The sequence below is a fragment of the Cupressus sempervirens genome, chromosome 7, assembly GCF_028749045.1.
Source record: "Cupressus sempervirens isolate cs-2001-9-10 chromosome 7, ASM2874904v1, whole genome shotgun sequence".
Lineage (NCBI taxonomy): Eukaryota > Viridiplantae > Streptophyta > Pinopsida > Cupressales > Cupressaceae > Cupressus > Cupressus sempervirens.
In genome coordinates, this window is record NC_143124.1 from 891326828 (window position 1) to 891398916 (window position 72089).

Sequence of the window (72089 nt, forward strand, 5' to 3'; positions counted from 1 at the left end):
AACTTTTGATGAGAAAATTTCTCTAAGACTAGAAAATCTCCTTGCTACTTTCTCTTTATTAGATTCTAAGTTTATGATCATATCATGTATCTTCTACACTTCTGCTCCATAGTCTTCAATTCTAGATTCTAGGAGTTGTAACTTGACAAAAGTGTTTCAAGTTCACTTAACTTACCTTTAATCTAACTCTCAAAGTCTGTAAGGTACTTGTATGACTGTGCACATTGTCCATACAATCTTTTTCCTTCATCAATATGCTTTCTCAATCCCTAGATGTTTCCATAAAGTGCCTTCAGATCATTTTGCACATTGGTGCACACCGTGTTAAATAGTGTTGCATCATGCCTTACTCAAGCTTACGCTAAAGCTACTTCTGCTAAAGTTGTGAATTCTTTATTAAAGGATTTCACCAACTCCATGGCCTTCAACTGCAAGTTTGGAATAGCTACAGTTGTAGTAACTGTCATGTACATTCTATCCAAGACTTTAGTTAATGTCTTCTCCAAAGACTTTATTGATTTGTTCTTCTCAAACAATTTACTCAATGTGCTCATCAAGCATTTCTAATCTTCATCATTTGATGTTACTACTGCTGCCACTGATGGGCTAATTGTTGTCACATGAGCTACTGCAAGAAAGAGTGGAACTGCTTTCATCTCTGCACTCTTCCTCTCTTCCTCAGTCTTCTTCTTTTCTTCAGCTAACCTTTCAGCTTCTTTCCTTGCTTCCTCCTTAGTTTTCTTCTTATCTTCTTCTTCTCTCCTTTTTTGTTCTTCTCTTTTCCTCCTTTCTTCTTCTCCCTTTTTCTTTTCCTCTTCTACTTTCTTCCTCTTTTCTTCCTCATCATCAGAGCTAGAGTAAGCAATAATATTGCCAACAATGGATTGGCCAAATATTGCAAAAGGGTTCTCCTTAGCATCCATAGTTATGCGCGTACTATCCACTTGCATGGAATCAATACCCATAACAATGTGAGGTGGTGAGGGTGCCTACCGTGTATCCTCTACTTCTTCCTTTTCCTTGGAAGGTGTATGTACTTGTAAATATACTAGACTCTCAGGTTTAGACTGCACACTAGCCTTAGGCACTGTAGACATATACTTTACAATTGCCTCCTCAGTTTCTTTCCTAACATCTTCATAGTTGCCTCCCATAAGAAGAATTGCTCTTCTTTTGTTCCTCAACAAGGGCTCAATACCCTTCAAAATTCTATCTAATTCCTCTTTAGAATCAACATCACATAGTTTGTTTATCATTGTGATCTTCATATTCCTATGATATTCTCCTTTTCCTATTTACAAGTCTATTATACAAATCCTCTGGTGTCTTGTTCTGTATATTCTCAAATGTTTTGTTCCTCAAAATCATGTTTCTTATGATGGAATTTTCTAGCTGCCTTATCCATATTACTATACAAATCATAATATTTATTCAACTGTACAAAATTGTCATCATTAATAATTTGCATGTTAAGGTTTTCTACCTATGGTTTCCATGCTTTTTTTCTAGCTGTTGTTCTTCCTTTTTGCGCATTTTGGACTACTAGTCTATCTATAGTTTCATCCTTTGATTCCTTAGAATCACTGACTTGCATTGCTTTTCTTTTCTTTCCAGGTCCGTTGGTGGTTTGCTTGACCCTTTTCTTGGTTGTTGGTGTAGGTTCATTATTCACCTTCACCAATCTCTCTAATTTCCTTTGCACAATAGATGATTCAACCTCTGGTTGTTGTCTTGGTCGATCACTCCTTGATCTGACTGGTTGCACTAGTGCAACTGCTGCATATGGTGTAATTGGTGCTTGTGCACAAGATTGTGCTACTGTCACACCTTCTGAAGGTCCTGCAACTGCAATGGGAGTTGCTACCAACACTTTAGTCTATCCACTGGCCTTCATCTCTAGTGCAATACCTTTAATCTCATCAAATTCTTCCCTTGTCATGCATGATTCCTTAAGAATGGAATCTATATCTTTCTCAACCTTTTTCTTACTTTCTTTGTTGAATAGTTATGAATGAACTATTCTCATCTTCTCCTCATATGTATCCCATCTAGGGAATTTTGTATCCTTCTTTGACTAGAGTATGATCTACGCATACCCTTCTATGAGCTCAACACTCATTTCATATCCCATAGGCTCTATAAATTTAACTCTGGGAATTACTGCTTCCATGCATGCAGGTGTTGTGTGTTTCCACCATGAAGCATATCTCTTCCTTGTACTTCTCTACCACAGAGGGAGGTGTTCTATACCTTTGTTTCATCTCAAACTAGAAGTTCTTCATCATCCTATCAATGGCATCATCTCTTACATTTTTCTACTTTTGACCGCTAGCATTGAGTCACCATCTTCATTGCGCACTCGTTGCTATCCCAACTTATCAATCTAGGAGACTTCCTTGTAGCATAAAAGAATATATGAGTCAGCAAGGACTCAAATCTAAAAACTGCATTCTTTGTCTTCTTGATCTTTGCAATGTTGTCAATCAGCTGCAGTATGATAATCTTGTATAAATTAACCTTTCTTGCTTGCATAGCCATTACATAAGTTGCATGCAAAAATCTAGCTAGTACAGAGTTAACCCTTGATCCATGATTTAACGTGTACCCTAATATTTTGGTTAACAACTTTACTCCTCTATCTTGAGTGGAGTCTACCTTTATGTTTCTTCTATCAAACTTCGTATTCAGGTTTCTCTCAGCCATCTTTCTGACATTTTTCTCATTAAAAAGATTGTAACCTTTATTACTCAATCCCGTGACCTTGTGAATTAGGTCATTGTCAATAAAAATCATCTCATCTCCTAACCAAAACATATCATCATGTACCCTACTCAAAATGATTCGGGTCCAATCATGATTGTCAAACTCCGTGTAAAACATATACTTCACTAGATTCAAATTCTCTAGGTGTGCATACTCAAACTTCAAGGATAAGTCATTGTTACACATCTTTCCCAAGTCCTCATGAATCTCTTCATCACCTATGCTCTCAATCTTACAATGGATGTAACTTTTGATATCCTCAATATGCAAGACATTTTTAGGAATTTGTGAAAATGCACCCAACGGATCATCCAATAATAAAACAAATGGATGTTTCTTAAACTCATATCGTAGTCTTTTACTTACATCATACACATTTTGACTTGCCATTTGAACTGTAGCTAAAAGTTCAAGGAACAAATGGATTCAAGCTTCAAAAAATACCTTAAAATTATGATTTAGGGCTTCTGCAACTTTTCATTTCTCAAACTTCACTTCACACTTCAATTCGCTGTCAAATCGCTCATCAATTGACTCAAAGCACTTCGCATGAACAAATGGTACATATAATCTTGCTTGCGATCCTTAAACCATTTCAAATCGCACTGTGCATTAAATGTGTATCTACCACAAATTCAAATATTGTCTCTATATACCAACAAGCTTGATTTCTCAATTCCAACTCACTGTGATCATATCAAGACTTGCGCACTTGACCATAGCCTTCTCTCTATGTCCTTAACCTCCTATTAACTGTGTAACCTCCAACTCTCTCTCTCTCTCTCTCTCTCTCTCTAACATTAGTTTTGGCCGACTGATGCTCTACCACAACTAAAGCTGCTTAATTCAGGTAGGATGAGTTACAAACAATCTGTGACTTCAATGTCTTATTAGGTGCATCAAAAAATTGTTCCTCCAAAACTATATAAGAGCTTTCTAGATCTATAGCTGTCACAAATGCTTCTTTGAATTCATCAACATTTTTCTTAATTACTTCTTCCTGACTGTTGTCACTGCCATTAACATTCCTTCTATCATTTATGTTGTTGTTCCTTTTGTTATTCAGATTCCTATTAATGTCCCTTTTGTCCATTTTGCAATATCTTGTTGTGTGTCTAAAGTTATTACAAAACTAACATACAGGTGCATTTCTCCTATGATTAGTTCCATTTTGATTATCAAGTGTTCTGCAATTTCTTGCAATGTGTCCAGGATTGTTACACTTGTAACACATGAGCTGATTCTTCTCTCCATTAGATGTCTCTCCATCATTGGATCTATTCTGTGATCTTCCTCTTTCATTGCTTGTAGGGTTAGTATTCCTAGACATTCTACTATTTGCATTATTACCATCAAACTTAGGTTTCGTACATTCTACTACCTTATGTCCATAACCATGACAATTATAACAAGAGTGATTAGTAATGGGTTTAAAAGACTTACCTGTGCAGTCTCTTTTCATGTGTCTAACCTCCTTATACATGAAGCATCTACCTTTGAACTCACGTCTTACTTCCTTGGGTGGTTAATCTTGCTTAGGTTTATCAACTTGCTCTATTTTCTTAGGTTCAACAGGTTTAGTTGACAAATCAATTAACTCAACTTCCTTTGACACTTGAGTAGATGTGCTTGATTCTACCTTACTCAGATTAGATTCCTTAGGGGATTCAATAACTGGATTTGATTCTCTTCTGATTTCAACTTTCTTGGTTGATTTCTCTCCAATAAGATATCCAAGTCCCGTCTTGTCATAAGGTCTCTGATGAAATTTTTGTTGATCTATCCTTTTCACTACTAGAATAAAGTTTCTCTAACTATTGCTTAACTTGTGTCAATTCTCCTTTCACAATAATGTTGTACTTCTCTAACTCAACATGTTCAATCTTGATAGTATCTAGTTCATATGCAACTTGACTTAATTGGGATCCGAGATCTGCATTCTTAGTTTTCAATTCTAGTTCATTCTTGCTACCATTTCTCTTAAGACTCAACTCAACGATTTTTAGTTCATTTCTCAAAATATCATTTTCCTTCTAAAAATCTCCTACTCCATCATTATAACTAGTCTGCATAATTGATTCCTTGCCAAATTCTAAATCACCAATCTTGTCTTTTAACTTGCCAATGAAAACTTTCGCATCTTCATATCTATCTTTCAAGTTATCTCTTTCTTCAGTAAGAAGGTCAATCTACTCAAGAGCTTCTTCAAAGTTTTTCTTCAACTATTCCATATCTTTAGGGATCTTACTAAAGCTATTAAACTTCTTCAAAGTAACTGGGCTCTGATACCAATTGTTAGAAATAAATAATACTGAGAGGGGTGGGGGTGAATCAATATTCTACAAACTTTTTTCCACAACTAAATATTGTTAATTACTTTATAAATTGCATATGAAAGTAAACCAACAATGTTGAACAGTAAATATAACAATGCACATAGATAACTAATAAAACCATTATTTCTTAACTAGGGAAACCCTAGCCAAGGGAAAACCCCGGCAAGGATGATACCCACTAGATGATTCACTAAACAATATGATTATATTAAGGATATTGGCCCTGTTAGGAGTCTATGAAGTACATATAGTGTCTCGAGTCCCTATTAGGAGACTAGAATTTTTTAGAAGCCTCAACCCTATTAGGAGTTGGTAGAACAAATACAATATATGCAAGAAGAGCCCACTCCCCTAACATGCAATTATACAATTCAATTCTTCACAAGAATAGATAAACACAGAATACTTGTTGTATGTCGTACTTCACACTTGTTCTGATCATATATCAGAATTCACATCACATAAGGCTCACAAATCTTTCAAGCTCTTTGTACAATAGTTCGCATCACATAACACTTTCTCGTCTATCATAGATAGCACACTTATCTTCCCAAGATAAGATCTTTACTTATACCTCGCATAATTACAAAACTATGCTTGGTCAGCCTTTATGTGTTCACACACTTGACATAATATATATAACTTATGGATTAATATCCACATAGTCAGCTCATCATAACTTAGTAATTATTTCATAACCAAAATAATTCCTAAGGTCGTACAAACCAATTCTCTACTATGCTATGTTCTGCACTATTAAATACCCGCACTAGTATTTTAACCATATCTTGTGTCATACTATTTGTACGCACTTACACATTGGCACATATCATCATGATACTGTCATGAAGCTTCCCTCAACTACACATGAGCTAACTCTCAACGAGTCGTCCGTACACTTAACATGTGTTCACTGTGGTGATGTAAATTGTCAAACACTTAGACAAATTTCCAACTCTAAATACATAAATGAAATGTTGAATGCATGTTGCCATAAATGACAACCATCAAAACATTTATCTGACCATATTGCCAACAATTCCTAACTTGAGGAAACCTGATATGGGTCTATGCAAAAATTATCAATTTGGTAAGATGGGCAAGACAAGTTTCAAGAGCAAGTGCTATCATTCTGAAGAAGTCTTGGAGCTTGTACATACAAACCTTTGTGGACCTATTGGCATTGACAACTACAGTGGAGACAAGTATTTCATTTTATTTTTTGATGATTATTCTAGGATGATGAATATAATATACTGAAAGATAAGTCTAAAGCTTTTCAAAAGTTCAAGTGGTATTTGGCTAGAGTTGAGAAGGAAACATGAAAGAAGTTGAAATGTTTGAGATCATATAGAGGAGGTGAATTCAATGAATTTTGCACTAAAAGAGGAATCAAAAGACAAGTATCAACCCCTGGTACACCTTAGCAAAATGGTATAGCAGAAAGAAGGAACAAATCAATCATGGATTGTGCAAGAACACTGATGATAGAAAAGAATGTTGCAATCAAATATTGGAAGGAAGCAATCAATACATCAATTTATACCTTAAACAATGTATAGCTGAAGAAACATTGAACTATGGTATGGCTACAAATCTAATGTAAGTTACTTGAAAGTATTTGGTAGCAAATGTTATATTTTGAAGTAGACTATGAAAGGTAAATTTGATGTCAAAAGTGATGAAGGCATATTCCTAAGATACTCTAGCAGAATTAAAGTATGCAAATGTTTGAATCTAACCACTCATAAAATTATAGAAAGTGCATATGTGAAGATTGATGAGTTTGCAGAAAAGAGTGAAGAAGAGAGCAACAAAGAACCTGAAGACTACAAAAAGTTTATCTACTTTGGACCTAATACATTGCCTAATCCAAGTGGGAGTTAGCAGACTTCACCTCCCGAGTCCCCAAAATCTCCAGAAGCACTCAAGTTGTAGCCAGTGCAACCTAAGTCACATTTCGAAGGACTCGAGTTGCACTCAAATGTTACCGAGTTGCAACCAACCTAAGTCATAGACAGTGGGACCCGAGCATGATGCAAAAGATCATGGTGAGACAAGTGAAAGAAGTTATAAATACAAAGTGCATGTATTAGCAAGATATGTCAGAAGACACCATGCACCTGAGAAAATCATTGGAGACAACTCAGATTGTACAATGACAAGGAACAAATTGAAAGGTACATGTTTGCTTACTGAATTTGAACTTAGAACAGTTAAAGATGCTTTGGATAATGAAAGTTGGATTGAAGCAATGAATGAAGAGATAGAACAGATAGAAAAGAATAAGACATAAACTCTTCTTCCTAGACCCAAGGATAAGAATGTAATTGACACAGAGTGAGTTTTCAGAAATAAGCTGAATGAAGATGGAGAAGTTTCAAAAAATAAAGTAAGGTTAGTATGCCAAGGCTATTCTCAAGAGGAAGGTATTGATTATGGTGAAACTTTTGCTCCTGTCACAAGATTAGAAGGTGTTAGGACTCTACTTGCTTATGTTGCACAAAGGATTTAAAGTGTATTAGATGGATGTTAAATATGTATTTTTTAATAGAATTCTAGAAGAAGTTTACATAGAGCAACTTGAAGGTTTTGTAGATCCCAACAAAAAGGATATGGTTTGTAAACTGCACAAAGCATTGTATTGTCTTAAGCAAGCTCTCAGCGCTTGGTATGAAAGACTTCATAATTATTTGATGAAAATTGGTTTTCAAAGAACAAATGATAACAACCTAAACATCAAAGAAGGACCAAACAAGAAGATTGTGTTGGCAGAAATCTTTGTGAATGATACATTGTTTACTGGAATTGATGATTTGTGCAAATATTTTTTAGAGGAAATGAGTAAGAAATTTGAGATGTCAATGTTTGGAGAAATCAAATTCTTTGTTGGCTTGTAGATTCAATAGAAGAAAGATGGTATCTACATTACTCAATCTAACAATATCAAGGAGATATTGAAGAAGTTTGGAATGGAGGATTCAAGACCAGTTAGAGCACCTATGTCTACTAGACATAAACTTTTCAAAAATGATTATTCCAAGGAGGTAGATCAGACCACATACAGATCAATGATTGGCAAACTTTAGTATGTTGTACATACTAGGCTTGATATTCCTCTTGTAGTTGGTATGGTGGCAAAATTTTCAGCTAATCTTAAAGAAAACCATATGATGGCAATAAAGAGAATTATCAGGTGTCTGAAAGGTACTGAAGATTATGGATTATGGTACAAGAAATGAGGCAACTTAGATTTGAAAACCTTCACTAATGCAGATTGGGCAAGAAGTGTTGATGACAGGAAGAGCACCAGTGGTGGAGTGTCTTTCTTGGTAAGAGGTTAGTGTCTTGAACAAGTAAGAAGCAAAATTGCATCTCTCAATCTACAATAGAGGTAGAGTATGTTGTAGCAATAATTAATTGTTCCAATGTTGTTTGGTTCAAACAACTGTTGGTAGGTATGAAGATAGAAATCAAGGATCAAGTGGTTATCTTTTGTGGTAGCACCGATGCAACTAATATATCAAAGCTATCATGCATACTAAGACCAAGCATATTGCTATAACATATCATTTTATGAGAGAATTGGTGAGGTGAGATTGGAATATGTGAATACTAAAGAACAAATTATAGACATATTCACCAAGTCATTACCTAAAGATGCATTTTTGTGTCTAAGAGGTAAGCTAGGGGTTATTCCCCTATTTGAAGCTCACTAAATGAAATTTAGTGATGCATCAACTAGAGCATGTTGAAAATAAGTCCAATTGATGCAATAATAAAAAGGGTAGATTACATATGAATATGTACAGAAGGTACATTGGAAATTCACTAAATATTGGCTTTGGCATAAGATGTCAAAGAGGGAGAGTTTGTTATGTCATATCACATAAATTTTCTAAAGAGGGAGAGTATACATATCACATAAATTTGGTTTGAAGATGTCAAAGAAGGAGAACTTGGTCTGATATCAAAGAAGGAGAGTTTGCTATCAGAAGAAGATGTTGAAGACTAAATAAACTTAGAGAGTTTGCTGACAGAGGGAGAGATTGAAGTCGGAGGGAGTTCACATTGATAGAGGGAGTTTTCATGGATGAGAATCAAAATGAAACTAAGGATATTATTCTTACTTTTATTTTGCACTAAAATTTCATTGTACTATGACATGTTGTGTTGCCAGCAATGCCAAAGAGGGAGATTGTTGAAAACAATTGATTAATTGTATATTGTTTTTTATGTTACACAAAAGGTCATATCTTTACCAGTCAATGTATGTCGACCTCACTTGGGCAATGAAGACATTTTCCTATGGCTGTTGAATATTCCAGTGTTTATCAAGTTTAGATAGTGTCTATCAAGTTCACTCGAGTGTCAAAGAGAAGTTCATAGAAGTTGAGCATAGGAAAGTTGGATGGAACCAGTGTTTACCGACCTTACTCGGTTACCAAAGGAAGTTTACAAAGATGCAGTGTTAACTGAGTTCACTTGGTTAACACTAGAAAATCATTTCAGTGTTAATGTCTATCGAGTAGGGTCGGCTAACAAAGGATTTTCTTATTTTGGCATATTGAGTTTAATGGATTTGTTTGTTGGTTCTAGCCGACTGAAAAGATGAATATTAATTATTCTAAATTGTATTCAAGTCGACTTGACAATGCATATGATATAAGTATAAGGTCAAGTTGATGATTGAATGTGTGGAAGATAAGAAGATGCATAGAAGAAGTGAACTGGAAGGATAAGCAGAATTTCCTTGAGGAGTTGCAAAGAGACATTCGATAAAAAATGATCCAATACTGAGCCAAAATTGAGACCTAAAATCAGCAAAGATAAGTTTGCATTAACAATTAGGTCATATCATTGTTACTCTTTAACCATTGTAGTAGTGTATCAAATCTCTTAACAAAGTTGGCTTAACAGCTATTTGCCAAATCCTTTAACAAGGTCACATTTCTAGATTGAAGTGTCTAAAGACTTCTAACAAGGCCACTCCTAACAAGGTGATTAAATCCCCTAACAGGGTCACATCTAACAGTGTGTTTTGTAACCTTTAACAATGTTGACTTCTAACAGGGCTCACTTTAGAAGTGTGAAAAATAATAACTAGTTGCAATTGGTGATTTTTTCCAAATTGGGTTTCCATGTTAAATCTTGGTGTCATTTGTGTTCATGCTATTTCTTTTATGTGTATGCAACTAAGTTAATTAAGGTTAATCACAGTTAAGATGTTAAGATTTGGATGTTCAATATCTGCCAAATTACAGTTGATATTATAGTGCTTGCCAAGTTACAACATATTGTTAAAGTGTTAACCGAATGCATGTGTGTTATCTGAGTAACAACAATTTCAATAGAGTTTATGTTTTGTATTGACATGGATTTGAGAATTATTTTTGTGGTAACTAATTCACCCCTCCCCTCTTAGTTACGCTTATATTTCCAATAGGTATATCATGTTGTATAAAAACTCATCATTCGTATGAGTTTGAGATTGCTAGGCATACTCCTAAAGTGTTAAATATTCCTCAATAGAAGGATTATGAGGAAAGGCAGTGCTTCAAGATTAGGTGGTGAAGTGATTTGATAATATTTTTACCCATGGAGCTCTTGTGTGAAAATCACAAGTGAAGAGTATTTGTTAGTATTGATTCAATGATATATTTGGTATACTTGTTGCACTTGATCTTGTGGTTGTTTTGTAAAGGAAAATATTTTCTTATGTTTACATAATCATTGGACTTGTATATTTAGATGTTATGTCAAAATCTAATAAGAGATAATGTGTATTTAGTGTAATTTTTTAAATATTTTTTTTTTGGATTCTTTCAACTAGATTCTAAATTGTCTTGCACTACCAATAAGGTTGTGTTGAAAGAAACATTATGTAACATTTAGATTTTTGTTAGTGTTGTTAAGGTTGAGCTTTATCCAATTCATTTTACAAAACTAAATTACACAAGTTAATAACAAAGGTTGAATTCAACAAAACTAATTTCTACTATATAGGTTAGATGAAGTAATCAAATTCTTGTTGATAAACAATGTAAGCTCAAATTTGCTATTCGAAGGTTTGTTCAGGAAGTTGTGGAGGATGTTGCTTTGATTTTGTTTATGGAGTTGCATTTAGCAACGACAAGAAGGTGGACTTATATGTGGGAATAAATACCAAGTCTCCAAGAATGGCAAAACCTTCATGTTACATGTTTATGATGGTGGCAAGAGTTCTTCTCGAATCTTGATCTTGACAAGGAGAAGAGTGGCAATTTTTTTTGTCTTTTCAATTGAGAAAACTAATATTATCAATGGAGAAAATCAAAGTTGATAATATAACTCCTACTTTACACTTCTCAATTGTATTGATTAGACATTTAAAAATACATGTATGAGTTTTTGAATAAAGTGATCCCTGTCACTCTTGAAATTTACCACCCTTATCCAATTCATGTTACAAAACTAAATTACACAGGTTAATAACAAAGGTTGGTTTCAACACACTAATTTCTACTGTATAGGTTAGATAAAGTAATCAAATTCTTGTTGATAAACAATGTAAGCTCAAATTCACTATTCGAAGGTTTGTTGACGAAGTTGTGGAAGATGTTGCTTTGATATTGTTTATGGAGTTGTATTTGGCAATGATAAGAGGGTGGACTTATACCAAGGAATAAATACCACGTCTCCAAGAATGGCAAAACCTTCATGTACATGTTTATGATGGTGGCAAGAGTTCTTCTTGAATCCTGATCTTGACAAGGAGAAGAGTGGCAATTTTTTTTGTCTTTTCAATTGCTAAAACTAATATTATCAATCGAGAAAACTAATATTGATAATATAACTCCTAGTTTACACTTCTCAATTTGTATTGATTAGACATTTGAGAAAACATGTATGTGATTTTGAATAAAGTGACCCCTGCCACTCTTGAGATTTACCACCCTTATCCATGAGTACAATTTTTGGGGACCAAAAGCTCCCAATTGGGTAGGTGTCATTCAAAAATAAAATTGTTCACACTTTGGCTCAATCTAAACAACAGTTGGTTTGTTGGATGCTGGAAAATGTGCAACAAGTAGATTCTTGCTGAAACTTTGATTCATGGGAAAGCAATGTTGCCAAACATCTATAGGGGAATCATTAGTTACCAAGCAAAGAACAAGAAGCTGGCCAACTCATCTAATGGCAACCTTTTTCCCCACTAGGATTGCGAAGTTGTTCTAAGCGATTACAAGTATCTTGGCATATTAAATCTTGGATTGTTTTGGCTACCTTTCTGGCATGCTGGTTGTTTTGACTTCCAAATTTCATGAAAAAATATATATACTATGTGCCTGTGGTGTTGTGTGATCAAATTTGGTGCATGTAATCTCTTACATTTGAGAGCATTCATGAGTTTGGATTTCTTAAATTAAACTTCATATGCGATTCAAGTAATTCCAAGGAATGGGCAAGTCTTGTATTCAGTGTTAATACGGGTTTGTGCTTGGTAAATATTTGTATTTGGCATGTTTTTGTCTGGAGCTGTGTTTGTATTTGTCAATGTAAACATTCTCGTGATTTAAGTGTTTGATGGTGTATTAGTCGTTTTAACTATTTTGCTGGAAAATTTAAGGTTAATGTAATCTATTCAAACCAATAAAGATTTAAAGGACTTAATAAAATAGATGAAATTGTTGGACGATGGCCTAATCATTTGACAATTTTAAGCTAAGCTCATGATTGGGTGGACCCAACTTCTATCAATCGTAGATTCTTATTACCTACCTCACTCAACAGGTTACTGGGCAAGTGGAAGACGGATATTCTGATTTTGGATGTATGCTTATTGGGAGCACTCAACATGTTTCCATTTGGATAGTACTTGCACTTCAATAACGTAATTGATTTTCTTGTACTTACACTCCAATGGATTAGATTTTACTGTGATTTATGGAATGTCATAACCATTTTGTAAATTGACTATTAGAACAGGATTATGCTGACTTAGCATATACTCGTGCATTGGATTGATGTATTGTATACATCATTGTTTAGTGTGTTTTGTACATTAATTGCTGGAGGATTTCATGTTGGGGGTGCTTAGAAATCCATCTCCAAGCTGAGGACTATTTGCATTGTCTTGGCTATAGAATTGTTGACATCTTCTTTCATGCTACCACCATGCGGAAGATTAAAGCAAACTATTACGTTTATTGAGTTTTTTAAGTTAACTTTGGTTTCATGCTGATTTCTGTCCATTCAGAAAAATGTGTAAATATGTTTTTTTCCCAAACACAAGGGCTACCTGTAAACGCTTCTAACTTTGTTGTTGTAACTATGATCTTCAGTTAATAAAATGACTTTTACCCTGACTGAAAAATAAAATACCTTAAACATGTTTAAGGATGTGGGTTGAATGCTTACTAGAGGCAATCCAGACTGAAAACTTGGCATGCAACCCCAGGAATCTTAGACATCAGTATGCATGAAAGTGGAAGACTGTTTGAGCATATGGCACTGCAATCTTTGCCTTCCAAATCACTGAAAGTCATCGGCAAAAAGTGAAATTATGAATCTTTGTTCTTGTTGCCATTTTTGTTAAACACAAAATACAAATTTAAACCCAAAACCTGTTACAAGATCACATGGCTCCAGGCCCATTTGCTTATAGTTTCATGAAGGCTTAAACGTTGCTTGGCTTGATCCAGCAATAATTATGTGCCAAATGTTCCTAGTAATCCAGTTTTCCTAGACTCTGGTTATCATCAAATGTGCAAGGAAATCCACCTCCAAGATGAGGTCTACTCGCATTTTCTTGGGTATAAAATTGTTGACATCCTTGTTGATGATATCAAAATGGGTCTGTTACGTTTATTGAGTTTTTTGGTAAAGCTGAGCAAACTTTGGTTTCATCTTGATGTCTGTCCATTCAGCAAAATGTGTAAATATGCCCTTATCCCAGACAAGACAACTTGTAAAACTTCCAAAGTTGGGTTTTGAAACTAAGATCTTCAACTAATATAAATAATTTGTATCCTAACTGAAAAATCAAATCTTGAAAATGTTCAAGGATGTGCGTTGGATGCTTACAAGTGACAATGTACCAAATTGAAAACCTGGCATGAAAGCCAAGGAATCCGAGACATCATTCTCCATAAAAGAGGAAAACTGCTTGAGAATGATAACGCTTCTGTACAAGCATATAGCACCTTCCAAGTTATACCCAAGGTCATCAGTACTTGTTGCTATTTTAGTCTAGCACAAAATATAAATTTAACCCAAAAACCAGCTAGAGATCACATGACCCAAGTCCATGTGCTTTTTGCTTCATCAAAAGCTTAAAAATTAAATCCTTGGCTTGAGCCTGCATTAATAACCTGCCAAATGTCACACAGGTAATCCAATTTGCCTCAAGTCCGGTTACATAGTTTGTGGAGATGTTTGCTACAAATACAGGTAATAATTACCAGAATGACAAACATGAAATACCCCAGAAACGAATCTCTAATTAAGACCAATGCTAATGATAAAAAATAATTTTAAATGAGGAAAGTCAAATGCTTTTAACTTCAAGCAATAAACATTTAAACAGGTTATTAACAAGTAAACAACTGTCTACAACAGCACTGACTGATGACACCCTTAACATCAGGCAGAGATTTCTTTCCTTGTTGTTTAGGAACCCAAGTGAATTCTTTAGAGAAACCATTCTTTACTGATATTCTTCTCCGACCAAAGTCTATTTCCTTCTCAAAATAATTTAGAATCCAACTGAAGAGATATATTTACTTGGTGCAACTTTCCTGACTGTACATATTTCAGACAAATTGCAAATAGGGGCAGACAATATTCAGCTGTAACAAATACTCATCAGGTGTGGAAGCTTTAAATTTCTGATTAACACCTTGTTCCCAAGATTTCATAGCTCCAAGCGTTCTACTCATGTCAGCAAAGTTGAAAATCATGAAGCTTATTCTCACTTCTAATCTCTCAGCAAAGGATATTACACAAAAAGACCCCTGCAATGCTACAACTAATGATTCTCTTGAATTCAAGGATTCAGTTTACTGCTTTTCAGAAATTGAGTCTGATTCGCTTCTATTCTGGGTCATGTGTCAAGTGGGAATATTCTACAAAAGTTGCCAAAGCCTATGGTTGTTTTATTTGTCAGCAAAGTAAAAAAGGTTAGATGCATTCTAATTCTGCATTGATTAATAGAATATCTGGACCAAGTGTGTGGCTGTGAACAATACCATATATTACCAAGTTTCAAAAATGCTAATTGTACCTTGAACAGCCAACAGTGTTACTTAAAACAAATGAATTGTAAAGGGATCTGCTCCAAATGTCAAATGGCAAAACTTTTTATGTTGGGGCATTCATATGGCAGCATGGTACAATTGATTTTCATTCCAATGCCTTTGGAATGGTATTGACTGGTTCAAATAACTCAAATACATAATATACTCAACTTCTCTACATCTGTGTCAAAATTTTGAGAAAGCTTATTTATGAATAAAAAAATTAGAAAGGAAAACAAAATCAACAAGAAAACAACAAAAAGGAAAAAATAGCCCCTTAAAAATATAAATGTATGCAGATGGCATCTGGACATACTATAGGTGGAATATTCTTTAATGCAAAGTGAATTCTCTACATAATATATTTGGAAATGGCACTAACCCATGTAAAATACTCCTTGGCCTACTGGCTAGTTGATGGGAGTGTCAATAACTCCAGTGAGCGCTTAAGATGATCAACTGCAGTGGGTACATCATCAAATGCAAGTGCTCCAACTGCAAATCTTGCTGCTTTATGTGCCTCAGCAATTTTTTCAGGCGGTGGTTGGTAACTGCTGTTATAGCTATATGTAGCTGCTGGGGCAAATGCTGGCACACTAGGTGCACAGTCAACTGGTGTTGACTCAAAATATGCTGCATTTATACCAGCAACAGAATTGTACTGTAAATTTGAATGGAACTCTGGATTTGGAGAGGAATTTACATGATAAGGAGTTGAACTAGGATCATTTCCATTTACATTTTGATAATATGATGGATTGGATGGATTGGAAGGGTATGTGATATGGCTCACAGGTTGAGAATCTAAATTTCCTTCGTGTATTGTTGAATAAGATTGATAATTTGAGTTATGAGTCTGTGACGTATTCATATTGTCATGTGATGGAGGGAACATATATCCTGCACCCAGTTGACCACCAGAGACATCTTGAGGTCTTCCTTGCACAGCATGGTAGGATGAGGAGTGGACGGCTGGGTGGCTCTGGTCAAAGTCTTGTGGGGCCTGAGAATGAGAGCCCACTCCCTGATAATCTGGTCCAGAAAAGGATGAAGGTGGTTCCATCTTATCTGCAGAATAAGTATGAAGATTTCTTGGGAACTGTGACAAAGGTTCTGGTTTTGCTCCTGCATCTGTCACTGACCTTGCAAAAGCTTTTGGCTGGCTTGTCTGAGAATCTTCTTGTCTTGACTGTCCCAGAAGACTCTGACAAGCAAAAAGTTCATAATTAATATCACAAATAGGTAGATGTCACCCATTCTACACTTTAAAGTTTAGCTTCGTAATGTACAACCTTCAAAAAAATTGAGAAATAACAATGTGACAGGGAAAATAATATCCAAGTTTAAGAATAGAGCAAAAACCAAGCAAATAATACTAGTGCACCCTCATGGGGAATATCATATGACAATAGGACAAAGACCAAGCATGCAATATTTGTAAATGCTGCTCGTGTTGTATCATATGCCAGTAGCTCTAGTTTAACTAAAAACCTTATGGATAACAAAAAGTCAAAAACGTAACAACCAAATACTGAGAATAAGAAGTATTTGTTGCCACTGATCCAGAGATCTTTGCATTTGGGAAAGCCAGAGGCATCAGATCCTCTTCCTTTATCTTTCTTATTTTAATGCTCCTAATTATGTTGAAAACTTGAAGGTTTTCCAAATCAATAAAATTTTAAAGAAAAGATAGCTTGAATATACATACATTTCCCTCCCATGATGAATCCATGGTTCCTGACAGATCTTGGTCCCCACCTGGAGGACCTGGCTCCGGTCTCCTTCCTTCTTTTATTGCTTTACGAATATCTGCAGCCTTCCAGATAGCATATTTCTGTTTCTGCTCAATCTGCAAAAAGTGTTGTCTAGAAAATCAGAGAGCCACTTCAATGTCATATTAAAAATTAAATTTGATTTCAATGTGCAATCTAAATTGAAGATAATTGAAGTCTGAAGGACGAAATCTTATAAGAAGGATGCTTGGAGTAAAAAGCGAGGCTAAGACAGAATTTATAGGTAATCTCTATATCTATCTCAGTGTACCAATGAGCCTGAGATGGAACCTATAATGGCTATGATGTCCTGAATAGTTCCAGTGGCATTATATAAAAAGCCATGAAGGTGAACTATAAGCACAAGGAAAGAACAACTCACTTCTGGTTGTACTTCACCAAACTGGCTGAGGATTTCAAAAAATATACTTGCTGCATAGAAAGTCTTTGCAGTCGATCTGAAATACACATAGAATATTGTCAAATGCCAAGGTCTGTTTTTTTTAAAATCTACATTGTCACATTTTACACGTCATGGTCATACTAATCATCTAAAGCAAGTTTTTGTTTCCTATCAGATTAAAGAGGAAGTGATTTATATACTGATGTGTCATTAGATTGAGCATTCTAACAAGTATTGTCAAATACATTTTAGCTGATAAGATTACAGTATGCATTCATAAATCTGAGTCAAAAGGTTTGAATGGTCATACAAGTCTGCCCTTCCAGCTCTATCTTGTTTGTCAGCTTTTGCGAAAACACTTGAAGCGAATCCCTCCACATAAAGATTGTCTTCAGGACCTAATGTCAAGGACTTCTTATCCTACAAATCAAAACCAGAAACAAATTCTAAGATCACAATTGCATAAATCACTAATTTTTTTTTGAAAAGATGATCATAAATTTGAATAGGTCGTGAGTAGACAATACAAGATATCAATGTACATTTTATTTTTAAAAGTAGCTTTAATTTAAATTATCTAACATTAAAAGATTTCAAACAACAAGTTCTGTGACTGGTAATAGAGGGGTTAAAATCATCATGTAAAGGCAAATATCTTTATGATCTACTCTGTATCTCCTTTCTATATAGACTACAAAAAATGATATACCTTTTAACAAGTATCCAGCTCTTTTAAACAATAGGTGCTATTTCAGACAAACAAAGAACTGGACCAGATATTCATTTTTGCCAATAGGAATATATCCCTAATGTTTCCCATCAGATACTTTCCATCCCCGGAATAGAACATGTGGGGATACATATAAGCATATATCAGGCCAACATTTTTATAGGCCTAAGGCTGGTTTCAGTTGAACAAATTGGATGAGTTTCAGTTAATTGTTTATCATATTTCAAGGCTTCTATTAGCTACTTACAGCTTCAGATGCTGCAAAAATTAATTTTTTGATTTGCAGATCTTTCAACTATACAATAAAATCCTTTATGAAGAAAGAGTCTAAGGATCAAACCAAGGAGTGCAATGATGTTTCAAGACTTAAGAAAGAGAATGAGATCCTGAAGCATGAGCTAGAGATTAAAAATCTAAAGTTGAGCTTGAAGGATGGCGACAAGAAGATTGAATCAGATTCGAGATCTAAAAATGCAGATCTGGGATCTAAACTTGCAAAGATGACATCTGAACTTGGGTCTTTGAAGTTGCAATATGTAGAACTTGAGAAATATAATGCAATTGAGAAAGGAGAGCTAACACAGTCTAAGCAGCATCTTGAGAAGTTGTATTCCAACAGTGAAAAACTTGATGAGCAGATCTATATGCAAAGACCTTATGATAAGACTGGTCTTGGATATTTTGAAGGAGAATCATCTAAGAAAAATGAGGTTACAAAGGAATCAGTGATCCAATAGCCTGAGCATGAAAAAAAAGATTTCAACAAGGTTGAGTCAAATCAATCTGAAGATGTACCTAAGTAACCCGAACAAGTTGCATCACATAAAGAAGTAAGGAACCAACTTAGAGGAAGATGATATGCGTGCAATGAGTTTGGTCACATGAAGGACTGTATAGGTAAGCATTTTAAACCTATTTCTGATTATTCTATTATTGTCATGGTTTTGGTCATAAAGCTATTGAATATAAGAAACCTAAATTTAATAATGATAATAGAAGAATGTTTGAGGTACTAACCCTATAGCTAGTAGACCTATTGGAGGATCCAATGTTGTAAGGGATGGTATCATGTGTTATAAGTTCAACAACTTTGGACATATTGCTAGAGATAGCAGATTACAAATCAATCAATCAGGACCTCGATATGGAAACAATGTGACAGCATGTCAGATTTGCAACTTGGGCCATACAGCAAGATTTTTTAGGATGAACAATATGAGAATGCCTAACAACATGAGAAACCCTAATCCTAGAAGGAATAAGGAACATGAACAAGAATAGAAGAAATGAAAATAACAACAGTCAGAGAGAAAATGTGAAAGACCTTGTAGGAAACCTTGATGAATCATTTGTTAAAGCTAAGGATCCAACAAGTTCACATGTAGTGTTAGAAAATCAATCAAGTGAAGCACCAGAAAATAGATTGAAGTCAGTGATAGCTACCAACCAATCCCAATCTGATTCAGCAATTCAATTCATCAACTATTATAACATAATTAGCATCAGAATAATGTAGAAAACCTTAGAGACAAAATTGGGAGTGGTGTAGTTAATAGGAGATAGACATGGATGAGTAGAAGCTATGGTTAAGTTCGCATTAGAATCTGAGGTGCAGAAGAAAACAAGTTTACTGGTACTTAAGAAACAAATTTTTGAGTTTGCGTACTTGCACAATTAACGCAGAAATCAATTCGGGAAGATTTAAGGATCAAAATTGAATTTATGAGCGCCATTTGATCGTGTGTGAAGTTAGGGAGTGAATAAGAGCGAACTGAACGCTATCAAGGCGAATTTCAAGTGTGTGCGACAGTAATTTCCGCGATATTTGAGGTATTTTACAATATTGTGAAGGTTAATTTGTGGAATTGTGTTGAGTAAGATCAAACAAAATGATGTGAGGTTTGTAAGCAGAATTATGGCCACAAAGATTTGTTCCAGTTCTAGGGAAGATGACATGGCAGCAGGCTTTGTCCATACAACATATAAACATTGTGTTGAGAAGTTCAAGGTGAATTTATGTGAAGTATTAAGAGCACAGTTGGTAGAGAACTTGGAGAGGATTAAGAAAGTGAGAAATGGTCACTTCAGGTTTCAATCCCTAATTACCTATAAGTTCTTCCACCCACTTAAAAGATTTCCATTTATGCCAATTTCTGAATTGATTAACAATGACAAATGCCTAGTGGAAGAGATAATTGATTTATACAAGAGACATCCCATAGACAAAATTGAGAGTAGTGCAGACCTAATTGTTAAGTCATTCCAAAGTGAGATGAAGCAAAAATTTAGGATTCCCCATCAGTTGTGAGTAGACAAAAGGAGCATATTTGTTTTATGGTTGATACAGATTTCACATATATTGAAGCAGTATACCAAGAACATTGTTGTATGTTGACCCTCTTGGCTATGAAGTTGCAGAAGAAGAGGTTGAAGGGTATGTGAAAGAAACTCTTAAGACAGAAAGATGAAGAGTTTGACAAGTTTGGAACATTTGAAGAAAATATGCGGTTGGCTTATCAAGCCAAGCTTGAAAAATCACTTAGAAGAAAAGTTGAGAGTACCATAAAGAAGGCTATGGAAGCAGCCCAAACGACACCCCAAGAGTTTGCAGCAGTCAAGCAAACTATCTTAGGCATGAAAGAGATTGGTCTGGAAAATATAATGTTTGTGCCACCATTGGCAGCAGCGGGACCCTCACCATTAACCCTAGCATTAGCAGAAGGCATTACAGTTGCTAAACTTTCAGCAAAAACATCCACCATTCCATATTCGGCAGTTGCACAAGTGCAACCTCAGGTTACTCCACCACCACCAGTTCAACCTAGCAGAGATGAAGAGGAAGAAGTTAGAGCCACTGAGGTCAGATCAACTAAAGAAACAAGGAAGTCTGCTAGATTGGCAAAAGTAAAACAAGAAGCAATTGAAGCAGTTAAGCATAAAAGAGTAAAAATGATAATGAAAACGCAGAGGAGAGCACAAGTTGGAGAATCTGAATCTGAGTCCGAGGAATCAGATAAAAGGCAAGCAGAAGCAGAGACAATAAAAGAAACGGAAAAGGAGAAACAAAAAGCGAAGTCAGCCAGCAAACAGAAGAAGCAATGGAAATCAAGGATAGAAAAGATCAGTTGCACAGCCATTGACAAAGGCAACTTTGTACAATTAAATAAGTATTATGATCAGTACAATAATTTTGAAAGATTTCATCTAGAAAATGTTGTAATTAGATATATGATTGTAAAGAATAAAAAGTTCATTGACATAAGGACTTATTCCTAAGGACTTGTATACAAGACTTCTAAATAGGAAGGTGAGACTACAAGAAGGAGACAAGAAAATAAGAGAAAACATGATAAGAAAGTTGTGCAAAGTAAATAGTGAAGAGCACTTAGAAAATTTGATGGAAAGTCTTGAACCCATTTGAGGAACAAGACAAGAGCTATTCTAATTATGGGAGGAAACTATGAGGATGTAAACAAAGAAACAGAGGTAGCCATGGTAAAGATGATGACAAAACTTATGCCTTCCAACACCCAAATAACAGCAGCAACAGTACCATCAGCCACAAAAGATGTAGAAATGAAAGAGGTAGAAGAAAACAGAGTAGAAGAAGCACCAGTATCAGCAGCCCCTCAGATAACTGTTAGCGTTCACACCATGAATATTGACAACACAAGCATAATGGTGGATACAACAGAAGATCCTTTCAAAGATTATGACCCCAATGTTGACAATTTGGTAGGTTATGCGAGTTCAGAAGATGAAGAGAAGGATGAAGATGAAGAAAAGAAAAATGAAGAAGAAAAGAAGGAAGAGGAGAAAAAGAATGGTGATCTGGCTACTTTAGCAGATGAACTTCAGAAAATTGATAAGAAATTGCAAGGAAATTGGAAGGTTACACATGAAACATCTTTGGTTTTACCCCAGTTGAAACACAGTAAGACTGAGGTTGACAAAGTTGTTTTCCAGCATGAAGATGACAGTTTACTAGTCACTCCTGTCAGAAGTGCAGAAACAACTAGTTCTTCAAAATCACCACTGGAATTAGTTTTGGCAACATTATCTAGAGATGATGATGATGATCAAGTTGACTTGATATCCTCCCTAACAAAAATCATTGAAAAAACAAAAGAGTGAAAAATCTACAAAGCTCATCGATGGAACTTACAGAGAAATTGTGGAGTGCCATATCAGTAAGAGTTACTAAATCAGATCCATAGGAAAGAGAAAATGAAGTGATCAAAGCTTTTGATAATGACTTTACTCAATTATCAAAAGTTGCAACTAAAAAGGCACAGACCCTTCATGATGCTGAATTATTCAAAAAGGTTTGTGGAAACATTAAAGAAGACTTAAAAGAGTCTTGACAAATGCATCGAGGAATTCAGAACATGTTTGACAGAAGGAAAATAAGTATATGGTAAATGTGCCCTGTCACATACTTTTATCAAGGACATCTCAAATGAGCTAAAGTCCAAAATGAAAGAGTTGAAGACTCTTGTTAGTGAGCTACAAAGTCCTAATGTACAGATTATGGACTTAGAAAGCAGAATATGTAGTGCCTCTCAAATTTGCAGTCTGTACCTTGTTTGTTTTGATCTGAGAGATACTTGTACTCATGTTATTTTTACATTTGAGATGACCTGAGGGTCAGATGTTATACTTTGATTTCCAATATCATTGAAGTTAGATTACTATGTTGTTCAGTTGTGTTACATCCCAATTTTCGACCCAATTTAAAATGTTCATATAGCCGTTGAGGTTCACATGAAGGTAGTTGACAGTTAAATTTGTTATAATCTTGCGAAATGGTAAGATGGTTAGTTGTTATAATTTCGTATGAAGATAAAATGCTAGTTGATTATTTATCATGAATTCATGGAATTGAAAAGGCCGGTAGCCGTTATGATTAATTACGATTAATAACTTGTTATGATAATATGATTTAATTGTGGAGAATTTCCTTGTAGGGAGCACGTCAAAGGGGTGGAAGCATTGTCAGAAAAATATTGGGCATAGGAGCATCATCTTCACTGGGCAAATGGGTATGAATCTTGAATCACCATGGTTGAGGACCTAGTGATTGCATAACAGGATACACACATTAGACATGCATGAGCTATTAAAAAAAAATTTAAAATATTAATCATTTTAGCCTAATTAATGCATACCTCAAATGGCTCTTGGTTGACTTTTCCACCACATCATTATAATACATATTTATGTACGTACACAGATATAAATTAAAGGTGACATCATAATATTATTTTTATGCAAGATTTTATCTATTTAATACGTACATTTAAATGCATGTACAAGAAGATAAAATAACTCTTCCAAGATGAAACATGTATTTAGATATACATATTTAAAAGGTACAACCTTGGATAAACATTTACTATGTGCCATCTATTGATGCGAGTTTTGTATCACTTACATAACATATTAGGATTTGAATATTCAATATGAGATATCAAACATGCAACTCCTCTCTTGAAAAGTTATTACTCATGAAAACATAAGCAATAGCTCCAATGTTCCTTACACCATTGGATACTCGCTCAGTTTTATCGATGTGATTTGCTGGTAATCACGTAGGCGGCCTTACGCTATTCATTCAAGGATGACTTGGACTTTGGTGGAATGAAGGTGATGGTGACTTGGTTTGTGAAATGTGTGGATGGCAAATAATGTTGATGGTAGTGATGATGGAGGGTGTGTCTGCCAATGGTGATGTTGATGGGAAAGCGATGGTGGTGGAAGGTGAATGGATGTGTTCTAATACTCGACCTACTCCTCTAACTTCTTTCCCTAAACTTCGACTACCCAGCTACTCACCATTCTACTCCTACTCGTATGAATGGAAGGTTAGCAAATAGACGAGGATCGAACCTAATGAGAGTTGACCAGCGGCCTCACTTCCACAGGTGCAATGATTCAAAGGAATGATAGACTAGTTTACCACACAAGGCTTCCCAACCAGCCGCTAGGATGCTAGTGCTCTAGTATTGATCCCTATCAAACATTTACCAATGCTACCACACAACTATCCACCTACTTTACTTTCACTTGAACAACTTAAACAACTTGAAATGAAATCTAACTAAGTGGAAGTAGAAAACATGCAATAACACCCAATGTTCTTGATCAACATGCCAATCACAACAATGAAAAAGAAAGCATTTTGGTATTATCTTCGCAGCAATTTCTCCAACACTTTACAAATGAGAGCAAATGGCCTTTTATAGGGGCCAAAAATAAAATGGACGGTGGAGATCAAAACAAGATCAACGATCCAAATTGGATCCTCAAAACCCTAATTAGGGTTGCCACCCCATCGGCCAATGAGAAACTGCCACCTCATCAATGGACCAATGAAAAAAGTGCAAAAAGTGGCAACCAATGAGAAGGCACCAAAATGGTGGCCAATCAGAAATAGACACTTGTCCTATTCTAGATTTAAGGGAAATTGCCACTTGGGCTTACATCAAATGATCTTCTAATATAAATCTTCCCTTTTCTTTCATTTTTTTAGCTAAGGCAATGAACTTAGCTAGCCTTTCATTAACTTCTCCCATAGGAGGACAGGGTGTGTGCTTTGCCCTGAGTTTCGCTGTCTTTGCCATGCTATTCGCTGCTTGTAGTATTTTTTCGTGATCCTTCTCATATTCTTTTGCAAATTCAATAAAAGCGCTAAGAGAGGAAAGGGTGCTCAAATGCTTTTTCTTGATAGCAACCTTTCCCAACTCATCCAACTTCGATCCAAAATCTGTCTCGTTGACATCTTCTTTGCCAAGGGAGATTGTCATTTGTTTTTGGTTCTCGCTATCATCCTTTTCCATTAACCCTTGAATGTCCTCAGTTGTATGGGCCGTTACCACCTCGCCTCTTGGCATAAGCATTTGTCTTAATGCAATGCATCTCCCCAAATCTGGATTTGGTTCGACTAACAAAGCATCACCAACGGCCTCAGGGTCCTAACTTATTGCCTCGATGTCGATTGGTCCATTTTCTTCTCTACTAGTTTCCAATTCTGCTTTAGATGCGTGTAATAGGCCTCTTGGTTATCTTGAAATGATTTTGTTGCTTGATCCATCATTACAATTGTCATGCCCTTGTACTGGGGAATGTTAAATGTTTCTTCAATCGCTTGTTTGCCAATGCTGGCCAACACTCTCTTCCCTTCATCAAAAATGATGGAATTACTGTTTAGATCAAATCTGGATGTAGATTCCATAATCAATTCTGGACAAAGCAATGTGGGAGGAAAAGCCGCTGCGTGTACAATTCCACTCTTGTAAATCCTTTTTGCCAAGGGGGATTGTCCTTCCTTCAGTCTGTCCCTCATCCGTATCATGTCCATTGTATAGATATTGGTGTCGGTTATTCTCTTCATTTTCGAGAAGAAGAAAGTATTGGGCATCATATCCTCTTTGTCTTTCTTAGTGTTCCCCGCTTGGGATTCTTACTTGCACTATCATCCTCCATGCTCGTCGCCCTATTACAGGATGGTAGAGTGGTGGACCAAAAGGCAAGAAGAACCAAACAGAGCAATCCTTAAACTAAAATGAAAGATGAATGTTAGCTTAAGCACTCCTTGCAACTCTAGATGATGAAAATTCACCTTAACCGATAAACTTACAGCGACTGTTCGGAACCTAGGATATGAATTTCAAGTAGTTCAAATCCCTTTGCAAATTAGAAATTTACACTCCTTAAACTATCCAACACTTGCCTTCTATGCAAAAATCAAACTTTCATATGTATCTCTTCTCCCAACAAAATTGTCAAAATCTGGTATAAAATGCAGTCCTAAGTAGGAAAAAAAAATCAGACCTTCACCATGAATTGCTCAAAAATCAGAATCAGATCTGTTTCAATAAGATGCCAAGAATGGAAAATTTTGCCTTTGTCTCAAATTCGCCCATGCATGAAGTCTGAAATCTGCCCAAAATGCTACCTAGGGCACAAATCGCAGCCCACAAATGGAGGAGAAAACCACCAAAATATGCAAGAATCTGCCCACAAGAAAAATCGCCAAGGTCTGAAAATGGAGAAATGCAAGCAAAAATTGCCCAAGCATGCAAAAAACTGCCCTCCACTAAATTCGCCTCCACAAAATTCGCCCAAGTCTAGAAAAAATCTGCCCCTCCACAAAATTCGCCCACATGGAGAGGAAGAAATGATTTGTGAAAATGAAATGGGGAGGAGACTTCCTTTATAGCCAATTTTCTTTCTCCATAAAGCTGGCCTACATGGTCTAAGAGAAAACAAAAAACAATAATAAAATTCAAGTTAAGGTCCACAATTAAATACTTAGCTCAAAAAAATTAATTTTGCCAAAAGAAAATTGCACTTTTAAATTTACCAATTAGCTCCAATTGCAAAACGAAATTAAATGGCCTTGAAGGTGTTAAATATTTCCATTTAATGAGGGTTTAGTAATTAATACGTCATTAAATTTGGATTTTGGCTAACCAAAAGCCATTTTTTCAATATTAAATTACTAAATTCATTAAATACCTAAAAGTTTTCAAGGCAAATTAATCCAATTAAAGTCAATTTTTGCAATTTTCTACCAAATCGATTTTGCCAAGCTAAAAATAAAAATAAATAAAAATAAAATTGCATTTAGAACCAAAAAATCGATTTTTTGCAATTTTCCTCATTTTAACAAAATTAAAAAAATTTCACCAAAGAAAAATTTGAGATTTTCCAAAAACTTAAGTCTAAAAAATTTCTCTTTTGAAAATAATCCAAATTTACAGAGTTAAAACCAAATTTTCAAAAGAAAACATCTAAGTACAAAATTCACAACTTTATCCTGCCAAGTTGAAATTAAATTAAAAAATTAATCGGCCTAAGGAAAAAATTGATAGCTTTGGAAAATCAAGTTGAAACTGGGTGAAAATAAATCTAAACCTTCTCCCCACTGGCCCTGAAGGTGTCCAAGGCTCAAAAATTTCAAAACTCAAAAATGTTGGACAATCCAAAAATTTGCCAAGGCGATTAGAAAAAAGGGGGTCCCCAAAAATTTTGGGGCGATGGTGTGAAAACCTCACAACACCATCTTAATAAGATATATTTACGTACAAGTAAATAATAATGTTTATAATATTTTTTTGATTTATTACCTTCAAGTTTTTTCTATATTTATTCAATTCTTTTTAGAAACTGAAATGTACACTTGGCATATAATATTGGTGTTTAAGAAGACAAATCTTTTAATTCTTTAAGAGTTACGGCTTCTTGGAAGCCTTGATATATCGAATGCCTCTATATATTTGGAAGCCGTGAGAAACTCAAAGAACATGAATTGATTTCTCCTTCCACATGATATATGATATACCTCTGCAGTTCTTGTCACATTATTTCCTTCTCATTTTGCCTTTGCTGAAAGTCGTGATTGATAATCACTTTGAGTTTTGCGTCTGGAATTACTCTAGAGAAGGAACTGGTTGTTAGTGTCCAACCAAGGCTTACGTCCAAGGGACCGGCTATTTGAAACCAAGCCAAGGCTTACATTTTCCATCCTTAGACCAAGTTATGTGGTCAGACTTTCATATTCATATTGTTGTATGTTTTTCTTAAACTATTTTCGTATTTGCAGCAAGAAGGAATGTGCCATGAAAATTCTGTACATTAATTTTGAATTTCAATCGAATGGATATTCGATAGTCCAATCTCTGTGTGTTGTTGAGTCAAGACTAATTGCAAATGACAAGTTTATACAACATTGTTTTGCTGTAGTATAACAGAATGTATAGCCTTGCAAGCTTGTTAAGATCATTCTCTGTTATTTGATATATTGAAAATTACAATGATCCAACCCCTATTGGGGCTTAGTAAAAGAGTTGGATACTCTAAGATTGTAAACACCTGGGACTCACTTGGCTGTATGGCCAAGGAAAAGGGTGAAGAGGTGAGATCTGCAATAATATGAAACAGAATCAGATGTGACATAACAATATATATTATTTTAAAAAGGAATCATTTAAAAGCTCATGCATGTCCAATTCATTCTATGTTGTCAAGTCGAGTGTTGTGATTAAGTATAAGGATGCTCAGTGGCTAACAATGTGTTCCATGTTTATTCCGGGTAAGGAAGGCCTTTCTAGTTAGAGAAAGTGTAGGGATAAGTTTAAGGACCGTGGCTAAGTGGTTAAGCCCCTGACAATGGTTCCCCTCTCCACGAGATGTTAGGACGTGCATCAGATAAAGATGAGATGAGCATTCAAACATTTATTAGTAACAGGTATTTTTACTTTTATTATATTTATACAAGTAGAAGATATGATGGATTAATTTATATTGTTGAATTCGGTTATTTCCTTTGATGAAAGCAAACTTTCTCATCAATGTAATTGGTAACCATTTAGATTGGTTGACCTTCCAACTGAATATGGAATATATCTATAGGATTGTTACTTCAGTCTTTCATTTATAAGAATAATGATTATGAGCATATCTTCTAATCTTATGTTATTGTCACAATTAGCAATAGGAAGAAAAGGAATGAAACAATGGTATCTTATGTTCTAAATGATATAGTGGTATCTGATGCCCTAAATGATACAATGGTATCCGACGCCCCAAATGATACAGTGATATTTGATGCCCTAAATGATCTAATGGTAATTGATGCCCTAATTAACACAGTGGTATATAATGCCCTAAAGGATCCAATGATAATAGGTGCCCCAATTGATGCAGTGGTATGTGATGCCCTAAATGATCCAATGGTAATCAATGTCCTAATTGATATGATGGTATTTGATGATAATCTTTATTTGATTTTGATATAGTGGTATTGGATGGTAATCGTCATTTGATCCTAAGTGGTATTTGTGGACTAACCTCAGTGTTTGCAAAAGCATCCCTAGATTGATTTCAATTTCGAATTCCATGGTATGTAGATTTTAATTTCCATTGTAAATTCATTTATGGTGTTTCCAATTGTTAGTTATGAAATTTTCGTTTAACTGATTGTAACCGTTAATCTCATTCACATGAATATAATTGATATAATTGTCTTCCTATGAAAATGAAGTAATAACTGTATTTCTTTGATATGTTAGTTGTTAATTAAGACCTAGAAAAAAGTATATGTTAAAAGTTGATCAAATTTGCATGATGATGCCATTTTGAGATGACAGTATGTTTTATGATGATATCTGATTATCCTGCATTTGGACATATCTCTGATTATTTTATATGTTGGATTTAATGCTATGGTAATTTACTTCATTCTTGTTTTGTTATGCTTTATGCGAACGTAAGTGATGTAAATGGATTATTTCAGTATAATTGAATAAATGGTTAAACTAGGTTATTTAATGCATTTATTGTTTCGGCTATGTTATTATATGCAATTGCACTTGATCATGTGTTTTAGTGTGCATGATTTATATCCCTGGCAATGGCACATGGAGTTAGTGATTCAGCGGTTCATATTTCACCAATGTCGTCCCGATATGGTCGACGTATCTAATTTGATAGTTTAAATTAAACTTTTTGGGGATTTAATAAATCCAGACTCATTTGCATTATGTGACTAGACCTGTGAACATGGTAGTGCATTTAGAGGTTTGCAATGTCGCGAAAGTGGTTAAGGAATTCTGTGATTTTAGTTAAGGGTTTTCAGGCTTTATTTTAATTTATTTTATTTTTTGATAGCAATAGATGAATTCCAATTACTTGGAATAGCTTGTTTTCATTTGGGTCGATTCAGGATTTGACTAGGTTTCCTGGTTATTTACCCTAATCGATTATTCACTCGAAAAGTAAATAAGTATCCAAAGAGGAAATTAATTCCTCACTTCTCACTTTTGCAAATTAGAAATTAGAGAGCTTTTCCAAAATCCTCTTCTGGAGGATTGTGTTTCTGTTTGTTGTGAGAGCTACAGGCGTGGGATCTTCGCAAGATCGGTCTTGTTGGATCCAGCTCGGGGAGACCTTGCTTCGTCGTGACTTTCGACAACTTTCGCGAGATATTTGTTTTATCTGGCTAATTCCCATTTAAGCCCTTTTGCCTATCAAGTAGGGCTCTCTCGTTTTTGTGTTTCTACTCTGTTTCTACTTCTGTTTCTGGTAGTTGTATGCTAGGAGGCCAAAAACAAGTGTTCCCTTCCATTTTTAATTGTTAGTCATGCCCGGTTGGTCGGGTATGAACGTTTTCCTGATTTTTGGGATGAGGGTTTGGGGTTTCCCTGGCCGTTTTTGCATACAGTGTCCAAACCTGAATTTTATTGGATTTTTGTGGCTTTTGTGCCCAAAGACCAAATGGGTTTTATTTTTGAAGTTTTTGAGTTTTAGGGGTTTTCACCTCAATTCCTGTGCCGCTTCGTTTTCTCGAGTCTTCTTGCCATGATGTTGGTTGTGGACTTGGATTATCCGTAGGATGTCAGTCAGGCCATTGTTGCACCTTTTTGTCGCATTGGGATGCATACCACATCCGTCCTCTCGAGCTTGTATTAAGTTGAGTGTTATTTTGCTTGTGTCTCATCCAACCCTTGTTTTATGATCTTCGTGATGGTGGTGCGACACACAAGCACGTGTACGTGCATTTGTCGAGTGACTTCCGAGGCCTGGTTGGGAATATGCATGCCTATGGGCACTCATCATTGGATGAGTATGGGTAGGGTAGGGTAATATGGAGGGGGCTTCTATCTTGTAGCTTGGTGATTATTGTGCCCAGAGGGTTGGAATGAAGAAGTTCTAAACAAGTGATAACTAAATAAATTAATTGGGTAATAAATTTAAGATAATAAAAGGACACAGTGAGAGCCTTATGCTGGAAAGTTGAACCGCACAATATCTAGCTTGGGCTACGTGATGTCGATTTATTTCCCCTCCAGGCAAGTCCCTACATAGTAACCAATTGAGTGTCTGACCAGGACCTGTTGTTCTTGCATTGTCTCATGATCTTGGTTTCAATCATCATTACTGTCTGGTCTGAGTGTTAGCCATGAATGTGTGCTTTATGTGTGTTTGTGGTTGGATCATTTTCTCCATCAACACGGTGGGAGTGGACCTATGGGTTCCACGTAGTTGGGAGGCATAGCTACCTATACCACTACTAGGGACCGGTGTACGAAGACGGTCTATTTCCAGTTGCGATCGGTGCTTAATGTTTCACTTGGTACTTCGGTTTCCAAAGTATGTTATCTTGTGATTTATGCTTTTATTGGGATGCTTGGATATCATGTTTAGATGATGTTAGTTACTTGTCGCATTCCTTTATTATGATGTTTAGCATATGATTTGATGATGAGATTTACTTAGTTGGAGTATCTGTTGCTTATTGGTTTAGCATGTTAAAAACATTTCCTTGTTCTTATGATGTTATTACGTTTAGTAGTGACGTCCTCATAAGACAATTATGACTATTTAGTTGGCAGTTTGGGATATTATGCGTGGGTGATGGCTAGGGCCTTCGAGGTCTCATGATGTCATTACAGTTGGGAGGAACCATGCAAGAGTTTTGTTATTTTTGTCCATTGGGATGTTGCTTTCAGTATGTTTTGTTACTGCTTTGGTTTAGATGGTTGATTGTCTTCTGACCTTCAATTCTTGGGTTCGAGTGTCCAAGCCTCATATTGTCAATCTGGTACTCCCCGGTGTGGAGGTTCTAACTCTCTTTTGACCCCTCTGAATGTTCGTTGGAGCATTCTTGCTTTTCCTAGGCAATCGTGTTCTAGCATGGGGCGATACTTGTAAAGTATCGCACGCCCAAAGAATAAGTATCGTGCGATACTAAAAAGTATTGCATGCCTTAAGGGGAAATGTCATGCGATATTGGAAAGTGTTACATGCCCTTAGTAGAAATGTCGTATGACATTGGAAGAGTGTCGCACACCCTTAGAAATAATATAGCCGAGACCCTAAAAGTATTGCACAAGGTTTTTAAAAACGTTGTACAGTACTGGAAAGTATCGTTGAGGCTGTTTGAAAATGTCGCACGACCTTGTGTAAAAACCTGCGCTGGCGACCAACGGGCACTTTTTGTCTCAACCGAAAGGTTTAAAGATGTGATTGGGATACCCTTTGCGGAGTTCTTGATCTCCTTGGTTTGGCTTTTCGAATTCGAACCGTATTGGATTTGAATGTGTTTTGTGTTTTCCGTAGTTTGTTGTCTTTGGTCAATAGTGGCGTTTGGAGATCCGTTGGTGTTTGGATGTTTGTTTAGTCTTCTGTTGCGATCTTTGTGATCCTTGTATGTTGATTGTCATGCACATCCATACTTGTTTTTAAATAAAAATCTTGGCTTTTATTTATCCTTGTACCAAGGATCTCTGGGCGGGGCATTATAGAATAAGAAAAATTCACGATGATATTGGGCTATTAGAACTAAAGAAGGAAAGGATAATGAAAAAGTTTTCGCTATTGAGAGAGAACCTTACCCTACAAATAGACCATGTGCAGAGACAGTTGGATGAATGTCTTTTAGTCAAAGCCTCATATGAGAAATTTCCATACACAGATTTGAATGCAGTAGAGATTGCATCATATGGACTATGTGCGTTAATAAGTGTATTAGATGCAATCAAGGACAAGTTTGACAAGGAATTCTTTATCTTGAAGAACTTTGCAGATTGCATTACATAGATATCCACCCAACAATCTTAAAGGTAGAAATTCAAAATTTTGATTTGTACATAAGTTTTCACACCACCTTTGTCATTGATGTCAAAGGGGGAGTGTAGTAAAGAAAATTATATTAAAGGGAGTAATGTATAGAAAAAGTGTCTAAGTAAAAATGTAGTAAAGAATTGTAGAAGGGATAAGTAAGAGCATAGTCAAAGGGGGTATCCCGATGTAAGATGGTATAAATAAGAAAGCAATCCACATTTTGTGAATTTTGTATGGCCATGTAACAGATGTGACAAATTTTGAAATTTTGTAATTTTGAAGTTTGAGGGACATAGCCAATTTTCCCAATATGTTGCCATCAAGGCCAAAGGGAGAGATTGTTGGCAATTTGGCTAAGTTAAATAGTATGAGGTTGTCATTTATGGCAACATATATTCAATATGAAGTGAGTAAAGTATGGAGATATAGTTTTGGTAGTTCGAATTAGTAAATTGTCTAAGTATCATACATTTTATTTGGCAGCACCGTTACAATTTTGATTGGCGCAGTTCACAGAGGCAATATTTGTTAAATTTATAATAGTGATATCATATTGGTTTGAGAGTGCAGACTGCACCACAATCTTCTCCCCTTGCATACCAGTTAAGCATTATATACTTTACACTTGGTAAAATAGATGGGCGGCGACCCTTAGGAAATATTCATGTTTAATACTAACTATAACTAAACAGTTATGTTAGTTTATATTTGTATCATCTCTTTTCTTGGACGCCAATTTATTTGTGTAGTATTGGCCGACCTAGAGAGGATCATGTCCCTTTGAGGGACATGCCCTTTGGTCATGGCATAATAGAAAGGTGTTATTGTAGTTTGAAGACACACAATTTACATAAGTTTTCTCCTTCAAGCAATACTGCCCCATACGAATTTATTGCAAAGACAACTAAATTCTAAACAACATTCAATATTCTGATAACTCCTACATTCAGAAGTGAAAGAAGAAGATTATCTACAGCAACACAAGGATATTATAAAAGTTTGATTTTATAACAGAATTTGCAGAAACTTTACATGGTATCAGAGCTTTGGTAGTCAAACCTAGGCTTTGCAAATTAAGTGATCAAACCTTATATATATCTAACATCACTCTCCTATCTTCAATGGCATACACAATCAGACCCGAGGATAGGTTTGATGGAAAATAACACTTTGATGCCTGGAAATTCATAATCATGATGATTCTTGAAGAAAATGATGTAAAACAATTTGTTGAATCAGCATCTAGACAACCTACAATTGAACCTCATAAATCCTTCTGGATTAAAGGAAATAAAAAAGCCATTCAGATCATATTAGATGGAGTGAAAAATGATATCATACCTAAGCTAACAAAATATCAAACAACATTTGCTATGATGAATGCACTACTAAATGCATATGAGGTTAACAATGCAACTAGAGTTCTTGCACTAAAAAAACAACTAAATCACATACAAATAAAGAAGGGAGAATCAATGAATTCTTACTTCCTAAGGGTTGCCAGCCTAAGAGATGAACTTGCAAATATAGAAACCATTATTAGTGACACGGAATTAACACTGATGGCTATAGATGGATTACCAAATTTATGGGAAAGTTTCGCACAAGGAGTAAGTGCCAGAGATAAACTTCTTGACTTCAATAGACTTAGGGAGATTGTCTTCAAGAAGAATCCAAAAAACTAAAAAAAAGAGGGAAATTGAAAATGGAAGATGAAGAACTTCATGTTCTTAATACAAACTCCTATAAAGGCAAGAAAAAACATTTCAAGAAGAAAAAGGGGTAATCAAAAGAATGACAAATCTAAGAAAGATCTATCCAAAATAAAGTGCTTAAGATGCGAAAAGTTTGGACACTCTAGATCTAATTGCCCTGAGAATTCTAAACAACAAGTGAACTGTAAAAATGTTACTAGGGAAGAAAATAACTATGATTCTAAGAATTGTGTATTGAATTCATCACTATCAAATGAAGTCTCAAATAAAGCATGGGTGATTGATAGTGGATCCTCTAGACATATTAAAGGACACAAAGAAGCACTAGACTCTATATCAAAAAAAGTTAATGGTGAAGTCACCATTGGTGATAATTCAACAAATTTCGTCAAAGGAATTGAAAATTGCACCTTAAAACTAAAATAAAAAAATTCTCTTCTTTTCAAAAGAGTACTCTATGTACCAGGAATAAAAAGAAATCTAATCTCAGTTACAACACTTGAAGATGGACATAATGTTGCATTCATGGACAGTAAAGTAATAACCTGGGCTAAGAACTCCTTAATAAAGAAAGTAAAAATTATAGGTCAAAGAAAAGGGTATTTGTATGAATTAAAATCAAAATCTAGTCAACTTATTCAAGCCTTAATTCATGAAGCTACGGATATAAATGAAATATGGCACAGAAGGTTAGGACATCTAAATTTCAAAATTTTATCAACTATAGAGAAGATGGTTACTAGCTTACCTAAACTAAATAAAGATCACTCAAGCATATGTAAAAGGTGCACTTTGGGTAAGAACACCAAAAGTCCATTTCATGATAGCACTAGAAAAACTAACAATGTTTTAGAATTAATCCACTTGGATTTATGTGGACCTATGTCTGTTCCTTCTCTCGGAGGATTCTGGTAACCATATTATGTTCATAGATGACTTCTTTAGGAAAATTTGGATTTACTTCCTAAAATACAAAGAATCAGAAGAAATCTTAAAGAGATTTAAAGAATTTAAAACCTTAACTGAAAACTTATTAGGACATAAAATTGAAACTCTTAGAACTAATAATGGAGGAGAATACACCTTAGATTTGTTTAGAAGTTTTTGTAAAGAAACATGAATTAAGAGGGAGTATACCGTTCCTTATTACCCGCAACAAAACGAGGTAGTAGAAAAGAATAATAGAACAATTATAGAATCTGCAAGAGCTATGATATTTGATCAAAATTTAGAATATAATCTTTGGTCAGAAGCCCCTTGTACTGCTGTCTATATTCAAAACAGAAGCCCTCACTCCTACCTTAAAGATAAAACTCTTGAAGAAGTCTTTACTAAGGTTAAACCCAATATAAGTCATCTTAGGACTTTTGGGTGCCTTGTATATATTCATGTTCCAAAAGAAAAAAGAACTAAGTTAGAACCTTCTGGGAGCAAAGGTATTTTTGTAGGGTATAGTGAAACATCTAAAGCATATAGGGTTTTCATACCTGGACAAAAAAATATTGAACTTAGTAGGGATATAATTTTTGAAAAAGACTTGGCATTCAAAAATGCCCTAAGTTCTAAAGAACACTCTCCTTTACCTAGTTCTGAAAGAAATACTGAAACTGAGTCTCAAAGGGAGAACACTGAAGAAATTGAAGATGAAATTCAAAATCTTAATCTTGAAGAAACTCAAAATTCTAAGAAAAGACCACTTCGAGGCATTAAGACAATAGAGGAAGCACAAAACTTTGTTGCACCATCTGGAACAATTAGAGAAAGCAAAAAACCTAAAAGATTTTCTAGTTACACAACAAACATGAATGATTTGTCTAAATTAGAACCTACCAATGTTTCAGAGGCTATTAAACATACAGCTTGGAAAGATGCTATGATAGAAGAATACCAATCTATTATGAAAAATAATGTTTGAGAAATTGTTCCAGACCTAAAAGAAAATCTGTTGTTTCTTCCACATGGATTTTTTAAAATAAAGCATGCTACAGATGGTAGCATTGAAAAATACAAAGCTAAATTTGTAGCCAGGGGATTCTCTCAGAAAGAGGGTATTGATTATGAAGAAACTTTTGCTCCTATTGCTAGATACAACTTTGTAAGAGTAGTCCTAGCCTTTGCAGCATCGAAGGGATGGGAAGTACATCAGATGGATGTAAAAACAACATTCCTAAATAGAAAGATTATAGAAGAAGTATATCTGGAGCAACCTGAAAGATTTGAAACTTATGATCCCAACGTTTTTGTTTGCAGGCTCAAGAAAGCTCTCTATGGGCTTAAACAGGCTCCAAGGGCTTGGTATGAAAGAATTGATAAGTATCTTACCAGCTTAGGATTCTCCAAAAAAGAAGCTGATCCAAATCTATAGTATAAAAGGGATAAAGATGATATGGTAATTCTAATACTGTATGTTGATGATTTACTAATAATAGGTGGTGATCATTTTATAGATCAATGCAAGAAAGATCTAATTCGAGAATTCGAGATGAAATACTCGGGACTCATTCATTACTTCCTAAGACTGGAAGTACGGCAAAATTCTGATAGCATTATCCTTCATCAATGGAAGTATACATTAGATATTTTGAAGAGATTTGGAATGTGGAATTGCAAGTCTATGTCTTCTCCAATGGAGATTAATCTACATAAAGAAATAACAGCCGAATCACCTTCTATAAATTCTACTATCTATAGACAAATGATTGGGTCCCTGATGTACTTGGTAAATACAAGACCTGATATTTGCTATGTTGTTAATGCCCTAAGTCAGCTTATGTGTGAGCCAAAGGAGATTCACCTAGTTGCAGTCAAACACATTATGGGATACTTACAAGGTACTCTTAATCTTGGGCTCAAATATGAGAAAGTTGATTTAGATTTACATGGATTCACTGACTCAGATTGGGGTGGAAGTGTTCAAGACAGAAAAAGTGCTTCAGGATGGTGTTTTAGTTTAGGATCAGCAATGATATCTTGGATATGTAGAAAATAGTCTTTAGTAGCACAAAGTTCCACAGAAGGAATACATTGCAGCAGCAATGGTCTCTCGGGAAGCAGTTTGGCTTAGAAAGTTACTTGTGAAATTATTTGGGCAAGCCATGAATACTGTGATTATTCATTATGATAATTAGAGTTCTATCAAACTTTCGGTGACTCCAGTTTTTCATAACAAGTCCAAGCATATTAAAATTCCTTACCATTATGTAAGAGATATGATAGATAGGAATATTGTAAAATTAGAATACATTTGCACTACAGATCAGACAACAAATATTCTCACCAAACCTCTCTCTAAAGTGAAGATAGATCACTTCAGGAAAAGACTTGGTATGATTGAATTGTAATTCATTTGTATTCTTTAAGTTATTAATGAAAAAAATTTATTGTTAGGCTATTAACTGTCATGGGCTCCACCATCTATATTTATTATTTACAAGGTGACAATCTATGAAGTAATAAATACTTGTATAAAAGACATTATGAGAGATGATGATCCCTCAGATAATGTATTGAACAATATAGAACCACTGTTAGATCTAGGTGAGTTCAAGATCATTTGTGACATAAGCATTTCTATGCTTATTAATCACAACTTGGATAAAGGAAGAATTTATTCTTCGGACTTTATCCTTTTTTTTGGTAGATGTTAACTCAAGATCAAGTTGTGATATAGGATTACCAGTTCCTATGAGTCACAACCTAGAGAAATGAAGAATTTAATCATTCTTCGGATTTATCCTGTGTATTGCATTACATGCAATACTGACATCACTAATGTAAGTGATAAATCATATTAAAAGATGGCTATATGACTTAGTATCATGTGTTCCATGATGCCATTTGCTCAGAAGATTCAGATAGATATAGAGTATCTATCTATGTTTATTCATCGTAATTGATGATGCTAAATATGTTATCTCTCAGTATGATTATCAAGTTAAGAGGGAGTGTTAAATTTATAACAGTGATATCATACAAGTCTGAGAGTGCAGACCGCACCATAATCTTCTCCCTTTGCATACCATTTAAGCATTATATACTTTACACTTGGTAAAATAGATGGGCGGCAATCCTTACGAAATATTCATGTTTAATACTAACTATAACTAAAAAGTTATGTTAGTTTATATTTGTATTATCTCCTTTCTTGGACATCGATTTATTTAAGTGTAGTATTGGCCGACCTAAAGAGGGTCATGTCCCTTCGAGGGACATGCCCTTTGGTCATGGTATAATAGGAGGGTGTTATTGTAGTTTGAAGACACAATTAACATAAGTCTGCTCCTTCAAGCAATACTGCCCCATACAAATTTATTGTAGAGACAATTAAATTTAGAACAACATTCTAATAACTCCTCCTACATTCAGAAGTGAAAGAAGATTATCTACAGCTACACAAGGATATTATAAAAGTCTGATTTTATAACAGAATTTGCATTAACTTTACAGTATTGGCACGTGTGCTCTTAGCTACAACAAGTATAGTATGTCTAGATACCACAGTTATGTGCGCAAAGCAATGCAGACAGTATAGGCAAACTTATTGCAGTTTTTCCAGTTGCAGTAATGAGCCGACTGAACAAGATAAAGATAAGGAATTGGGTATTTTATGTTAAGGAATTATTTTGTTTACCAAAACAATTACTTGACTAATTAGGGACAACATCCTAGATGTTAACCCTAAGTAAGCAAGGTATAGTTTTACATTTTGGCAAACGTGTAAAGGTATGAAGGTCGACAATGCAAGTTATTATGAAATATCAGGGTATAAAGGACAACTTTTGAAATACGAAGTTAACTGTGAATGTGATGCGATGATTGTGATAAGAATGTGATTATTTTGTGATGAAAATTTCGATGTTAAAGCAGAATAAAAGGCTATGTGAAGTTGATACAAACAGCTACAAAGGTCTTATCAAATATTGGAGATATCAACAATTGCAAAGAGGTTTTTGTATCTATTCTTTTGTATACCGAATATCATTGTGTATTGCATCTTTGGGCAGTGGGCTCAACTTGCATACATTTTGTAATTGTATTAACAACTCCTAATAGAGTTGAGGCTTCTAATGGGCCTAGTCCTCTAACAAGGAAAAAGACACTATACGGATGTAATAGACTCCTAATAGGGTCAGTATCTTTCACAAGATACTTTTGATTAGTGGATCATTTTGTGGGTACCATTCCCACCGGAGTTTTCCCTTGGCTTCCCTAAATAACAAAATATGGTGTTATGTGTTGCATTACTTTATGGTTGTGTTTATTATTCAGCTTAATCAATTTACTTTCATATGCAAGTTATAAAATTGTTAATGATATCAATAATTGGGCAAAAGTTTGTGAAATACTGATTCACACCCACTCTCAGTATTTTCTATTTCTAACAAGATACTGCTTACACATTAGTCTAATAACAAGTTGCCAATTCCTTGAGCATTATTTTTGTTGCAAATGAAGTATTCACCCTAGGTGTTAAATACATCCTGCACTTTATGCTCCTGATGTGGCTCCACTGTCTCATCTGCAGCATTTGCATAAGATTTCATGCAAATCCAGGGTGTTAATGTGTTTGGAAGCAGTTAAAAAACCATTTCAGAAATAGAATCGAAATTCAAGCCAAACATGTTAAAACTAAAAGAGTAACAGCATCAAATACTCATAAAGGCAAGAGATCTGAAGTGAAGTAAACCCCAGAGTGCAGCAAACCTCTTAATTAAACTAAGAATAAGCCAGCACTGTCTCCTAATGCAGAGCAAATTCCAAGACTCAATTACACTTCTCATTTCCCAACTTCAGTCATCAGTATTTTGCACAAGATGTCCTGGTTCTGTTTTGCGTTCACAAGCTGGTCCAATTCAGGGCACATAAACTGAAATCACTCAGCTAGCTCTCCCTGCTATGTTTCCAGCCTGTGGTGTCTGGTTTGAAAGGGTTAATCCTTTCTATTTATTTGACCTGAACATAATCCTTTCTTGTTTATGCAAAAAGTTAAAACCAGTTGCATTTATACAGAAAACACACTTTATTAATACTGCACTTATCTTATAATCATTCATACGATATCTGAGATAGGCATAGAAAGTAGGCTTCAAATAAATAATGGTTTTCAAGAAAGCAACAAAATTACAAGCCAAAGCATATTGATAAAACCAATCAATTACCACATAGCAATTGTGCTACTACACTTCTCTTGTACCTGTTCTTTGAGCCCCAAACGATCATATGCAAAACATACTCAGCTTTACAGTTTACTTGAGTCCCAAATTTTCCTGCCATTCATATAATGTAGCTATGATATACCTGTAAAAATATACTTTATTTACAAATAACAATCACCTTGTGCCATAAATGGAACCCATACACTCTGTGCATATTCAATCAGTCTTGTCCAAGTTCGCCAACCTTCTATCCACTAAAATAAGCTTAGATTTGTGTTGTATAATCTGTTTCTACAGAAAATATTGAGTTTTTTGAAGTTAATGTTCCAACAATAGTCATTAATAATCGTTGCACATGTGGAAAATCTTGTTGAGTTGCTTGCAACACAAGTTTAGTTTAGGTGTGAGTCAAAGAGTTTTAGTTTGAATCAAGTTCTTACTGTAGATGTGTTGAGTTAGGTGTCCATAAGTTTCAATTAGCTGTCAAGTTTATGTGTGTGTTGTCAATCATCAAGTAGTTTGTTGTCAATCTAATTAATAGTCATTTAGGAATGTTGTTGAGTCAATCTATTGTATAAATTTGCATCTATTATTCAATAAAAAGTTGGAAGTTCTTTCTTTCTCTATTATATTTCTGCTGTTCTATTTTTCTAAAATAACAAAACAACGCAAACAAAACAAAGAGAAGAAAGAACTTTTAGCTTGGTTTTATTGGTTTTATTGAATAATAGATGTCAATATATACAATAGTTTGATTCAACAACATTCTTAAATGATTGCTAATTACATTGACAACAAACTAATTCATGATTGACAACACACACATTAATTTGACACTAACTAAAACTTATGGACACTTAACTCAACACATCTACAATAACAACTTGATTCAAACTAAAACTCTTTGACTCAATCCTAAACCAAACTTGTGTTACCAGCAATTCAACAAGGCTTGTCACATGTGCAACAATTATTATTGACTGCCGTTGAAACATTAACTCCAACACCCCCACTTAATGTGACAACTAAAGGAAACATTATCTAGAAATTATACTTCAAAAATATGTCATAGAGGAGTAAGACTTTCTCATAGTTATGCAGCTATAATCCAGCTTTGAAACACCATTGGACATACCATCTCCATATGAAATATCTCACAAACAATGCCAAGCTTCCAAACTTTCAGATCTCCCTGAACTATTGGACACACCATCTCCACATGGAATGCCTCATAACCCTTGTAAAGGTATAACTTTTCCGTTCTTATAGCACCTCAAACTATTCGAGCATCTATCTAGACTCTACCACATCTTTTCCTATTTTTCAAAGCATTGATCTCTTCAAAATCAAACAAATTCTTCAATGAAATCATTATCATTCGGTGTTTCTTCTCTTGGCCTCATCTTCTTAACTTCTTCTCTAACAGATAAAACTTAATAGGAAGATAGCTCTGATACCATATTGGAAAAATAGAACAAAAAAAAACAAAACAGAGAGAAGAAAAAGCTTTCAGCTTGTTTTTATTGAATAATAGATGTCAATTTATACAATAGCTTGACTCAACAACATTTCTAAATGACTGCTAATTACACTGACAACAAACTACTTCATGATTGACAACACAAACATAAACTTCACACTAACTGAAACTTATGATCACCTAACTCAACACATTTACAATAAGAATTTGATTCAAACTAAAACTCTTTGACTCAATCCTAAACTAAACTTGTGTTGCTAAAAACTCAAGGTTTGCCATATGTGCAACAATTATTATTGACTACTGTTGGAACATTAACTCCAACAAGCTGCATACCTATGAGAAAGTCTTACTCCTCTATTACATATTTTCAGAGTATAATTTCTACATAATGTTTCTGCTGTTCTACTTTTCCAACAGACGCTACATCTGGAGTAAAAACCTTCTTCACGCAGCAGTCATACATCACTCATATCATTTGGCTAATGAGATTTCCATATCACTTTGCTGAAACCGAAGGCTTCCCAACAAATTACAAAACCTCATGTTCTGCAACAGGTCGCTATTTGAAATATTTGTTTAATACTTTAGCCAATTAGAATACACTTAATTCTCAGCAAGGCAATCTAAACCGTAAAAACCATGGGCACCTGAAGTCAGCAGAAGATCACACATGCAAAGTAATGGTTGAATGCTCCAACAATCTGGAAAAGTTGAAAGTGAAAAATTCTTTCTGTTTGCAAAAGTTATTTTCAACATTGTTTCACATTGGGGATGCGAATAAGCTATTCCCGTACCCTCATGGCTCAAGAATCCATTTCCACTTGAGGAGTGAACAGTCAAGAAATTATGCATGAAATCAAATTTGCATGGAAACAAAGAGTTGAATGGAAAACAACATAACTATTTTCAATTACCCGTTGATCAATTCACGAAAGTTATATGACTAAATAAAAAACGTTGAATTCTAACTCTGTAATTTATTTGTATCAGATAAAACCACAAAGTACAGATTCTTACAAACTAGGGTTAGAAAATATAGAAATTCGGAATTGCATTCACCCATTCAAAATTATTTTGTATCTTATTTTATTTGTTTTGTTTCCTCTGCTTATAGTTTATGTTGCCTCTTGTTTCGCTCAAAATAAATCGGGGCTCTGTAAGTAAGCGGGTACCTTTTCAAGCTGCTTCATTAAGGAAACCAGCAAAGCGCTGGTTGTTTTGGTCCGTTCCTTCGCTGGGATCTTCAGCCCTCGTTCCATTGCATATAAACGACCTTCAAAAACGCACAAATCCTATTAATTTTGTTCAATTGAAGAAATTGTGAATAATAAAAAGAGGATGGAATGTTCAATATCTGTTGCGGTACAGTTGAGATCAAAATTAATATATAATTACAGTAATAGGCGACGAGAGGTTCATGTTTCTGAAGCTCATCAGCTCTTTGCAGAAAAGGGAGAATTAATTTTGCAGGCTCCGTGTCATTCGCCATTTTTTGTTAGCTTTTTAGCTGGTAAAGACGATCACGAGATGGTGCTCTTCCTATTCAGAAATTGAACTCGGAAGAAAATATTTAGTATGACAATAATTATTAGTCTTTTAAAAACAGCTATGTACAGTCTTAAAAGAGATTGTGAAATTGAACTTTCCTCACGAAGAAGGAAGAGAAGAATGAAACTTTTAGAAGTCGGGAAAACATTTACACCCGCCAGCTCACCCGAGGGTTTCGTGCTATTGTTCAGTGTTTTTTTCAAATTCGCCATCTAGAATATCAATTTTACTAGGGAAAAAGGATGAATGAGAAGGAATTTTGGTTATTACTCTAGACTGTAGTTTTCCGCCCAACTTAATCTATTACCAATTTTTTTTTGGGAAAAGATACGAAAAATTTGTAGTCTCAAAATAGATATTTTTATATTTGAATGTTATTTTTTAATTGGTTATAGCAATTTTTTCCAGTGGTTTTAAAGAATTTAAAAAGAAAAATCAATTAATATTATTGTTTATTCATTTATTGAAAGAAAGATAATTTAAATGAAAGAGGTCATTCCCAAAAATTTAGCATTAAAAATCTGAACGTCCTATTACTATTTTTTGGAAAGATACCAAAACATTAATGAATGTTAAATTTTTAGTCTCAAAATAATATTTTTTATATTTGAATGTTATTTTATAATTGGTTATAGCAAATTTTCTTAATAGTTTTAAACAATTTAAAATGAAAAAAAATCAATTAATATTATTATTTATTCATGTATTGAAATTAAGATGATTTAAATGAAAGAAACCATTCCCAAAAATTTAGCATTAAAAATCTGAATATTATTGTCCTGCTATCTATTAAAAGTAAGGTCATTTAAATGAAAGAGAGAGGCATTTAATTTTTATACTTAGTAGTTCATCTGCAACCATCAAATTGTTGGGCATTAATATGTTGCTATCTGTGAGCAAAACATTTATAAAGATCATCAAGGATTTAATTCATTCTATGTTTGCACGATATTGTTTCAGGAGGGCAGAGAAGTGTATTTCTTCATCTGTGTAAGAGTTTACAATTTATATTATGCTTTCCATTAGTTTTTAAATTTTTGTAGGTAACCATATTGTCAATAATATATTTTTGTTGTTTTCTCAGGATAGGAGTTGTTAGTACATTCTAAGATTTCTCCAATCATATCAAGTTTGAGGAGTGAACTCCAAATTATGTGTAGAGATTATTTTGTAGCTTTCATTGGGTAGCTTAGATTTTTGTTTGGAATTTTGCATATGTCATCGTCTCTCCACTTTCATCATTTTATTGTGTACCTGTGTATGCATATATATATGTTTTCATTCTCAAACGACAACGAAAAGAGTTTATATTGTGTGCAAAAGTAGTGCAACATAGGTAATGCTTTAGAAAAGAGGGTTTATATTATGCGCAAAAGAAATGGTTTTCACTTGTAGCTTTTTCCTGGCATCTAATGGAGGGTAAAATGCTATTATGTTTGTTTCATTTGAATTTTTGTGTCAAGTTTAACATTTCTACATCTATATTCACAATATCTGTTCCATTGAAAAATGTTAATTGTCTCATAATTTCATCCAAGTATATTCTCTAGCCCTAAATCACACATCATTGAAGTATATTGTTTGGCCTTGGGCCACACGGCATGAAAAAATGTACATACAAAATGTATATAGACCAGATAAATGTATATTATAGTTTTGAGTTTTTATCTCTACACATTTTATTTTTTGCTCTTTCTTCTCATATGGCTTGGTGCTAGCGTCATTGTTTTCTTGTATTAGCCTTTAGGTATGGAGGGTTTGTATTTTAACACCGGGTGGTAGTGGTGGAGGTCTAAATACTCTTTCTGACTACTAACCTGGCATAGCCCTCTTTTAACTCTAGTAGTATATGGCACTTCCCTAACCTCCTCTATTTGGTCAAATAGCTATCAGTTAGTGGTATTGCTATTGGGTTGGAGTTGGAGATGTCGATACTTGGTATAATACAATAACACATTAAGTGGGGGCATTTAAATCCTTACAATGTGTACAACTAGTAAGTTTCTCCGTGTTGAGTCAAATTAAGTCACATGGTCAACTCTTGCCGGTGCCCTTCGGTGAATTCCTATAAGTTTTAGCCTATGACAGATACAACACTACTCCTTGAAGAATATAGTATAGTAGTTTCAACAGTCTTATATTTTGGTTTGGCGTATGCATTCCATGAGGTAACCCCTGTTTTGGGTATTTAATCAAACAGTTCACATGCATCATCTGTGTTTCCATAATTTCTATACATGTTTATGAGTACAGTCCCTATGTAAGTATTAGAGTAGAAGCTAAACCTAATAGGTGACCATAAATGTATCTGTTGTGTTGTGTTGTGAATCTGACAACAACACCTGTGTTGAGAACAAAAAGAAATGTAAAGCGGTCTGACCATACAACTATATCTTGCATTTGATTATAAAGTCTTAAGAGTTCCCCCACATTGTCCCACTGCAAGTGTACCTTCTAATCATATCCAATTTATTAGAATTCTTAGCTCAGAAAGTTAAATTATTCAGTTGCAAAACACTCAATCCCTACCTTTAGGCTTTTAGAGTCCCTCTAGTTCTGCAATTTATAGTGGTGCACTCACCAACAGTTTGAGCTTTTGGTTTAAGAGAAAAATTATAGTGTCATAACAACCCATATTGCCCTTTTGTTTTCAGATAATTTTGTGATGTTGAATCAACCACTAAAATGGGTTTAACTGCAGCATTGTCAATCAACCAAAAGTAGCTCATTCAATATTATCATGATGTTATTTCCTTGGGTCAACATTTAAAATGCATGGGATTTTAGAGGATTAAAAATTTGAGAATACATGTAGATCATTGATGTTTGCACAAGAAATTGATATGTATATAATAGTCTCTATATCAAATCCAAACTTCTGCATGTAAAAGATAGGTAAAAATTATAAAAAATTGTCTTCAACTTGTAGAGAACTAATTTTTTACTACCATTATTAAAATCATAATTGTAACATCATGGACAGGTTTCATTGCCCTCTTGCTATAATATAAAATAAAGGCATTGAAGGAGCATACTAAAATAAATTGGCCCAACTAAAAAATATAAACTTGTTTTTTTCCATCAAATATGAATAGGGGAAATACTATTCATCTGCTAGAACAAACATCAAGTTAAGATAAACGGACAATAAGCTTAGAATATTTGTGAAACACAAAGTATGAGGATGTAGATGTTGCAATGCTTTATAACGGGTAAAAGTGCAAAGTTGTGTCACCTTTTAGGCTGACTTATTAGAACGACTGAATTTGAGTGTTTCTATCTAAAAATCAATTTTGTTCAAAGATATGATCTAGATAAATTCATTGTAGCTAAGTTATATATGACCTCACACTTTTCCAATTGGAAATGTCAAATAAATGCACGTTTTATACTAGTTTATATCCAATTACTAAAGAAATTAAATTATTTTAGAAAAGTGGCATTTCAATAACTCTTACATTTTTTATGATATTATTTTAATAACATATAAACACCATCTTATAGAGCTCAAAGTCAAGAATATTCTCATATAGAGTTTATAGTGTTTTCATTAGATATAGTATATTATAATTAATAAATTCTACAAGCACATATTTAACACTTGAAAAGTTGTCGATTTTGAGAAAGAAAAAAATATTAAATCGTATAAAAAAATTTAAAGTTCTAGAGGAGAGAATCCTCTTCTAGAATGTATAATTTTTCTTCTTGTTAGAATATGTTTGTTTTGAAAAATGTGGTGGGAGATGAAAACTATCGATTTCAAGTGAGTTAAAATTTGAATCGTTATAAAAGAGAAAATATATATCTAAAGCCAATTTCTATTTTTGATTGTTCTAGATATATATGTTATCTATAACATAGTCTGAGATCAAAGGGAAATAAGTTTATTTCCACATAGTTTTGTGGTGAGAACTAGACCCCTAATTTTTAGCATTTTTTAGCAGCTAAAAATTAGGAAAATATATCAATTCTTCTTCCAAATAATTATTAAAAATTATAATCCTAAAAGTCATCCATTTCTACACATTTCATTAATTTACTTCATTTTCAAACTCAATATAATAATACAAGTTTTTTGTCATTGAAGGTGAATTGCCATACTTTTGTTAGCCTTTTCCTTTACAAAAGGGTGACACAGGTGTGTGATTTTACCCTAACATCACTTGCAATAATTAAGCAACACCACATGTCTTTAGCGCCTCTATCCCTGCCACACTTAGCAATAGGAGAGGAGATCCATGCTACACTAAATATCTATCATCTTACAAGTTTTTTTGTTTTATTATGCAACCACATTTGGCATACATGTCTAGAAGAGTAGTCAATGAACTTTGTGTCCCTTTTGCGTCCTTCCATATTTTTAACCCTTGAGCATCTCCCAAGAACTTGGAGAAGACATGGCTTCCCCATTTTTGTGGATATCACTCCACTCAACTTTTTATCTTGTGTCACAAGAATCTAGACCACTGATCAATTTCCTTAAGATTCTAGGAGGTTGCCACTTATAATGTCCTTGTCTAGGAAAATCTATTCCAAATTGGGTAGCTTTGCCTTATATCCTCTAGAATTGCCCCAACATGTGCTCTAGACTCACATTCTAATCGGCTACAAGTCATGAGAGAAGATGGAATTGATCCTCGAGACTATTTTCCCCCAACTCTATGAATCACAAGCGTAAGTAAACACAATTCTATCGAAAAGTGGCCATAAATAGGACTAGAATATAAACTGAATATCTCCAGAGAAGAACAATTTTCCAACAAATAGGGTATGCCATCAGTAAAGGTATTATTCCTCAATGTTGTCATAATTGGTCAATCTCTTTTGCAATGGTACCACTGAGTTTGTTGAAACAAACATTTAGATGTTCTATTGTGGACAATGCTATAAATTTTTTAGATGGAATTGTGGACAATGCATGTTATTGCTTTTTTTTTTATCTATAGACTTCGACAGTTGCACATTACCCATGGCTTGGCTATTTAGTAAATATCTTAAGTGTATTTTAATCACTTGGGAGTTTGAAGGAGGTGCTCAATGTGGCATATTTTGTAGATATGGCAGAAATATATTCATGAGATAAATGTGATCTCAAGGACTACAAATATCATAGAATATGCAGAAGATAAACTCTTTTTAAAAGATTAACAGTTCAAGGCAAATGCAATTGGCAATTGTTAAGCCAAAATTTGATTTTGTCTTAGTGATCATTTGTTTATTTGTTCTCTATGCTCAAAGATGTTTTTTTTTCTGCTATCTTTCTAAAATAGCTTCTCCTTCCAAGTTTGACAAATGCATGGCCCTAAACAAAGAAATAAATTAGGATCAGCTCCCATGGTACATTTCTGTATGGACTGTTATCCTTGATAGTTCCAATAACAATGAAGTGGACATGGAGACGATTACCTTGTCTTAGCGCTTGGGCATTTAAATCCTTACTATGTGTGGACCTGGTAAGTTTGTCCATGTTGAGTCAAATTAAGCCACGGGGTCAATTCCTATTGGTGCCCTTCTGTCAATTTCTTTAAGTTTTAGCCTTTGACAAATACACCAGTGCTCCTTGAAGAATATAGTATAGTAGTTTCACTTGTACCTAAAGCGTTATACTTAATTTGATAGATAATAATTGTGTATATTTATTTGTCTAAAATTCTCCACTTGATTTTTATCATAATGTTGTTGAATTCTTCACTTCCAAAAGTGTGAAATTGGAAAAGGGCCTAGCAAATGTGTGGGCTTGAAAATCAAGAACTAGAGTTTTATGAATAGATCCCTCCATTCGAGTACTTGGTTATAGACACCATAAGTACATTTGTAGTTGTTTCTTTACAAAATCGATATTTGTGTTCATAGTGTTTCATTATATGTTTAGTTGAGTAAATATTTCCTAGAGATGTAAATCATCGCTCTTGGTTGATTCAATTTGCTTTTAGTTTAAAAATTGAGTGCACTCACTAAACTTAGATTTTTAATTGAACTAAAGTTCTAAGTAGATATATTTGTAGGAGATGTGTGAATGCAGCCAATAGAAGACCTCGATTACCTAACACAAATTTTTGTATGGTGTAACTTAATAGCTTGGCTCAATAAAATGATTAACTTTAAATTTATTTTGTTACTCTTGATATGGTTATGATGGATGTTTCTATGGCTATATGTCACAATTCTCTTAATTATTTTAGAATGAGATTACAATACTAACCATCACCCATGATTTTGTTATAAGGACTGACTTTGTAGAGAATAGATAAGAAAAAAGATTAGCAGAGAATGGAAAATTAAGAATAAACTATGCAAGGTGCCATTTGTTCAGAATTTAGATTCATTGAATGGTGGATCTAATTTATTTGAATTTTTTAAATTGTAGTGGGCAATCATTCATAGATATTTTTTTTTTTTTGAAAAAATGAGGGGTAAAAATTTATTCAATCAAAGATCAAGAACACAGAAAAGGCCCAAGGCCCAACGGAACACTACAAACTCCTGTCCTCCAGAAGCATCCGATCAATAATCTCACAGTACTCAATGGGTAACTCATCCCTACCATTAATATTCCACTCACCCACATTCTCTGAAGCCCACTTAGCCAGACACTCGGCCACTCTGTTCCACTCACGAGGAATATGACAGAAGGAGACAGAGTCCACCGACCTACAAAGACAAAGAATTTGTCTGGCTAAAGAAGCAAGTTGCCAACTAACATTATCCAGCTTTTGGTTATTCAACATATCCACAACAATCTGTGAGTCAGACTCACATATGAAATTCTGCCACCCTAAAGAGCAACCCCGCTCAATAGCAACCTTAATGGCCAGGGCCTCCATTAGGTTATTAGAATGCATACCCTTGTAAACAGAGAGGAGAAAAATTGCACCTCCAACATCGCTTCTACCAATAGCCCCAATACTGGCATGCCCAGGATTCCCCTGAGAAGACCCATCCGTATTGATCTTCAAGAACCCAGTCGGGGGAGGGGACCACCTCCCATCTCTACACACCCGCTGCTTCCCATGTCTCAGTCTGTTGCTGGGACTGCCACCCCACCTGCTATCCTTCAGGTTCAAATTCTTCACAATAACTTGATCCCCAGGATCAATATTACCAGACATATCACACTTTGCATATATTATTTCCTGAATCCTATTAAGAATCAACTTCCACAATTGAGAGATGCTAGATTTGGCATCACAAAAAATCCTGCGATTCCTTTCTAGCCAAAGATTCTAGAGAATGAAGACTGGACCAACCCACCAGGCCACCTGTAAGAAAGAAGTCTTCACAGGAGGTCTGCCTAAGCTTTCCCAGAATTCAATAAGAGAGTTAGCATGAAAGCAACCATGACCCCAAGCCTCCCACCATCTGTGCCATATCTCTCTTGAGAAAGGGTAGAGGAAAAACAAGTGTGAGACACACTCCTCATTATGCCTACAAAGAAAGCAAATCGAGGGGCCCTGAAAACCTCGTTTGCAAAGATTCTCCCAAGTAAGGCATTTCTTCTGAGCCAACACCCATAAGAAAAAGTTACACTTGGGCCACGAAAAGCTACTCCAAACTTTCTTCCACCAGTGCACTTCAGCCTGCCCATGGAGGTTCCTATCAAGAATAACATAGTCTTGAGCCACTGTAAATTTGCCTTTTGGACTTAGACTCCAAGCTAAGTTGTCCCTCCCATTGAGAGAGCTACACAACCTACCCTCTAGAACCTGAGAGAGGAGAGCTCAATCCTCAAGAGATCCACTCATCGACCACTCTCGAGGATCCTTCCAGCAAGTTATCTCAACCTGACCCAGGCGCTTAACCGTCTTAAAATGCTCCACCTTAATCCACCCAGCATTAGAAAAGGTTTGGGAGAGGGGGAAAAGCTGGGGTAAGCTAAAGAGGATATGAGGATGGCCATCCCATGAGTCCTACCAAAATAGAATTTTCGAGCCTCTGTTATAAATCCAGAAGAGCCCCTCCTTAACAATTTGTGCTCCCCTCTTGAGAGTATTCCAAATACAGGAGCCTTTACCCACCAAAGGAAGCCGTGGCACCTCAGAGCAGTCTGCACCTGGAAGGTACTTGTAAGTGATAATCTTGGCCTACTCTTGGTCTTGACTTATACACCAACGCCAGTATAATTTGGCAGCCAATGCAGTGACAACAAGATCCATCGAACGAAGCCCGAGGCCACCTACATGCTTTGGCCTACACACAGTCTCCCACTTGACTAAACTCCACTTTGAGGAAAGAAGATTGCCAGACCAAAGGAATTACCGAGATAAGGTATCAAACTCTCTCACAAAACTAGAAGGAGGGATCAGAACACCACACCTGTAAATGGGAAGAGACTGCACCACAGTCTTAAGGAGAACCAATCTCCCAGCAGAAGAAAGCCATCTATAAGTCTAATGACTAACCTTACTTCTGAACTTATCCAAAATCCCCTGCCAATAATCTCTCCATTGAGCACCCAAGGACAGAGGGACCCCAAGATACATCAGGGGGAGCGAACCAATCTCGAACCTAAGAATTCTAGCAATCCTATTCTGAATAAGCCTTGGAGTGTTAAAGAAAAAGATAGAAGACTTATCATCATTAATTTTCTGACCTGAGGCTTTCAAATAGATATCCAAGGCTCTCCTGATATTAACTTCCTCACTGATAATAGCCTACCCAAAAGTCTAGTGTCATCCACAAATTGAAGATGAGAATATGAAGGAAGGTTATTGCTCCAACTCCACCCTTGGATAAACCCCTGCCGAACCTGAGCTTTTAAAAATCTGCCAAGCCCTTCTGCTATGATAATAAATAAATAGGGAGATAAAGGGTCACCTTGCCTAATTCCTCAAGAGGCACCAAACAGCTCTGAAGATTCTCCATTAATGAGAACAGAGAAGGAGGACGAGGTCAAGTAGCTAAGAACCCATTCAACCCATTCCACTGCAAACCCAAAGTTCAAAAGAATTTTTTGTAAGAACTCCCAACTCACCCGATCATAAGCCTTGGCCATGTCGAGTTTTATAAACATAGCTTTCTCCTTAGAGTTGGCCATAGAATGGATAGCCTTCGTTGCTATCACAACTCCATCCAAAATTTGTCTTCTGTCCACAAAGCCACCCTGTTCTGCAGAGATTAAAGGACCAAGGAATGGTTTGAGCCTCTCAGTAATCAGCTTGGTGATGATCTTATAGACCACATTGCACAAAGCTATGGGCCTGAACTGATCCAACCTATCAGCACCTTCCTTCTTAGGTATAAGGGCTAAGAAGGTCGAGTTCAAAGATTTCAACATCTGTTTATTCCTGTGTGATTCCTGGACCACATCTAGAAGATCATACTTTATTACCTCCTAGAATTCTTGGAAAAATTCAACTGGAAACCCATCTGGACCAGGGGCTTTACCCTTCTTCATATTGAACACGATTTTCTCCAGTTCTAGAAGTGAGATAGGAGATAATAGGGCTTCATTCATGTCTGCAGAGATAAGATGAGGTATGCAATCCAAAATGTCGCGCTCCTCATGCCCACCTCCAAGCTCCTCCCTAGAAAAGAGATCAAAGAAGTACTTGACTACTTCCCTGGAGATAGCTTCACGAGAATAGATTTGAGTTCCATCTGATAATACAAGAGAGGAAAGAGAATTCCCTTGCCGTCGTGCCTTAACTGAGTTGTGGAAGAAGGCAGTGTTCCTATCCCCCTCCTGAAGCCAATCAATACGAGATTTCTGCTTCCAAAAAATTTCCTCCCAAAGCTCCCATTCTTCTAGCTCTTTAAGGGCTAGAGTCTCAGCTTCACTCATATCAGAGCTCAGCCCATGGTCCCAAATCTGTCGGGTAATACTATCAAGCTTGGTTTGAGCTGCAGTCTTCTGAACTTGTAGATAGCCAAAACATTGTTTATTCCATCTCTTAAGCCTGTACTTCACATGTTGGAGCCTCTTACTAAAAGTATACATTGTTGTACCATGATCAGACATCCCCTCATACCACTAGTCAACCATTAGATCAGGTAGAGATGAGTCTCGTAACCACATCAACTGGAATTTGAAAGAGGGATTCTTGGTAATCCTGTATGAAATGATGGAAAGCTTAACAGGCCAGTGGTCCGATCCCCTCCAATCAAGAATTTCAGAACTGGTAACCCACCTGTTGTCCATCCAATAGCAAGAGACCAGAAATCTATCAAGCCTTTCTGAGATAGCCTCACCACCACATCTTCGATTATTCCATGTAAAGACTTCATTATTTGGCTTCACATCAATGAGAAATAATAAGCCAATCATATCTCTGAGCAGATTAGAAGATTGATCCAACTTTGCGAGCCCACCCCTTTTTTCCTCCAAGCAAATAACAGCATTGAAGTCTCTCGCCATAATCCATGGAAGAAGAGGTTCCAAAGACCGAATGAATCTAATATGGGCCCATAGCTAAACTTTACCTGCAAAGTTTGTAGGAGCATAAATATTGGATAAGAAGCACCTTTCACCATTCTCAAAGCTAGTGGCTGTCAAAGAAATGAATGACCAATTGGAGAATCGCCATAAAGGGGAGACTTTCTTAGGATCCCAGAAGCAAGCCACCCCTCCAGAACTTTTCAAGGCCCCACCCCTTGCCAAGAGCCACGGGGCCAAATATATGCAACACACTTAGCCAAACCATCCAAAGAAAGCTTAGTTTCCTGAATAAAAACCATATCAGGAGACTGAGATTCAATTAATCTACGAACAACCTTTTTTCTGGGGATGTTGTTCAACCCCCTTACATTCCATGATAGCACAATCATTTATGAGGCTAAGAGAAATGAGAATCAATGGGACGTATCGACCCAGACTCCACCAAATTTTCACCCATTATCTTCACTTTCTCCTGATCAGTCTTCCTACCACTTTTTATTGGTTTATCTAAAGGCCCCTTTTTGAAGGACTTCTGTTGAATGCCTAAAGCGAGAGAAGCCTTAATACTTTTAATAGAATCAAATGCACCTTTAGGCATGTGGGATTCGTTGGACACCCCTGCTGGTCCTTGTGAGCCCTGTGCTCCGCTAAGATCCCCCACATTCTGAACAAGAGGAGGTCCATCATTATCCCACTGCTTGCCCTATAGGTCCCCTGTATCAAGAAGCTAACCCTCTCTCTGCATATCTCCTTCATGAGTCTCCTGCTGAATAATGACCTCCAGGGAGAGCTCAACTGGGATACCTACCTCTTGGTCCATGTTTTCAAGAGCATCAAACCTATTAAAGGTGTCATCAGTCCTCCTTTCTGTCCAGGTTCTTTTCTTTCCTTTTCCCTTATTGCGAGATTTAACCTAAGTAAATCCCTCACTGTCAACAGGTCCAGTAGAAGCTTTAGTCTTTCCTTTGTCCTCCCTAGGGTGAATCGGGGCATCCACGGAGGGATTCTTATATCTGGGACAATGGCGTAGTAGGTGACCATACTCATGGTAGATTTTGCATCTGAATGGGAGGGTCTCGTAATCCAAATGTTGGATCCAAGAAACAGAGCCCATACAAATCTCCATAGAGTTTGGCAATGGATTATTCAAATCAACTTCAACACAAATATGGGCAAAAGAGATTACCTTACGATCTTGCGTCTGTGTAGAAGATCCCACAGGTTTTCCAAGAAGCATCAAAATTAAGTGAAGAATATCCTCCCTCCAGAATTCCAAAGGAAGTCTTGGCAGGCGAACCCAGACCGGAACCCGAGAGGGAATCTCCTTAGCAGAATTAAAGCCCGTGTGCCAAGGCTTGATGAATAGCCCCACTTGGTTAAAGAAATAAGGGCCACCTTCAAAAACCTTATTCCTGTCTGACATGCAAGAGAATATAACCATAAAGTAGTTATTAGTTGCTAACAAAATCTCCATATCTCCTTCTAGATTCCACACCCGACGAGCCCAAGAATCCAACACCGGCAATGAAAGACGAAGGCCTAAAAATTTACATATAAGAGCATGGTTATTCCAGTACTCAACATCTTCCAAAACTTGTTCAGGTTGATCTACAAGAATAGGAAAAACCTCAGCTTTCTGTAGACACCCATTAATTTTTTGAAGTCAGAGTTTTCCATTTGAAGAGGACTCTCCTTCCTTTGATTGGAATTTATCCTTCATGCTTTTGCTACTGTCATGCATCCCCGAAAGAGGCTCCCTCATCACCAAGTCTTCACCCAAAGGCTTGGAAGAGGCGACCCCTAGATCCCCCATTAAACCCGAGCTTGGGCTTGGCAATCCTGCAAGGCAAAAAAAAGGGGCACGAGCCCCTCAATCCCTCAACACCGTGGGCTCATACACACCATGTAGCAGGAGAGAAACAATGCCCGACCACAAGCCCTATCCCGTGGCCAAAGAAGCATAAAAAAGAAGTGTCAAAACCCAGTGCACCACTAAGAACACACTCGACCACAGCACACGAGCACATAGCTCGCCCAGGGCCTGACAGAATGCGAGAAGCAGAGCGAGCTAGGGCACGCAGACCCTAGTAGCGAGAACCAGAATGCCCTTCGCCATCCATTCGCAAGTCAACTTTGAATGAGCTTATTCATAGATATATTAAGATTAGGTCTTATTATATGATAATTTGAAAATTGAGTATTTTAATTCATTTTTAGCTTTATGTCTTTCACAAATTAAAATTCTTTAAATTGTTCTCGATTGGAATATGTTAATTCTTTTTTTGTCTTCTTTTCTTCCAAACATTATTCTTTAAATTGATGTCCAGTAGAAGAAATACTTCTATTTGGATAACCTGGATGAAATACTAATGTTTGATCCCAAATCATATGATGTTTTAACCACTGCTACCATTTTTATAGAATTATGTACAGGTACTATAATTTAATTCTTTAAGAAATTGAGAATGAAATCTTCAGAAAACGTCATCCAGTGAAAGACTTCCATCTGAAAAAGAAAACATAGCTAATTTTTTTCTATGGATGCTGCCAATTAACAAGCCCCTCAGCCATAGACTTCCTACACTTTACTATAAAGAAATTTGTTGCTATGATTTTTTAGGTGAAGATTTCATTTTCTAGATTTTCTATTTCTTAAGTTACATAGACCTTCCTGCCTAGTAAAAATAGTAGCAGCTCCCTCCATGGGACTTCCTTTTCAGTAAAAAATAATAGTAGCCCCCACCATGAAACTAAATCCATAGTTAATTTCTCATAGGGCTAATAGATCACAAAGTTACAAGTGACTATGATTATAGATCTTATAGAAAAATCATTTACCAAATCCAAGTAACAATTATCAGTGCATACATTTTTCCTTCTTTTGTAAGTGCAACATATGTGGAGGCTTGGAAATCAAGTACTGATCCACCCATACTCATATGCTGAAGAAGCTTATTTAGGGAAAGATATTGCATTGAACCTAGTTCATGTCTTATACTATAATTTTTTTGTGGAATTATATTTTGCTTTCCATATCAATTGTAACTTTTTACTTTTGTATTTCTAAATGTTTAAATTCATACACAATATAGTATCAAGTAGTTCAGTAGACAACATATTTTTCAACCTTAAGATATGTGCCAAGTATAAAGGCCTATAGGTAGAGGCATGGCGATCCTAGAGGGGATTGCACTAAGTGCCCACAACATACTGCTTGAGATTTTTCTGTGTTGGGTGAAATCCAATTCCTCTTTGTCACTTGGGTCTTGCATCTCACCTTATCAATTGAGGTGCACCTTTAAGCATGCCCTACATTCAACAACTTCCATGTAGTAACCAATACAATTGTTATACTTATAGTTTCTAGTAAGAATTTAAAGCTGAATCTCAGTTTTGAAAGCCCTACTGTTAAGACCACTTGAGCTCATTTCATTGAATTAGTGAGTATATGTTTTGAATGATTTTGAAACCTTCAAAAGAACTAATAGATAACAATAACAAATTTTACCTTTTTATCATCATTGAAGACTAGATTGGATAGAGATAAACGCCCAATAAACAAAGAAGAGTAAAATTTCAACACTTCCTCCCAAGGCCGATCATACAAATATTCATAGGACTCCCTATCATAGCCAATGTTCATAAAAAATAAGCCTACTCAGAACATCTCCTTCAATGTTAGTAATTATTACTTTATGTAAGAGAGATACAAAAACTAATGCTATAAATAACATTAGCGTGATGAATTTATCATATCAAATATTTAGAATAAGTAAGGTTTTAGCTATAAATATTGAAACCTTTCTATGAATAAGGTTTGCTAAGCTATTAAATATATACATAAAAAAATGGTGAACAAATGTAGAGCAACGAATATTGGCAGGCATGCGAGCACCTCTAAGTAGGCATTCGACAATCAATATAAACATGGATGCCCTAATTCAAAGCAACAAGTAGTTTCCTGAAATAAGCCTAAGATACAACATGGTCATCGTTAGCTCTTTGCGGATGCCCAGGATTCTTCATATGCACACTATGTGGTGGAAACTAAAAATAAATTCTTCATTTTGGCTAACTTGGACAATCATATTGTTCAAAATCTCAGCAACCCAAATCTGTAGTATGAGGAGATGTATGGAAGAAATTCAGTTTCAAGGATTCATCATACTAATTGCATTCATAAATTTTTAGATCCATATGGTAACACTTGACCATACCCTTATTTCACTTTAGAAAGTTTGGACCATCAATTTAGGGTTTGTAGCATGACTAAATATGCATCATCAAACCCTCATAAAGAGTTACCATTTCCACTAGAATTATATAGGGGTTCATTGCATTCCCCATGTCATGACAGTTTCCCCAATTTGGATGTGCCCCATGTTGCATCTCCAAAACCCTACATTCCCCATTATCGACGATCCATGAAGAGGGATATTAGGTGCTTGGTAAAACCTAAGGGAATCTCAGATTATAAAGCAAATCCAGTTGGAAAAGACAATTCCATCCTGATTCAAAATGATGAATGTGAAGCTGCATGGCGGGAATGTCAAAATCTTGGAATTTTTGCAGTTTGGAATAGTCCTAGTAATGAAATGTTCTTTCTTTCCAATTGGCTTGAAGAAAACTGTCGTGGCGAGGTAAGTATATCCTTCTTCTCTAATAAAATCCTATATTTGAATTGTATAGATGAGATTGTTAAAAATGAATTTGTAAATGTTTCTGAATGTTTCTTTAATGGTTATATTTTCAAATTTGTAGAATGGTGTCCAAACTTTAAATGAGAAGATTTAGATTTTAAGTGTCTAATTTGGTTCAACATTCAGTCTTTACTACCTGAATTGAACCAGATTGAGATCCTCAAATTGATAGGGTTAGCTATTGGAGAGTTCATAGGGATTGATGCTTCATTTGAGTATTATAACAATGTGAAATTACTAATTAAGACTAAGTTCAATCAATCGTTACATTTTTACAAAAAGGTAATAACAAATAAAGCAGCTTATGATTTAAATCTACACTCATTCGAAGGAGAAATTTCAAAAATCCTAAAGATTGAGGACAGTAATGGTACGGGTTTTAAAAATTTACCTCTTACCTCATAATTCTAGAGTATGTTTCCTACAATTTACAATTTGAGAAAGAAGATGAGAATTAGATCCTCAGATCTAAACTCCTCTTTACAAATTCAAAGTAAGGACAAGTCTCAGGTTGATATGCAGTATACTGAATTGGTGAATCAAGAAGAGTATAAGGTTAATCCAACATCTACGGTAAAGGTTAAATCCATTATTGTGATTGATCATAAAGAGTATTTGGAATTGATTCAAAAGAATGAGGTAGCAAGTAAGCATATATCTAAGAAGAATAAGAAAGCCTTGAAGAGAAATTTGAGACAAAGGATGACTCCATATGAAGAGGAGAATATGACAAATAAAGAGACAAAGGAAGATATGTGTCAAAAATAAGCAACAAGTTGTGTAAGGGGAGTAAAAACTGTTAACCCATCCAATATGGTACAACACTTACTCAATGATTCATGCAAGAGAGATCTATGTAATCTATTAAGCCTTACAAGAGAGGAAGAACCAGATATAGAAGAACCAAGAATAGTGCAAAATAAGGCAACAGGGGCTTAAGAGAAAGATGACATAGTAGAGTTGGAAAATTCCTTACTTTTTGATTCACATACTAACAGAGTTGAAGACAATGAACTATCTAAGGTAGAGAGGCAGATGGTGTAGCATCAAACACAATTCATCGAGGATAAATCCTCAACTCCTAGCAAAAAAGGTACCATCATCTCTTCCAAGTTTTGGCAGACTCCGGTTGCCTATGCAAGTTCTCCATTTACTCCACAATATAATCAATCAGATAAGATTGATAAGGAAAAAAGAACAGATGGATTCATTTTAAAAGAAGTTCAGAACTTTTTAAACAAAGATATGGATATGATTTAAGAAGTGGAAATTTTAAACCCAAAAGATAAGGACCTAGATCAATTAGCTGAGGAGTTAATTTAGGTATTCAGCTTCGATAGTATTGATAACAACACAGATTCCTAGAAGGAGGATTTAATTCAAAGAATCCTCAAATTAGGAGGCAATAATTATACAGTTGAATATCTTAGAAGGGATTTATTTAAGATAGTGATGGTGGATAACATATTGAGACAAACTCAAAGATATGGCAATTTAACAGAGACAAATCAATAAGTTAAAAGGACTGGAAAATACATCATGGAAGATTTAAAGATTGCAGTTGAAGAGCAGCCAAGAATAATTAGTCAGATCATTAGTGAAATAAAAAATGAAGAATTGGATAAACAAAGTGACTTCAAGACATCTTTTGTTCATAGTTTGGGAATAATCCACAACATCTCAAGATCCAAATGAATCAAGAAGGCTCTAGTTCACCAAAATATGGCAGATCAAAAGGCAAAAGAGGCAGGAAATCTTTGAAGGAACTAAGAGAGGCAAATGGAAATTGCAGAGAACAACAAAAGATTGATGACTTGCTAAATATTGGCAAGGGGAAGTGTCTTCCCAAGGCATCATGAGGATCACCACATGGAATGCTAGGGGTTTAAATGCACCTAGTAAAAAAAAGTTGATAAAACAAAACCTTAAAACTTTTATCTCATAAATTATTTTAATTCAGGAAACAAAGTTGAATAAGACAGAAGGTCTAAAACTTAATAAGTTGTTAGGTTTTTGGGATTCTTTCTTTCCAGAGTCTGCAGGTGCATCAGGGGGTCTAGGTTTAATTTGGAATCCTAGGAGGGTAGATATACATTGTTTAGAATATAGTAACAATTGGATAAGTGCCAACATGCAAAGTCTTAAAACAAATTTGAAATTTATTTTAATTAATATATATGGTCCAATTAGTCATTTAGGGAAGAAAGTGTTAGGATAAACTACGGACAGAAAAAAAAAAAAAGTACATGCAAATATAACCAATAACAGAAAATAATAGAACACACAGAAATGAACACAAGGCACCAAGATTTAACGTGGTTTACCCAATCCCTAGGCTATGTCCACCAAACAGCAAGTCTGATCTTATTACAATCCAGTGATTACAACCTGATTACAATCCGTAATCCCTTACAGCTCAATACTGCCGCAAGAACCAATTTCACATCACAACATATAAAAAAATACCCAACCCTAAGCCCTTTTATACAAGTATTAAACCACTTTAGGGTTATAACATGTCGGCCATATGTCGGCCATAATATGTCGGCTACCATGTTGGCCACTGCCCAAAATTTTTTTTCGGGGCGATGCCCCAAACCCCACTATTTATGAAGTATGTACAGTACTTTCCTGATCAGTCACCACAATCTAACAGAAAGTTGTATGGGATGAAATAAGCTCTGTTATTTATAATTATAAGGATAGTCCCATTTTAGTAGGAGGTGACTTTAATACTATTTTAAACTTAGAAGAAAAGGTAGGAGGTACTCAACATCTCTCACATTCATCTTTAGATTTTAAAGCCTGGATTGAAAAACATAATATGATAGATATTCCAATGAATAATGGAATTTACATGTGGAATAATAGAAGGAAGGACTATGCGTATATTGCTAAAAAATTAGATAGGTTTTTTATAATAGGTAAGTTTGATGATTATAATTTAAATTTTCAATCCTCCATCTTGCCAATAGCAGGATCCGATCATTATCCTGTTTGTTTTGAATTTAGTGAACCTTCGAAACTAGTCAGGAATCCTTTTAAATGTGAAAAGATGTAGTTTCAAGACCCCAATTTCATCAAGTATATTAGAGATTGGTGGACACAAGCTAGATTTGAAGGCTCTAAGATGTTTATCTTCGTTTCTAAACTAAAATTATTAAAAGAAAAGATCCTAAGATGGAATAAAGAGCATTTTAATAACATCTTCAAAGAAAAGATGGAGATTGAAGATAAATTGAAAAATCTTAACCTAGAAATTATTAAGCATGGTATGACCAATGAAAGTTATTCATTAGAAAAATAACTCCTCGCTAAACATGAAGATATTGTCTCCAAAGAAGAAATATTTTGGAGACAAAAATCACGAGATAAATGGCTAGACGAGGGAGACTGGAACACGAAATATTTTCATAATTCCACCATTTATAATAGGTCTAAGAGAAAAATAATGAGTATTACTAATCATTTGGGGATACGTATTGAAAAAACCACAAGAAATTGTGGATATGTTCATAGCCTATTTTCAGGGAATATTAAATAATTATGAAGGATCTAATAGAGAGGCTCAATCAAAAATGCTTAAATTTATTCCAAAATTAATCTCATCCAAGGATAATAAGGAGTTAAATAAACCAATCACTTTGGATGAAGTAAGATTAGTTGTCTTTAATATGAATCTAGAGAAATCTCCAGGCCTAGATGGTTTTCAGGCCTTTTTCTTTCAGAAATGTTGGGATATTGTGGGGGAGGATTAATGGAAAGCCATTGAAGCATCAAGGAATGGAGGAGCGTTGTTGGCTGAAATTAATTACTCATTTCTCACCCTGATCCCTAAAAAGAATTGGCTGGAAACTCCAGGGGATTATTGACCTATTGCATTATGCAACATGGTTTATAAAATCTTCTCCAAAATCCTAGTGAATAGGCTTAAAGGTTTCTTGCCGAAGTTAATTTCTAAAGAACAAACAAGTTTTGTCCTAGGTAGATCCATTTTGGATGGTATTCTTACTATCCAAGAAACAATCCATTTAGCATCAACAAATAAGGAGGCATGTATGTTTATGAAATTAGATATACAAAAGGCTTATGACATGGTTGATTGGCATTTCCTTTGCAAGGTTCTTGAAGCATTTGGATTCTTTCATCAATGGATAAATCTCATATTCAAATTTATTTCTACTCCTAAAATTTCTATTCTTATTAATGGAACGCCCGAAGGTTTTTTTAAAATTTCAAGAGGTATTAGACAAGGAGATCCATTATCTCCTTCCCTCTTCATCATTATTGCGAAAGCATTTGGAAGAGCGATTTCAGATGCCTATCAAAAATAAAAAATTTCTGGCATCACTGTTACTAGAAATATGCCCAATATCACTCATCAACAATATGCAGACTAAAGGATCCTACCAGGTAAGAGTATAGTATCTGAGGCATTGGGTCTTAAGCTATCAATAAGTCTTATATGGACACCTTAGGTCAGAAGGTGAATGATGGCAAATCAGAGATATATTTTTTGAATACTAATTTTGAAATGGAAAATCTGATTTGTAGGATAATGGGGTATAATAAGGGGCAATTTTCATGTAAGTATTTAGGTATTTCTCTTGAGAAGGGTTTGAAATCCAGTAAAGTTTGGCTGGATACTCTTGATAAGCTAGATAAGAGGATAGGTAGTTAGAAAGACAAGTGGCTTTCAAAGGCTGGCAAAACTACTAAAATTAGTTCGATCTTATCAGCCATTCCTACCTTTCCTCTTTCTTGCCTTCCACTTTCTAAGAATACGCTTTCAAAGTTTGAAACAAAACTTAGAAACTTTCTTTGGAAAAATTGTGAAGATGACAAAAAATTAGCTCTCATTAAATGGGATAATTTATGCAAACCTAAGGAATTTGGGGGTTTAGGGATCAAGAACCTTCAATGGCAAAATGAAGTGTTAGGTGCAAAACTTATTTGGCGTCTTTACATTGAAAGAGACCACAAATGGGCAAGATATTTTATAACAAATATCTTGATTTAGAAGATCCACTATCTTTATTCATAATGAAAAATCTGTTGGGAGGGTCAAAGTGTTGGAATTTTATGTCTAGATGTCAGCAATTAATTTGTAAGTTTTTGACCTAGGATGTGGGGTTGGGTGATAAAGCCTTATTTTGGGAGGACTCCTGGGATGGATGTCCCCCAATTTCCTCTTCCCTCATTCCTATTAATCTCAAAAAAAGATTGATATCATTATGGGGTGATAAAGTCAAGGATTATAAGATTAAGACGTTTTCAGAAGGGTCCCATCAATGGATTTGGAGATCGTTGGATGGGTTAGGGTTAGACCCTGATTCAGTAAAGGCTTGTGAGAAGATTTTGTCAAATAAGAAAATTAAGCAATCAGAAAGGAATGATGATCTCATTTGGGCTGGCTCTAATGATGGTAAATATAGTGTGAAGAATGGATATAAAGCTTTGATCCATTCCCAAAGTTGGAATCAAGTGGAGATTCCTCTCAAACTTTGCTGGGATGTTGCCTCTCTCCTTAAGGCAGGATTCTTTCTGTGGCTTGCTCTCCAAAATAGGATTCTGATAGCTGACAGATTATCCATATTTGGTACTATTGGTCCTTCTTGGTGTGTGTTATGTAAACACAATAATGAAGATATGGATCATCTTTTGTATAGATGTCTGTTTGCTTAGGTCTGTTGGGATTGGCTCAGGCTCTGTCTTGGGTGGTCTTCACCTTTGCTGAAATCTTTCCTAGATTTCCTTATAGCCTGACCTATTAGCATGGTTCATGGTGTTTATAATAAACTATGAAATATATGTCCTTCGATTGTAGTATGGGAGATCTGGAAGGAGAGAAACCGTTGCATCTTTCGAGATAAAGAAATGAATGTGGAAGAATTACTATTAAAAATAGAAGCATCTATTGTGGAGGTGTTAAATTCCCATCTTAGGAAATCCATTAAAGAAGAGGGATCATTCTCTATCTAGGATGGTCTTATGAAGAAAAATTGGTCCAATCTCATTAACCCGTCTCTTGTATATTTGAAGAAAAGTAAGGAGGCGAGGGCTAGGTGCAAATGGGAACCACCCCCTTGTGGATGGTTTAAACTAAATTTTGATGGAGCTGCAAGAGGTAATCCAAGTGTGGCAGGAATCGATTGTATAATTAATGATGACTCTGGTAAGTGGGTAGCTAAGAAAGCTTCTCCCATTCCTCCTACCTCTAATAACCTGGCAGAGCTAGAAGTGCTAGACAAAGGACTACAGTTATGTATTAGCTTAGGTTTGTGTAAGGTCATCATTGAACATGACTCTTAGATAATCCTCAATGCAGTTAGGAAGCGAGTCACTCCTAATTGGGTTATGAATTCTAAATTAAATGAAGTTCTTATGCTCTTTGATTGAATCAAAGATATTCAAATTTGTCATATTTTTCGAGAAGGTAACTAGAAAGCAAATTGGTTAGCTAATAGAGGAGTTGATGGGGTATCTTTTCAAATTTATAATAATCTATAGTTCCTTTTGGCTAAGTGTATTAATGGTTGAAGATAATAGGATTTGTCTTATTTTTTGCATAGACATTCACAATGAAGATCTTATGGCTAATGTGGAGGCTGATGGGGTCAATTACTTGATTTTCAATTTTGTTTTTTCCTCTCACTCTATTTAGATTTTGCTGCTATTAGCTTTATTAGCATCATTTTATTGCTTTATTTTAGTTCTCAATTAGCATCTACACACACACACACACACACACACACACACACACACACACACACACACACACACATATAGATACATACATACATTATCTATTCTTATTTAGATACTTTTTTTGATATGATACTGCTCATATATATACATACATACATACATACATACATACATGCATGCATGCATGCATACATACATACATACATACATACATACATACATACATACATACATACATACATACATACATACATATATATATATATATATATATATATATATATATATATATATTCATATATATTTATATGTATTCAAATACATTCTCATTTTTATATTTCGTCCTTTATTTCTTGGTCTTTAAACTATTGTGTGCTTGGGTGTATATTTTCCTGGGTTCCTATATATGTGGTCTTGCCCTTTTCCCTTGTGTTTATTGAGTTTTTTCCTTTCATCATTTTGGGGTAAGGCAACCTGTAGTCTATTGTCTTATGTTTGATTTTGATTTCCCCTCTTATGATTTCATTAGTTGCCATTAATTCCATGCTCATGTCTAGGTCGGTGATTGCTGGCTCCAATTGTCATATTAATGGGTTCTAGATTCTTTGATATACTTTGTCTTCATTTAGTTTCACTTTCCATCAGTTTCTATCATTTTCCAATCTCCTACAAATGGATTCTAACATTCATGTCTTCCACACTATCGAAAACTGCACCATGGTCTTTCTTGGAAACGTCAAGCCGAAAAGATGGAATAGACTACTCGATTTGGTCGATGACATGATGAGAATTGTAGTTAGTAGGGCCATCAGGGAGGGAGTGTTTGATTATGGGGCTACTTGGAGGACTAATAGTAGCATTATAGGGTCATTTATTGGATGTTCAGTGCGAGCAAAGGTCAGTCATGGGGATATTGTTAGATTATGCTATGATATTTTCAACCCAGTGTGGAGAAGGGGGCTTGAGAAGGCTGTCTATAACATTGATGACAAGTTTTGTATCCCCCTCCCAAAGAAATACACGAGTCTCCCTCTGGGTGCATCTGATTTGGAGACATCATTTTAGTGTTCGACACTAATAATCAGGGAAAATCTAGCCTTCTATTGGGAATGGCCACGGATGGAAGCGAGTATTTAGTTTCTGTTGAGGTGGAGAAGAATTGTTGAAGATGAAGATAAAGGATGGTTAACTAATTATCTTAATTTTTTTAATGCCTATATACAACCTAGTGTAGTCCTTGATGATCTCGACGCCCTTAACTTGTATATGCCAAACTCTGAGAAAATAAGCAAGGCCAAATATGACTTCAAATTTCCTCCAAACTTCTTCTTTTGAGAAGTCGAATGACATACCAGAGGTCATAATGGTGTACTGGAAGCAGAAGAATTAGTTTTTGACTTGTGGAAGTTTTTCATTCAATGCTATAGCTAGGGTTTGTAAATTCTCTATACAATGTATTCCTAGGGTTTTGGTTATTTAGTATTGTCCCTTATATCGTAGGCCAGTAAAAGTGGCTTCCCTTGGTTTCGAATTGTGGGTATTTTTGGACTTTGGAACGATTTGATATGGCTTTATCTTATTTGTATTTTCATACTCTATTATTATAATGCAACTTGTAGTTTATATGTTTCATGCAAATGTCTAGACTGGAATGTTTATTTTATGGCATAATTTATTGAATGGATCTGGCTTTTGTTGATGGTTTCTATGGTGCTCTGTAGACAACTTTGTTCTTGTTCATAAGGATAAGCTAAATTTTGATTATATTATGTGGAGTTTGCTTTGTTTTTGTTCAATAATAGATAATTAAGTTTGGGATTTTTCATTGTTTATATCTTTCAATGTAGATTTTGGTATCCTCCTATTTTAATCATTAGTTATAAATAGTTTTTAAAGATTCTCTGCAGGGTATTTTAAAGTGTTGCATCAATTTGGATAACCCATAGCAAATTGTAGAATTTTAGGTTGCAGACTTGTTGGGTCTTGGTCGACATAGATTTACATCCGATTAATGATTTGTTGGTATGGTGTTCTCTAGTTTATAAAATTCAAGGATTCCTTTGCCTGTATCTTAGTATTTGCTGATCATTTTGTAGACCAATTTTAAAATTAAAGATTAATAGAAATGGGTTAGATTGATTATAATTTAGGTTTTTTATGTAGTTATTTCTCTCCCTCTAGTGCTTTGTTTCTTGGTTCCCTGGTTTGGCCTTTGGGCTGTGTGCTCTAAGTAGGGTTTGGAGGGATTTAACCTACCATTCATAGAGCTGCTAAGAGGATTAATGATTCTTTAGGTTTTTGAGATCTGCTATGGGCATTTTGTCTATAATGGTAATTTTATTAAGAGATCTGTCATATCAATATATTTTGGTGAATGCAAATCTCCTTATGATAGAGATTCAGGAAAAATAATATTAAGGTTAGATGTATTGGACTCTGTCTCTCATGGGTATCGATCTAATAGTTGTTGTGATGATTTATATATTGAGATAAGAATCTCAAATAGATTGTTTCCTATGGATTTATATTTCTTTCATCCACTTTGGATGCTTTGGGCAGGAGTATGTAAAGGTGTTTCTGGCCCTGACAGAGTGTGCCTCTGGCCTATCTGGTTTTTATATCTTATGCCTTCCATTAATTTTGAAATTAGAATATGGTTTGCTAATTTGTATGGTATTAATTTGAAGGATGGTAATATGTGATAGAGCTCGATGTTTTCTCTTAGTTTTCTATTTTATCGGGTTGCAGATAATGTGATTAAGCTCTTAGAGGAAACAAAGGTGTATTTTTGAGAATGTATTCTTTTCTAGTTTCTTTATGGTAGGATTTAGTTAAGGGTCACTTTTTTCTTGGTTATTTAATTTGTTAGTTGTAATTTTTAACTTTATAAGGTTGATAAATAATATTAACTAAGACAGGAAATCAGACCCTCTTGGAGACCCTGGATGGCTGACTTTTTCTAGTTTATGGTTAATACGTTTTCTAACTTTTTTGATTGATAAAGCTTAGTAGGAGGAATGATTGTTCGACACGAGAGGTATGCCAGCACATAGGTGGTTTTTGACTCAAGATCGAGTGGAGCTTGACAATTGTATTGATAAAATGTAACCAAATCTAATGTGATTATCAGGGGTATGCCCCTTTTTATGTTGTAATTTAAAATTATGTATTGATAAGTGGTGATTTGATTGGGGTATGCCCCTTTTAAGATGTAATAATATAGGGCATTCGTCCTGGGCTAGACCAAGGGTTTTCTTCTCTGTTCTTTCCTACTAGTGCCCGTTTGAATGGAGTAAATCTATTGTATCTTATTTATTAAATTAATAAAATTAATCAAGGCCTTGGCCGATTATCGATTTAAAAAAAAAAAGGTTTGCTATGCCTTCCATTTGAGGTCTAGCAAATGCAATATCTTTGTGCAGATATCAATTTGTACCAAGGGTTTATCAAATTCAACTCTTCTATTTTCTTGTTAAGAAATCATAAACTTAACCTAATTTTGATTGTGTTAGTGACTCAGAAAAGGACAAAATTATAACAAATAACATGTCAAATGAAATAAATTTATCTTCTAAGGATGATAACCTATCACAAATTCATTATAATGATAATGTTTTACTGCCTAACATACCTTTCAAGAGGACTTCAACATACTTAGAGACATTCTACATAGAAATTAAACTACAAAGGGCGAAAAGATTAACAAGAGAAAAACTAATATTCATTACCCGGATTGTGGATAGGAGCAACCAAATATAGTTAAGCATAAGCTTCCACATTATTGATTTTATTAGAATTGATAAGAATTGTGATGGACAATAATTGCATACTTGGCCACAATAGTTATTCTTTCTGACGACATGCAAGACCTCAAACTAGTTAACATAATATCATGATTTTGATATAGAATCCCAAAGTAAAAAATTTTCAGATAATGTACAATTATGTTGCTTGGAATCCTACTAAAAATGTTTCAAACTTCTAGTTGGGACACTATTTTTTGTGATTAGATTAGCTACAATAAATGACCAGCTACGTAAACTTGCTGGACTAAGCTCTATTAGAAATTTATTACTGGATTCACAGTGAGATTTTGATATCTCTAAAATTGGTCGAATTGTCCAAAATTTTGCTAGCTATTAGTGATACCTTATAAGCATACCTCCTTAGCTACAATTTTGGTTTTTGGATAGAAGATTTCAAAATTTTAGAATTTCTTTGCAAACTCATAATATGTTTTCACGATTATAGTTTTGGAAGACGCTTAGAACTTCTATTTGGTTATGAAAAAATTGCATTTGTTAACTTTCAGGAGAGAACTCTCTAAATGGAAGTACACTTCAACTATTTTACTTGCCATTTTACTATTTTAGTGGCATTAAATAAATTAGAATATCATAAAAACAAGTTAAACAAATTAAACAAGTTAAGCAATATTAGAAGTTATATTTGCATATACCTTAGACAGATTCCTTCACTACAAAAAACTAATGTATAATATAGTTATATTTTAGTTATGTTTTTTCCAATGGAAAAAGATATAAGTAAAAATATAAATTATATCATCATAGAGAGATTAAATATTAAAGAAGCAAAATTCAGGATGTCATTAACTATTATGGGTAAATTCTTTTATAAGTTGTCTACATTTTCTCAAAATTTGATTATAGAAACATATTGTCATTTACCAAGTATTATTTTGTGAATTGTTTAATTTGATATGGCATTCTTCGTTTTCCTTTGCATTCCAGGGACTTGAAAATGTGGACTACATTGAACAAATCCTTATTCTAAACCATTGAAGGTGAGTTACAATTCATAGTATTTGTTGTTAGAAAAATCAAACTATTGCACAAAATTTATTTGTTATGAATATCAAAGTATTGTTCCCTTTTTATGTCACATATCCATATTATAGTTCTCTAAAAATACTAAACACAGATCTGGTGAAACTAGTTCTACTACTGGTACTTTTTTTTCTTCATACATCAAATGAGTAATACAATTTGTACTGATTCAAATAAATTAGGAGAGGAATTAGAATATCCGATTACAGTAGAAGCATATAAATCTAATGATAAATTACAAAACATATCAATCAACAATGCTCTTGAAAATGTTCATTGCTTTCAAAAAAACTCGTTTAACTTCAATGTTGGTGACTGTTTGTTTGATATATTACAAGTCTTGCTCCACTATCGCTATACATCTATTGAGCTCTGCAATGGTGTTCTTAACTACTTCTTGGATTTCCTTGACAATGGTTGTGCTATGGCTTTAAACTCGTTTGAATACAAGTTGCACCCTTCAATCCTTTGGTATTTGCATAGAGTGAGTGACAAGGAAACATACTTTAGAAGAATGAGGCTATCAGCCATTGAAGTCAACATCCTAGGTGAATCTGGCCTTTGGGGAGACAAATTTTGTATTCATTGGCTATCTCTTTGGTTAAACATATCCATATGCATTTGGTCATTGACATGGAAGAAATCATACTTGCACTTCAATAAAAATGCACCTCATTCTACAATATCAATTCTTTTCTGTGATGCTAATCCATTGGCCGGGCATTATGAACCTATATTCTCAAAGGTGATGACATATAATACAATGCAAACTATATAAGAACAACTTCTAGTTTTACCTTGTTATATAAAAAATATGTGGAATATAAGTTTAGAAAAAAATGCCGAATTTGGTCTCCAATGATTCCCTACATTTTCTTGTACTTGCGGCAAAAACATGTGTGTTATTGTAGCATTCTTACTTGATAATACATTTGATGCAATTTCTTTGCGACTATTCATAGCACAATCATTAGCCAATGCATTGATACTGAAAAACACATTTGCAATGCATTGCCTCAATATGTATCGCCAATCTACAATGTCAGAAAATGAATTTATGTCATATATACAAATATTTGTTTGTAAAATTGGAAAGCCGTATATTGAGACCAATGTAGAAGGATTTGAATTTTTCTTGCTTTGGCTATTATATATATTTCATATTTGTATACATGTATGGCAACCAACTCCTCTGCCTAAATATAAACTCTATTGCAATTGCATAGAACTAGCAAAAAACATAAACTTAATATGTTTCAAAAATAGTTTGGCCATTGTCATTATGAACCACTCAAACAAATTGAACAATTTATTTTCCAAATAGAAAGAAACACACACAATTCAACCATAAATGAAACTTCATTTCAAACAAATGACAATACCTAGCTTTGAGCAGGCGTCAACATCTAACAAAAAACAACTATGACTCCCAAAAGTTTGAGTCTTCATCATTCATTAAGATATGTAAAAGCAACAATACGTAATAAAGTAAAGTGTTCAAAAAACATGGAAAATGATCAACACATTCATACTAAAAATATGCAAATGAAGACAAAAAAATGGTCAAAATCATAGACAAGATTTATATTTCGCAAATGAAGAACAACACATCAATCAACAACTCATGGACATGCAAATGTAGTAAACAA

General features: G+C 34.9%; 1 protein-coding gene across 1 annotated transcript; it reads right to left on the reverse strand.

Moving 5' to 3' along the window:
• Positions 1-15638: 15638 nt before the first annotated feature.
• LOC149550361 (protein HOMOLOG OF MAMMALIAN LYST-INTERACTING PROTEIN 5-like) lies at positions 15639-44118 on the reverse strand. Its single transcript, XM_089793393.1, has 6 exons — positions 43658-44118; positions 43435-43535; positions 17862-17971; positions 17531-17606; positions 17085-17225; positions 15639-16580 (listed from the first exon to the last, which is right to left on the reverse strand). Exons 1-6 carry the CDS (start codon positions 43749-43751, stop codon positions 15780-15782), a joined length of 1323 nt encoding a protein of 440 aa, XP_089649519.1. The 5' UTR covers positions 43752-44118; the 3' UTR covers positions 15639-15779.
• Positions 44119-72089: the final 27971 nt, after the last annotated feature.

Bases quoted from the DNA above. Each gene is read 5' to 3' on its own strand.
- LOC149550361 (XM_089793393.1), bottom strand. From the start codon at position 43,751: ATGGCGAATGACACGGAGCCTGCAAAATTAATTCTCCCTTTTCTGCAA. The intron at 17,607-17,861 runs GTATGACCATTC...TGTGTATTTCAG, and splicing joins AGAGCTGGAAGGGCAGACTT to ATCGACTGCAAAGACTTTCT. The intron at 17,226-17,530 runs GTGAGTTGTTCT...CACTTTTTGCAG, and splicing joins TTGGTGAAGTACAACCAGAA to ATTGAGCAGAAACAGAAATA.